The 72089-nt window shown below is 38.5% G+C and overlaps 3 protein-coding genes across 3 annotated transcripts; 1 reads left to right on the plus strand and 2 right to left on the minus strand.

The window, feature by feature from the left end:
* Positions 1 to 609: 609 nt before the first annotated feature.
* Positions 610 to 11116, minus strand: LOC309570822 (granulocyte-macrophage colony-stimulating factor receptor subunit alpha-like; the record flags this gene model as incomplete). Its single annotated transcript, XM_082277834.1, has 8 exons — positions 610 to 684; positions 1495 to 1576; positions 2071 to 2167; positions 3429 to 3558; positions 4539 to 4577; positions 9193 to 9332; positions 10722 to 10897; positions 10989 to 11116. The coding sequence occupies 8 exons, from the start codon at positions 11114 to 11116 to the stop codon at positions 610 to 612; spliced, it is 867 nt and encodes a 288-aa protein (XP_082133960.1).
* Positions 11117 to 18597: 7481 nt separating this feature from the next.
* On the minus strand, positions 18598 to 27541 carry LOC309570823 (granulocyte-macrophage colony-stimulating factor receptor subunit alpha-like; the record flags this gene model as incomplete). The annotated part of the gene is made up of 8 exons (XM_082277835.1): positions 27506 to 27541; positions 22747 to 22876; positions 22479 to 22654; positions 21691 to 21830; positions 21031 to 21069; positions 20110 to 20251; positions 19487 to 19577; positions 18598 to 18793 (listed from the first exon to the last, which is right to left on the minus strand). The coding sequence occupies exons 2-8, from the start codon at positions 22872 to 22874 to the stop codon at positions 18598 to 18600; spliced, it is 912 nt and encodes a 303-aa protein (XP_082133961.1). The 5' UTR covers positions 22875 to 22876; positions 27506 to 27541.
* A 16536-nt stretch (positions 27542 to 44077) lies between these two features.
* On the plus strand, positions 44078 to 57364 carry LOC309570824 (interleukin-5 receptor subunit alpha-like; the record flags this gene model as incomplete). The annotated part of the gene is made up of 10 exons (XM_082277836.1): positions 44078 to 44180; positions 44526 to 44680; positions 44815 to 44962; positions 45496 to 45604; positions 45689 to 45876; positions 47896 to 48032; positions 49529 to 49673; positions 53463 to 53550; positions 54718 to 54805; positions 57236 to 57364. 10 exons carry the CDS (start codon positions 44078 to 44080, stop codon positions 57362 to 57364), a joined length of 1290 nt encoding a protein of 429 aa, XP_082133962.1.
* Between the last annotated feature and the right edge of the window lie 14725 nt (positions 57365 to 72089).

Here is a 72089-nt window from a genome sequence, read left to right on the forward strand (position 1 = left end):
AGTAAATTGGCCTCTGTGCAAGAAAATAGTCCTGGGAATGTCTAGTCTAATAATCAAATGTCTAGTATCATTATAAAACTAGTCTAATAATGAAATATCAGTGTTCAAATGTCAAGTGTGAAAATCTGAGCCAATCTCAATTTTCTAGTTGCCCATGTGTACTTGAAGAGCTCCAAAGAAACTTCTAGTATGAATTGACCCATTTTTGACAGTAGAACAATGGAATTCAGGCATCAGAATTTTTTAAATTGTATTCATCTCAATAAATTAATTATTAATATTTTTAACATGAGACAGAAAACCAATCATTTTTCCTTAAGATCAAAATATAAATAAAACTTCTTGAATGAAATATTTCCATATTATTTACAAAACAGAAGATATCCAATAGGGACAGCTTACCCAAACAGTTAAAATTAGCCAAAGCTATAAGCAAATACAATGGCATTTAGAAAGATTGAATGTGAGATATCATTCTCTCTTGGTTGCATCACTGTTCTATACAAGAAAAAGAAGAAAGTGGAGAAAGCCAATATATTATTCCAGACTTTCCACAGGAATATAGAGTTGTCTAAGAAATGCACTTTCAGGCTCCTCCATTTTTCTTGGTTATCTCACAATGTCAGCAACTAATACTATCTCTTCGTTTTCAGATGTTATTGACTGAATTTTGTTCTCCATCAGCTGAAAGGAAAATAAAAACTTCCATCAGTCTTATACATAATGTTAGGTTAGCATCTATTTATGCACAATTCTGAAAGTATTTCACCTGTTTTTGCTGTGTGTCACCACCACAGTCTGTCCTGTTTCCTTACAAAACCCTATTTTGAACCATTTTCTGCGTCACCTTTTTTTCTATCCTGTGTGTATGACTTGCTAGTGGGTAAGAAGGAGAGGTGTGCACCTGGAGGGATTCAAGGTGGCAGCTTGGAGGGTGGGACCTGGTGGGGGGGACACAGGGCTCAGACGCCAGGATCAGATGTGAGGAACTCTATGGTGGTTGTAAATGAAGAGAGCAAGGAGGTGTACTCGTCTCACTGGCAAATCCAGCCCTGCTCAGCTGGAGAGTGGCAAGAGGGCTGTGATGTCTGGGACTCTAATTATGAGATTGCTGATGGTGTTGCCGTGGTGCTGGTAGAGGCAGCTGTGCTGGTTTTGTGTCCGGCTGCCTCACTGTGCTCTGTTGTGTCATTGTTCATGTCTGTGCCTCATGTTGGGAAAGTGAACAGCCCTTCCTGCTGCCTGAGTCTACCAATGGGACCATCAGCCTGTGCACCTGTGAGACTGGAATGGGAGAAACCCCGTGATTCCGGAAGAGCACTACGTTTGACTTCCCTTAACAAACTTGCCTGCTGATTTTACTTTGTAATTCTTCAGGATATGGCAAAAAGAAGAGTGATCCTTTGTAATAAGTACCTTATCATTTAAAAATTCATCCAGTAGAGCTTTGTATGTATTTCACACATTTAATATAAAAATAGAAAGAGAACATACCTCTAGGTTTGTATCACCCAGTGTCAAAAAAGCAGGTTTTGGTCCTGGGATCTGTGGAAATGCTGCCTTCCAACAGCCAGTCCTGGAAATCAAAGAGTATTGAATACAAAATTAAAATTGAATAATCGTAATGTGACAAAACCATTGCACCCTTGAAGCAGCTCTTATCTTCCTCTTCAGTCTCAGAAGTGAACTGAAAAATATACATAATCTCAACACAGAATGAACACATATCAGGAAAACATTAATAATTTGGATGGTAATAGATTCATTTTTGATTCAAGATTTACTAGTAGTAAAATTCCTTCACTGAAAGAAAAAGGAATTTGTCCTATGTCATTACAAACAGTGAAAAGTGGGGGAAAAATTTTAACAAGTTGAGAGAGCAGTATCTTTTCTGAATTATTGCATATTTCTATGCAAAGTGCATCATATCATAGAACATCCTTTCTGTTTCTGTTTCACATGTGGTTTATTTTACGTATCCTACAGAGACACCTACACCTTATTTGTTTAAGCACTACAGGTGTTACACACACCTACAGAAAATAAAATAAATGCATAAATTAAGTTTACCTTTTGCAGAACAAAACTGTGAGGATTGCAATTAAGGGTGTCACAACTGCTACCACAAGTAAAATCCATACTGAAGAATATATAATTTCTTCATTTCCTGAAGGAGAAACATTTATTATTATTATTATTATTATTATTATTGTTATTATTAATTAATAATAATAATAGTTGTTGTTGTTGCTTTTATACGAGGAATAGATCATAGAATTCCAGTACACAGAATGATTTGGGTTGGAAGTTACCTTTAAAGATCATCTAATTCCAGCCACTCTGCCACAGGCAAGGACACCTTCCACTAGACCAGCTTGAGCCCCAACCTGGCTTTGATCACTTTCAGGGATGCAGCATCCACAGTCTTTCTCGACAACCTGTGCCAGTGCCTTATGACCCTCATGGTGAAGAATTTCTTCCTAAAATCTAATCTAAGTCTACACTCTGTAATTTTAAAGCCATTCCCTCTTGAACGATCACGACATGACCTTGCACAAAGTCTCTCTTCAGGTCTCTTGTAGTCCCTTTAGGTACTGGAGGACTGCAAGAGCGTGTCTCTGGAGCCTTCTCTTTTCCAGGTTGAACAACCCAAACTCTCTCAGACTTCAAGAGGTGTTCCAGCCCTCTGATCCTTCTTGTGACCCTCATGTGGACTCACTCCAACAAATCCATGTTCTTGCCATGCTGAGGACCCCAGAGCTGGATGCAGCACTGCAGGTTGGGTCTCACCAGAGAAGAGTAGAGAGGCAGAATCCCCTCCCTTGCCCTGCTGGCCACCCTGCTTTTGATGCAGCCCAGGACAGGTTTGGCTTTCTGGGCTGCAAGTGCACCTTGCGGGGTCATGTCCAACCTGCCATCTACCAGCACCCCTAAGTCCTTCTCAGCAAAGCTACTGTCAATTCCTTCATCCCCCAGCCCGTACTGATACCAGTGGTTGCCCTGAACCCAGGTGCAGTGCCTTGAACTTGGTCTTGTTGAGCTTCATGTTGTGCCAAACATCTACTGTGCTGACTGACTGTGGTGAATGTCAGTCTGAAAGGTTTTGCTTGGTGTGAAATGAACTCTGTAATTTATCACTTCAGCAGAAATGTCTGATGGGAAGGAATAACATTGATCCTATTTGTACACCCCTTGCAGTAAGCAGGAGCTCACTACAGCTGCAAATGTGTAACTTTTTAATGTTATTTCCAGTGTTAAAATGTTAAGAAATCTATAAAGTCTCTTCCTGCTCTTCTCTGTAGCCTGGTGTGAACCAAAAATTTTGCCAATCCTTTGTACATCTGTGTGTCCGTATGTGCATGGCAATGTGTGAGGTAGACAGGACATCGCTGGGGGAAGAGTAGCCCAGGGCATAGATTTGTTCTTACCAAACTCAACAGGTGCACTCCATTCCCCCCAGGCTGGGTTCACAAGGCAGGCACTGCCAGCTGCTCTCATTTTCAAGAGATACTTCTTTCTTGTGTTAGATCTTGGAAATGTGTGACTATTTACCCCCTCCTAAAGAAAACAGAAAACCAAATTGTTCTCTTTGTTCCATGCCTAGGTGTCGAAAATATACATGTGCCATTTACCAGTGAAACTTTTAAGAGGCTATGAAAGCATTGTTTATTAAAGTAGGTTGCTGTTCCAGAGGAAAAAAAAAAAGATCATTATTATTTATATAATATTTACCCAAATGTGTATCTCAAAAATAACCTGACACTTGCTAAACTTTTTACATTTAGAAGCATTTCATCTTTTACACTGTAAAAGTATAACCTATGATTTCTTATGATACAATTTGTTTCATTGATAATTTCCCACAGCACATAGAGAGGTAGAACAAGGTCTTGAACCATCTCATGTCAGTACTGCTAGCACTGAGTGATTTGAGGAAGGTGTCTGTGCACCTGCCTCAGTCTTTGCATTATGACTTTTCAGACAAAGCATAACTTTCCAGCCAAACTGTAAAATAAGTAGAAGATTGCAATAATTAGTGTTACCAGAATTTACTGCAATACTCTTGCTCTTGGAGACTTTTGCATAGAGGTGGGACGTGCAAGCTGCACTGATTAAAAGGAGGTGTGGCATACCTGGATGACAGCCTCCATCCTAAAAGGACTTTTGTGGTCTATGTTTTTCATAAATAAAATTAAATTCCTAGGAGATGCTTTGTCTTTTCTCTGCTGTCAGTGATGTGTAACTTCAAACTCTGTTCCCAATATTTGAGAGGGAGAGTGGACAATATAATGAAAAGTGGAAGAGTTTTCAAAATACTTACAGCAAAACAATAAAGTTCTGCCCTTGAATGTTTAATAAATTACATATGCCATGATGATTTAGCAGTTTGACACATTCATGAAATCTATAAATAAGGATCCCATAAAGCATAGGACACTGAGGACATACCGATTTAAAGGTATTTGCATGCTATTTACTTTTCACAGTTGACAATGAAATGAACATGTATTGCTGATTAACAGAACAAACAGACTCACTTGTCTAGAAGTATATATGGGTTTTCCTTTAGGATTATCCTGTAAATTGAGAGAAAAAGAAAAGCAACTAACTTAATTTTTATCATTGCTTGTTTTATGTTTCAATAATAATTAATTTTTATATACTGTCCCATTTTTCTGCATTCTCTTTCTTATGTACTTTATGGTTTGTTCAGAAGAACTAATGATTTCTCTAACATTTAGTATCTAATATCTAATTCATCTACAATGCCGATTAATTCTGCTATGGAAAGATATTTGTTTTCCTTATCATTGCAGTTGAGATATAAATTTTATTTCAGACTGGTGATTAAACTGAAATGCAACTGAGCCAGACCTGAATGGAAATGATAAGTTTATTCTTACACACACCAGGGGGGAGAAAAAGATGATAAAAAAAATCTGTGAAATAAACTTTTTAGTTTACATCTAATGTTTTAATTTTACAATAAGTGTCACTGTATGTAATTGCAAATACTATGTAAATACTGTTTTCTTTTAGATGAAAATATTTGGTACTGGCATGGATTCACAAATATTTTAGGCTGCCCTCCACTACATTTTTGACAGACAATACAATTTGCTCATCTTTTCTGAATAACTACCACATAATTTACTGACCACACACAACCAACTCCAGACTATATCATCTCCATTAGACTACTAGTTATATATTTTTGTAATTATTTTGCAATACACCATTTAAAAACAAAATTCAATTAATCCAGACTTATTTTTTCAAATAATTGCATGCATACTCCTGTGGCATCTGAACATGAGGATGTTCAGCCTGGAGAAGAAAATGCTCTAGGGAGAGGTTACAGCAGCTTCCAGTACCTAAAGGGTCTTACAGGAAAGCTGGAGAGGGACTTTTCACAAGGGTAAGTATTAATTTCACATGGAGGATTGGCCTTAAACTGAAGGAGGGTAGGTTTAGATTAGGTATTAGCAAGAAATTCTTTACTGTGCTGGTGGTGAGGAGCTGGATCAGACTGTCCAGAGAAACTGTGGATGACCCATCCATGGAAGTGTTCAAGGCCAGGTTGGATGAGGCTCTGAGTAACTTGGTCCAGTGAAAGGTGTCCCTGACATGGCAGGGGGATTGGAACTAGATAGTCTTTGAGGACACTTCCAACCCAAACCACTCTAAAACTTTATAAAGCAAGCTGCTGTCCAGGACACCTAGTATCTGCAATCAAGATAATTTTGCACAGGGATCAATCTAGGAGAAATATCTGGCCAATGAACCCCTTTTTGTTCTTCTTTATAGGCCCAGGGGTAACCTGGAAGATTTCAAGGGTGATTACAGAGCACTGGGGGGATGGTGAAGGGCAGGAAGTCTAGATGGTGTCTCTTCAGGCCTTCCAGTGAGAGGGAAAGGCTTGAACAGAATTGCAGTCATTCAACAGGTCAACACCTGGCTGAGTAACTGCTGTCACAGGCAGGGCTTTGTCTTCTATGACCTTGGGATCCTTTTTGAGAAATGGGGGCTACTGGGCAGGCATGGGATGCATCGAACCAAGGAGGGTGATTATGTCCTTGCAAACAGGCTTGGTAACCCGGTCCTTCTACGGTGTGTAAAGGAGTTCCTTGTATGCATAGAGCTCTGTCTGGGGATAAATAATGAACCAGTAAGAGAAGGCATCAGAGGACAGACCAGCAGAGGTGTAAATGTAGTAGGTTCTTGTTCCAGATCTCATGATCAAGAAAAAGCAGATGAGACCCTCTACAGGAAACCTCATAGTCACAGGCCTTAGTACTCAAGGGGAAGTGCCCCCAAGGGCCAAGCTACTGGTTGATCTACAAGGACAACCTCCTCAGAGCACAGGAATCATGGAATCATAGAATTGTTTAGCTTGGAAAAGACCTCTAAGATCATTGAGTACAACCAATAATCCAGCACTGCCATGTTCACAACTAAACCATGTCTGCAAGTGCCACATTGCAGGTTTAAATGTGTAAGAATGACAAGGGGATAGGTGATGGAAGCACAGCAATAACCCACATTATGCTTATCATGAAACCCTTTACGCTTTGTTAAGATCACTATTCTACATTGCAATAAATATTGTTACTTATGTTGCCTTTGGCTGGATTTTCCCAAAACTTGTTTCGTATTATGTGCTCTACCCTAATCAGCCATGCGCTTTTTGTGTGACAACTCACAAGGTTATTCATGTAGGCATCACACTTGGTGCTCGTGAGGTATCTCATAAACTCAAGCCCATTGTCCTCTGCCAAGGGCTGCTGCTCTACAGTGCCTGGGATTTCTTCACTTGCCCCTTTACCTCACTCACAAAACTACTTGGGAACCTTTGCTGGGATGCTGAGGTAATGAAAGTCTTCTGACCATTGCTCCGTGCTGGTGTATCGGATGCTGCTTGAGTCCAGGCAGGCACAGCAACTGGTGGAGGCCAGTCTGATCCTGACACCTGAACTGAACACACAGCCACATGTTTTTTGGAGTGCTTCAAGGGATGGTGATGCCATCACTTTCCTGAACAGCTTGCTCAAATGCCTAACCACCCTAATATTTGATCTAAACCGCCACTAGTGCAACTTTGAGGCCATCTCCTGCTGTCCTGTGGTTTGTTTGTTGGGAGAAGAGACTGACTCCCAGCTGCTACAATGTCTCTTCAGGTGGATGTAGACTACCTTGAGCCTCCTTTTCTCCAAGCTAAAGAACCCCAGCTCCCTCAGCTGCTCCTCATAAAACCTATGTTCCAGACTCTTCACCAGCTTCACTGCCCTTCTCTGGACAGACCTGAATGGTCCATTCTGGTGTGCAGAAAATCAAGCAAGTGTGACAGGTTAGCATGACAGGACATGAAGACTGAGTCTGAACTCAGAGACAAGAAGGAATTGTACAAAACGTAGAAGAAGGGATTTGGGAGGAATACAACAACATCATCTGCAAATGCAGGAATGGAGTCAGGAAAGACAAAGCTTAGCTGGAGTCAAGACTAGCAAGGGAGGCGATTACAAGAAAGTTTTTGATGAGTTCATTGACAACAAGAGAGGTTAAGAAGAAAGCAGGCCGATTGCTCACTGAATTGGGAGAACCTAGTGACAAAGAACATAGGGGAGGTAGAGGTATTTGGTGCCTTTTTAGCTCGGTTTTCGTTGCTAAGTCTTTGCCTTTGGTTTTCTCAGATATCCTAATCCATAAAGCTTTAACAAGAAACACTACTGAAGAAGAAACATTTTTTTCAAACATGAAAAAATGTGATTGAAATTATGTTATTAATGTTTTTATCCTTTTTAATTTTTTTTTTGTTGTTGTCTGCTCCCAATGCAAGAAATTTCAATTGTGCAAAGTAAAGTTTAAAGGCTGACTGCAGTACAGCATTTGTTGCTCATAGTGTATTGGTAAAAACCCACAAGTTTAGACCTGGCAGTGATGAAGAAATGAATTTGGCAGAAGAATTTTTTATGGCTAAATCCTCCAAAGATATGATTATAGTTGCATCTTATAAGTCTCAAGGGAGCCTACACTGCTCAGTTGCTGGAATAATTGCTGGACTTTGACATAATTAGGTAGGTGAAAACCACTAATGATTAGGAAAAAAAACTAGAAAATTCAGACAAGGTGTGAATTGAGTATTCTTTATAAAATGGATATTACATATATTAAAGTTACTAAAAAAATATTGTTTTACTGCAATAGACTTTTATTCCAATGTCAGACAGAGTTTTCAGTAAGGTTTCTTTGTTAAAACAGCCAAGTGATTCAGAGAAGTAATGCTGTTTCATGGCAGTTAGTTTGGCTTGCAAAAAAAATCATCCGTGAAATAGCAAGCCCAATCCAGACTAAGAAATTCCAAATTTCAGAAACCTAGGGAATGCCTTCAATCAGGCACTAAGTGGGTGGCCAAATCCGGTTGTAGTTCAGTACGATTTTTCCTTTGTAGTCTCTATCTGCCACCCTGTGGCCTTTTGATGCAATTCTGCCACAGTGGTTTACATCTACTCTTGGAACACGGCAGCCTCATTCCTTCCCTATTGCTGCCGGAAGACTTGTGAAGTCAAGGTCATACCCCCACTAACCTGTCCTTAATTACACGGCCTTTCTGCTTTCTCTCACATCTATTTTCCATTTATTTATCGTTGCAAATCTTCAACTTCTGGACCAACAGGTATGATGCTTATATATCAATAAGCTATTTGTGTTTCATTTATGAAAAAATTTCATTCACTTCCATTAACTCAAACTTGTTAAGTGAATGTACAGTTCTCTTTTCACTATTTAAAACCCAGCTCTGCCCTTCCACAGAGATCCAGTCTCCACTGGAAATAGTCCAACCCAGGACAACTCCAACAGGTTTTAGTGTAAGAAGTGCCTTTTCTGACTGCTGTCACAAAGCTGTGATATGTTTGAATCTTGATTTACCATGCTTCTCCTCTGGGACTGTCTCAGTCATCCAGTGAATCTCCAGCAGCATCTTACTCAAGGGAGCAGGGATTTAAAAAAAAATAAATGGGGCAGTATGGCATAACAGGATTTGGTATGGACCTGAAAAGTGCAGTCACAAAGGAATAAGATGCTATGTATGGGGAAGGCTACATCATAGAAGAGAGACTGATTTTATTTCCACCCATGTGCATTGCTAAATGCAAACATATGAATTAATATTAAGTGTGAGGACATTCTTACCTTGTACTTTATGTTGATTTCATATTTAAAACACTTGCCTTTGTTAGAATGACTTATTTGGGGTCGTTGCCATTGAATAATGCAATCATTTTTCATTTCATCACAGTTGACTGTGATATCTGATGGAGGCATGAGCTTTTCTGAAATTATATAATCAAGAATTGAAATAATTCACTTTTTTTAAAAAAAATCCCTTGATCTCTTTTTGATTTGATGAAAGAGAGTGAAATTGCAAGTAACACTCTATGAAGAAAGATGCTAGTTCATATCTATTTTTCTTAGGACCAATTAGAAATAGTTGAAAGACAAAAGTTTTCTAAACCATGTACACAGGATGAGAAAAAAAAGGGACTAAGACAGGGAACATAATATAGGAGGATACGAAGACACAACTCCCCCTCCATTTACTTTTCTAGATGAATAAGATAGAGTACTGTCTTTCTATGATGATGTTTATTACTGCAGAGTAATATTATTATATTATTATATTATTATAGCTGCTGCTATCCCTAAAGTACGAAATTCAAAGACCTTTTTTTCTCTAAGCCTCCTCACGATGTTTCTGTGACACGAAGGTGTTGCTTTCAGTCTGTCGTGAACTTTGCAGTTTATTCCCTCCTTGCAAAAGTAGACATACAAGTTTAAGAAAGACACTCCATTTTTAACAGCCTAGCCAACTTCTTCATATATCTCCCTTCACTTCACAGATGTAAGCAAAATTATGAGGACCTTTATCTTTTGATCATTGCCAATGACATGATTAATGGAACAGAAAAAGACAGTCACTCATGGCAGAAAGGGTGACAAAAGGCTGATAGAGGAAAGTTTAATATCAGCTACACTACTGCTTTACACTACTGTCTTTAGGGACAGGCCTGGCCTATTTTTGATGGGCTACTTGGTCTAAGAACAATCTTGTTTTACCTGCCATGAGTGATGTTACAGGTCAATTTCTTCTTATAGAATGAAGCCTTTTTTGTGCATTTTTTTAACGCAATACCAAAACCAGTGTGACATTTCCAATGAGAATTTACCACAGTAAAAGTAACTGCACAGGAGGCTTTCAAGTACAGCACCATGTGCATAAGGTATGTTGTATGTATCTTAATTCATTTACTCCAGGGTATGGTGTCCTGTATGTCTTCCCCACTGGTAATGAAAAGCAGAAATCAGTGCTCAGATAAACTTCTAAAAAGTCTCCCCTCTCCTCTGTTGAAAGGTGTTTGGCCATCACTGAAAGGACAGCAGGGAAAAGTACAGTTTGTTAAGTTTTGTGGACCTTGCTTGAGAAAAACCTAAATACCATAAGGGAAGATTGCTAAAGAAATTGAGACAGAATGCAGCTGTGGAGCTTTCCTGTTTGACTCCCCTCTTTGTCTTCTGCTTCAGGAATAGGTTTTCTGGAGAAGGCCACAGTCTCTTACTCTCAACTCTAGGTAAGACAGGGTACATGATTCCTTCTCAGGGATAAATGCTCTACTATTTTAATACAATAATTAAAATAAAGCCAAAATAAACTATTTACTTACCAATTTTATACAGGTCAATGTACTCATCATAGAACTGGATCAGGGAGTCTTTGCTAGACCCATTCACCAGGAAGTAAGCTTTTTCAGTCCCTATGCTCACATTTTGGAAGATACATCCCATATTTCTGCAATTTTCATCTTTAATGTAAAGCTCACATTCCATCTCCTCTTCATCTCTGCATACAGCAAAGTATTTTAGTTAAACATGGGCATTGTGATGTGGTGAATGAGAATTCAGAATTCCCTGGCTCAAGCAGATTTACTTACCTTGAATTCTGCCAGTAGAGAAAATACTGTGTATCTGCTGGAGCATGCCTTCCTGCCTGCCAAGTGCAGTTCATGAGGAAAATGTTATAAATCACACAGGAGAAGTTTTCAATGGCCGACCCATTCATGCCTGCAAACACAGGAATATCCATGATGAGGAAAAATCATGTGACTCCTTCAAGCTGGAGGATCATGGCACACACTTAGGTATGTTAGACTCCAGCTAGTTATTGCTTAGTTTAGGAAAGACTTATTTCATTTTGTTTGCTAACAATGAAAGATATTTGCCCTGAAAGATTCAATGAAGAAATTTTTTATGGATAAATCCTCCAAAAATAGTATTATAGCTGCAACAAAACAATTTGTGTGAAACAAAAGCTGGTGATCTCAGGAGTATTGCATAAACTTTATGGAAATACATTGACATACAGGGTGACAGCATTTTAAGGCCTAAAGATTGTTCTTCTATCTCCTATGTATAAAGTTTAGGATGAATAGATGTCAGGCAGGTGGGTAAACAGCTGCAAGCAGAACATATCAAAATAGGTCACAGTAATATCCATCAACTCAAGTTACCCAATGTTGAATATGGTAAGTTTGCTGAGGGTGTTAGTTCTTGTGCTTTTAAGGATGTAGGTCAGATACAAAGCTTTACTGTGAGGGCAGTGAGGCAATGGAACAGGTTGCCCAGAGAAGTTTGGATGCAACATCCTTGGAAGTGTTTGAGGCCGGGTTGGATGGGACATTGAGCAACCAGGTCTACTGGAACATGTCCCTGAAGGGTTTGATCCTCTCCAACATAAATCATTCTGTGAATATGATTCTATGACTGAGGAACAGTCTCTCACTTTTAAAAATTCAGTATCAAACCCAGTAAAAAATCAAAATTTTGTCTAGGCTCTTTCTTAGCATGCTGCAGGTACTTTATTTGCAAAAAAATCTTCATTCAACTTAGTTCCATATATTCCTCTGACAGCTCTTTAGATTTTTGTCTGGGACATGACCCCTCCAGTCCTGGACTTCCTGGAGATTCAGTAAATACCTCAGCAAACAAAACAGTTGGAAAGAAAAAGATGGACCTACCTTCTATTTCAAAATGTCTTTACCTTGTTTATCTATTATAGTCTTCAGGTTCAGAGAAGATGGAAATGCTATATTTTAAAAGGCTGTATAACTATAAATAGGGCTGTCTCCCTCGCTGCTTGTGTTTTGGGGAACCATCTTAACATCGGAAGTGTTGCAAAATAAATGTTCATCACTTCCCCCCTGATTCATAGCAAATTCTTGTAATTGCCCAACCCAGGACTTCTTATAACACGAACAAGAAGTTAGCTGGTTAAATTTCTCTTTTCATTGCACCAGAGCATGCTGGTGCTTGGGAATCCAGCAGGTGCATAAAAATATTTACTTTTACAGGTATTTCTCTCTAGCTCTAAACAATACTGAGAAGTACAAAGCATCTCTCTATACAAGTCATCTCTGGGGGATGGAGGATCGGGTTTCTCCATGGAAGGCATCGGGGCAAGGCCTGGCAGTCCCAGCCCACCCCAACTCCAGTCCAGATTGGAGCAACTGGGGACCCAGGGCAACCCCAACCCTGACCACCAGGAACCTTCTTGGGGACTGGGAAGGGTCATGGGCCTGAGGGTGGGCCCAGCTTGGCAGGGCCCATGTTCGGGCAGGGCAGGGCTGTGGGAACCCAGAGACTGGCCCTGCTGTGGTATCACTGGGCAGGGGCTGATGGATCCAGGGACTGATGTGGGGTTCTGGGCTCTGGGCAGGGTGAGGGAAGCTCTGGGGGTTGGGCAGGGGAAAGCAGGCCTGGGGGGGTTGTCAGGGAAATGACAATGCAAACTGTAAATGTTCTTAAAGCAGATGGAAAAAGGGGATTTCAAATCTTGGGTATGATATCTTCAGATAAGATATATCACTATCAAAAGGTGGGCTTGTCCTCAGTCCATTTCTCCTAGGGTGAAAATAGCCAAACCACAAACCACCACTGAAACAGAAAAAAATTGTAGGTGGTAAGCATCCAAATACAAATAGCCATTCCAGGCCCATTCTGTTGAGCATTTGTTACCTTCTCGGGTCACAACCATACATTTTCTAAAGAAGAGGGTTATTATAAACAGTATAAAACATCAAAACCTCCCTTATACCCTGAAAGCCTTTGTTTCACAGAAGACAATGTAGTTTGCTTAATATGGAGATTTAAAATCCATATAAAGTAATTTTATTTCTTCACATTGAAATTGAAGCATCACAAGAAAATATGACATTTTTCAAATACCAAGATATTTCAACATTTTCCTCTAAAGAACAGGCAGATCCTTTCTGCTTGGAGTTAAAAACCTGTAGGAAAGAGAACAGTCCATGTACTTCTCTACCACTCCCATTTCTTGGCTACTATATTTGGAAAAATTCACCTGCTGCCCAACAGTTTTCCTGGATGTTCCAGGAATTGCCTTTATCAAAATCCCATGGTCATTCCTATCCTAGAGCTTTTTTTATTGACATATGGAATGATTTAACCATATGAGCAGTAGTTCTTATATATCAGCTATTCGTACATAACTAGGATACAGTTATTTCCAAGGGAGGAAGCTGAAGGTAGTGCAGTGCTGACTTTCCTTGGAGACAAAGAGGGCTTACTTTCTAGAGACTCAGAAATGCCTGGGCTCATGAGTATTTCTGCTTCCTGGATTCTGGCTAGAGATTGGTGACTGATGAGCTCGAAGTGGACAGTTCTTTTCTGGTTTCATTCTCTTACATTGATTGTAAATAGTAGTTATACTGAGTTGTCACTGAGGCCAGCCAACACCACAAAGAGGACATCTGGCCTGCTTTTTTCTCCTCAGCTCATGTAGTATAAAATGCCCAGGTGTAGTGAAGCAAGTCTACTCATCCTACTGGAAACTTTTTGTCTGCAAAAATATTTTCTAGCAAAAAAAAAAAAAAGAAAAAGAAAAAGAACCTACCACACTTCTGCTCACATGCAGTACTAAAAGCATAGAGCAAGGCATGAAAAAAGAACCAATGCATTAAGTGGCACTCAATGGTTGTGTTCATGCATTTGATCACATCTGTTAATAACTCGGTGTTAGCTGGGGAGATGAACAACTCCCTTTGAGCATCCAGAACTTATCAACTCCAGTCATCCATAGAATCAAGAATCATGAGAGAATCAACAGAGCATGGCCTGGTCTTTTGTGGTTTCAGAGGTAAAGATCTAAGGCAATGGTGGCTTTATAAGGACCAATTCATGGACATTGACTCTCTTCATATGCTAGTAGAGAATAACAATATGACAAAGTTTTTCTGAAGCATAGTTATGAAAAAAAGAGTGGGAATGACGACCATATAGGTGTAAGTGGATATTCTACCAAAAAGCAGGTTTAGTCAAATAAGCAGCTCATTTTGGTAAGAATCACTATGACTACCCTATCACTTTATAGATGTCAACAGACAAAGCAACTGAAAGCTTGGACATCAGGTCTGAGCCCATGGTAGTCATTCAGAGGTAAAAGAAGTCCATTTTCAGAAGTATCACTGTACTTCCAGATTAAATAAATTCCATACATAACCATGTAGGCAATTTTTTGAACATTCACTGTGATGTATAGACAGAGGAAAGGACTTCTGATCACAAAGAATGAAAAATGCCACATTTATTGTGTCCTCATCTTTGTAAGATGAGCACTCAATTTCATGGTCATAACATACCACATTTCGTGGAGTAGGGTAGTGACAAGTACCCGAGTAATAAAATCAGAGCTGTAAGAAATGTCATGGAGAGCCAAATGGGACTGTGGAAAATTAAGGAAGTCAGAATTTTTGTTCTCCTGCCTGTCCATGCTTCCACTCTGAAGATCTCTTGAGCCTGCAGAGAAGGCAGAGGGGAAGCAGTGTGGTTTTGTGTGCTCTCTCAGATTATGTATCTGAAACACAATGAGGAAGACTAGAGCTTGTCTTTTTTGGATTTGGGTACTTTGTTTTTAAACTGGAATATACTACAGCAAAACAATCCAAGCAGCCCACAAGGACAGTGGTGTTTTTGCAGAAAAGGGAACTGTTCTACCAAGGGGATTTCTTGTCTTTATTTAGGGCAACTCCTTACCTAAGGCTTTCAAAAATGCAAACAAATCAAAAACATTTTAAAAATTCCCAAACAAAGATGATGCTAGTGAGGGTAGAAAAGTCTGTCATCTTTCAGAGGCCAGAAAACTAGTGTTGAGTGGCCTTGCTATGACCCAGGAGTTGGAAGCAAAATGAGAAGAAAAGAGGAAGAGAAAGAGTAAAGGAGAGATGAGAAACCTGAACAGAGACACTAGAGCTGTTTACAGACTTTTGGCTCCAATGGGAGTAAAGTCATTGCAGAAACAGGATCAAACTCAAACTTTCTCAAAAATCACAAAAAGTTGAAGAATAATTTATTGCTCCAACAAAAACAGGAGTGATCACAAGAACCGTCTGGGTGTTTTGCTGTACTGGTGTGTTATAGTTTATGCGTATATCACAAAAATACAAATGGTAGACAAGAGCCTCAATTTTTTCCTTGGAGCAAGATCTTTCTAGTTTTTAGCACAGAACAGAGGAACAGCCATAAGTGACCAGAATAAAGGACTTCTTCCTGTGTGAGCATCCAAGCCACTTAGTTAAAAGGTTGTAAAGCCTGACCATCCTTTTCCACTGACTTTGGGGTCTTTGCCTAGGGATGGGAAAGTGATATCTTACTCCCACTCCTACTGCCATCTCCGCTGTTTCCTGGATATGGTTTATGGTCTTCTCATTAGTGTGCTGATAGTGAACAAGTTTTCTTAAATGACTTTGCTGTCTCAGCAGCTTCCACAGTGAAAGCAGTGGGTATGTAAGGGGTGCCTCAATGGGCATGATCAATTCTGAGTGAAGCAGGTTGGAGAGGATCCAGTAGACTGTATCTGTTTAATTGTCCTTAGATTAAAGTAAGTATTGGCTTAGTTATCCACATTTAATGCAGGTGCTTTTTTCTTTTGGCAATAATAACTCAAGTAGAAGGATCCTTCTCTGGCACTGTTTTAAAAAGACATTCAAAATAAATTTTTGTGGTAGCTGGTGCGGAGTCTGTAGCTCAGACCCAGGAAACTGTAACCAGTCTGGAGAGATGGTCCCGCGAGGAACCGTCTCCCTGAGGCATTCAAAATAAATTTTTATTGAAAGCTGATTTAGAAACACAGAACCATAGAAAAATTTAGTTTCAAAGATGCTCACTTGATGGTAACCTAGTCTAGTGGAATTTTATTACTGAGAGGACTTTATTTTCCATGATAGGGTTTCAGCTACTTGAGATGACTTTAACCATCCTGAGACTTGATGGAATTATAGAATCATAGAATAACCTGAGTTGGAAATGACACACAAGGATCAATGAGTCCAACTCTTGGCCCCAAGAGTCACACCATGGGCCTGAGAGTGTTGTCCAAATGCTTCCTGAACTCTGTCAGGCTGTTGCTGTGTCCTCTTCCCTGAGAGCCTGTTCCACTGCACATCCACCCTCTGGGGGAAGAACATTTTCCTAATACCCAACATAAACCTCCCCTGTCACAGCTTCAGGCCATTCCCTTGGGTCCTGTCACTGGTCACCAAAGAGAAGAAATCAGTGCCTCTGCCTCTATTTCTCCTCACAAGGAAGTTGTAACTGCAATGATGTGTCCTCTCAGTCTCCTCCGGGCTGAGCAGACCAAGTCACCTCAAGCTGCTTCTCATACACCTTCCCATCTTAACAAACACGGTGAAGGCCCTTCACCGTCTTTGTAGCCCTTCTTTGGGAACTTTCTAATGGCTTTATATCTTTATTGTGTTGTGGCACCAGAAACTGCACACAGGAATTGGGGTGAGGCCACCCCAGTGCAGAGAAGATCAGGACAATCCCCTCCCTTACCTGGCTGGTGATGCTGTGCCACAGGACAAGGTTGGCCCTCCTGGCTGTCAGGGCACCACTGGCTCATATTCAATTTCAAGCAAATGGAAGGTCAAAATATGTGATTAGCCTCTAAATTGACAGGTTTCTCTCATATCTCCTTATTAATTGGAAGATTCAGGCTGTGATACTTCTGCTTCATCCAGGTGCTATAAAAACATAACCGGCCGGAACCACTTGCAGTTAGCAAGTGACAGGCTTCTGCTGCAGAGTTCAAATGTTCAATTTCCAACATTTTCCACTCAATACATATACACATATACATCTGCTACCTGTTAGCAATCATATATTAAGTAATTTTTTCATCTAACACAGATATGAAGAGATGATCTTTAATAATAGTCATTTTGTATGAGCAAGTGATGTCTCTTAACAGGCTTGATCTTGGCTGGTTTTCATACAGTGGGCCTTCAAACAGATGTCAAATTTTATTCCTGATCACAATTGCAGTATGGATGTACCTTTTTTGAGACACTAAACCACTGGAGATCCTGAATAAAACCCTAAAGTTTGGTTGTTCTTACTTATTCTTTTGCATCATGTTGAAAACCAATATAATAACTTCCAAAGCAATACTGAATTTTTTTTTTTCTGAAATACTGTAGTATTTGTCATAATAAAAACCAGAAAAAGTCCAAACTTCAAATGTTTATAGAAAATGCAACCAAATACAAAGAGGCTTTTAAAGATAATTTCTTGGGGAATTTCCTCTACAGTCAATACTCTTCTCCCTGCTTCCAGGAGTGACAGAATATGAAAACCTTGTTAATTTTTGCCAACAAGATATATATGCTTTAAAAAAATCAAGTTGCTCATTTCACTTGCATTCCATCACTTCTTCAAGAATTATTAATTCTTCAGTTTCTTCCTTTTTTAATAGATCCATATCTTCTGTCTATTAAAGGAAGAATATAACATTTTTTTAGGGTTTGATGCATGAGATTAGTCACAAGGTCATTATTTATGAATCTCCTGTCAGAGTTGTTATTTATTGTGTAGAAGCTATAGCAGGACTCTGTCAATTAGAAGACCGAAGTAAACATGTCTAGGTATTCTCTCCATATAGTTCCCAAAGAGGAGCAAAAGACATTTTTACTAAAAAGCTGCAAAATTCATCTTTTAAAACAGAAAAGTTAACATGATGAAGGAAAAGAAAGTAAAAGGTTTTATAAAGGCTCGCCAGAAATTCAGTGTGTCCCTGCAGACAAATTTTGGCTTCCAGACCTGCCTGCTGCCAATCCAAAGACTGAAAATTGCAGCAAACTGCAATATCCTCTCTAGAAGGGACGTTCCTGCAGTGTTTGTCTGTTTGTTCCTTCTCACGAGTCATTCCAGTGTTCCGCGTAAGTTAGCACCTCTCAGCATTCTGCTCCACTTTCTTGCTCACCATACCCTAGAAACTTTTTCTCCTTTAGCATTATTGCCAAATACTATCATGGATCTAAATATCTGCTATGGAAAAACTACTGTAGATTTCTTTGTCCCTTCTCTCCCTGCCTGATTCTGCATTATTATTGTGCTGAGAAACTTACACTCAACATTATTCTAGTGATAGCATATGGCTTATAGGGAGAGCAGGGTGAAACTGTATTTTCTCCAGTGCTTCAGGTAGGCAGATGACAATTATTTCATAAAAAGTAAAACAGACAAGAGTTATTTGTATATCGACCTTCTCTTTCCATACCCTAAGAACAAGAAAAAGAAAGAAAATTGATTCTTGCTTGTCTGCATCTTTTTTAATTTCAGGCAAATGGAAAGAAAACATACCTGGAAGTCCATTGGAGAGAGCTCATGGAATGGGTCTTTTGGCTGTGGTACAGTAACAGATGTTCTTTTCAAATAAGCCCTTCTACAGTCACAAAAAGGTTTGGTGAAGAAAAGACTTAACATGCAAACATACGAACACATACTATATAATAATGCTTTTGAGGTATTATTTTATTTCTCTAAGATAAGCAGTATTCTTCTACGTCAAAAGTAGCTAAGAATTATATAGGCTGATTACAATATTATAATTTTGTTGTTCAGAATTTGGATGACAATAATTTATTTTATGACTTACTAAAGCCTCATAAGAAGCTGGTTTTTTAAGTATATGAAAGGGAAATATTATCAAAACATGGAAACAATTTCATGTACCAACCATCTGCATTGCAGGGTCTGATGGTAGGAAATTACTGATGGTTCAGTAATTACCTGTCTGAAGGCAGACAAGTAATTACTGAACTAGGTCAAGGAAGGGATTTTTACTCTTACTAACCATCTGCATTGCAGGGTCTGATGGTAGGAAAGTGGTACTGATACAAGGCCTTGTCCCAGTATTGGAAAGCATTGAGTTATATTAACCAAGTGGATAAGAAAGTTTGGAATCAAAAGTATAGAGCACACTTGAGGAACATCCAGGAGATGATTCCTAGTATAGCTCCGTGTCGATTTTCTCCCTCTCTTATCTCCTTTAAAAAGAAGCCACAGATTTTCTATTGGGGTAAGAAGTGTTATTTCAACTGTAGAATAAAAATTTTGCACAAGAAATAAGTCTTACGCTGTCATGCAGAGAAAAAGTGTGAGACCTGCTGCCAGCCCTGGTATCAGAAATAGCATGTATGGTGAAGTAGATGTAAGTTGTTGTGCTCCTGAAAATCAAGCAATCATCAAAGTGCTGGTTAGCATCACAGGTCATGAAAGATTGCACAGCTATGTGCAATCTGCTTTGCATCAGAGTGTCAAACACTGAATGAAGGGATGACTTCTTCAGCTTAGCACCTCACTGCTCTGTAGCACATGAAGTAATAGGATGGCTGACAGCACGTGGACTGTCTACAGTAACTTAAGACCTGAGGAACTGAGTCCTATACAGTATTTAAGTATCCAAGGTGGCAGAGAGCAACAGCAGGAAAAAGAAGTTTATAAAGTCAGGAGTAAAGATGGAAAAAGTAAAACAGCTGGCAACAGACCTCAAAAAGGTCTGCTTTGTTCACTATTCCAGTGCAAGAAGCACTGTCTCCCAAGAATGCTTGGAGAACTCCCTAAAATTAAGAGACATGCCAATTCTTTGACTCTCTTTGTCCTAACAAATCAATGTGTTTCCATCCATAAGCATGAAGTAAAAAATAAGGCAGACAGGTAATTACTGAACTAGGTCAAGGAAGGGATTTTTTCTCTTACCAAACTCCACAGGGGTGCTCCACTCTCCCCAGTCTGTGCTTACTAAACAAAAGCCTCCATCTGCTGCTCTGATTTTGACGCTGTACCTTTTTTCTGAGCTGAAGCTTTCATATAGGTAGGAGTTATTTTCAACGATTGCTTCCTAAATGTAAAACAAGTAGAATGAGAATTTTTGTATTATTTTTATATAATCATGATAAAATTTTACATTTTACATTTCACATTTCTATAATCTTTCTGTGTACCGACTAGAGTGAAATCACAAGTAGAAAAATATCCCTTAATAAGTTAGATTGTTTCATCCTAATTCCTCTTGTTCTAACATTTTTATTACCGGGTAATATGAAGATCAAATTTGCTGTATGCTTCTTGACTCCTTAGACTCCACTAAGCAATGGGACTTTAGGGAAAAAATTCTTTAAAGACCTGGCACTCTGTTACAGTGGATATTTTCAAAACTGAAGTAGAGTTTGATAGCCAGATTATACAGAAGTGAGAAGTTAATTTTTTTTCCTGCCATCTTTATACTGGCTTAATTTGTGAGGTAGCATTTTCTCACCTCTTGTGTCTCAATCCTTTCCACAGAGCATTAACAAAGAAAAATTTCTCCACATTTTTTGTGTCTAAGTGTTACAACGAATCATGACCCAACTTTTACATATATATGAATTTGCTAGGAAGTAAAAAAGAACGTAAAATGGAAGATTTTGTGAAGCAATATCAAGCTCCACATGCGCAGGTGTTTTTGTGCAATGTTTTATAAATAACAGTTTAAAACTTCAGATTTAGAAAACTTATCAGTAAAGAGAATGTGCAGCACATTGAAACAGGCAGTGTGAAACCAAACCAATTTGGTTGGAGGATGCTCTGATACAGAAGGAATTTCAATATAGCATAAATGTTACATTATTACAGACTTACTGTTTTAGATGTGGTTTTGGTGTTTTTCTCAGCATCAGCCTAGCAACAAGAGAAAAGTTTAATTTTTAAGATTATTCTTTTTATTACTGTATACTAAAGAGTCTTCTCTCATGAATGCTTGATTTTCAGAAAAAAAAAGTGTATGTAATATTTTAAATGCCTTCCTTTGAAGACTGTGAAATTAAGCTGTTCTTCCTCTAAGTGGTTTTTCCTCCCTGATAACACTCTGAAATATTGTACCATTTAAATTTGATTGCAGAATTGAGTATTAAAGCACTAAACAAAAAAATGTTCAGGTTGACAAAATCTTTACATTTTACTTTTTAAAACAAAGTATCTAAAATTTACAAATAAACTCAGACAATGTTTTTTCCTTTTTTTTTTTTTTTTGCCTGTGTGTCTTTTGCATTCTTAAACATTTAATTTAGCTATGTTATGTCTCCTTTTTCTTTTTTTAATTTCTATTTTTAACTGTTGGAACAACAAGGTTACAAATACCCCCACAAATATTTTGAACTTTATTTTTGAAGGTTTTAATATTACTTTCCATATTCATCAAAGTTATTAAAGAAGGGGATGAGAACAGGGTACTGGTTGTATGGTGTTATGTATGGAAATAGAGACATACAAAATGCTATTAAATGTCATAATTATTCTTACCTTGTTTTCTACGACAATTTCATATTTGAAACAACTTCTTTTTTTCACATGACTTGTGCGAGGTGGTTGCCACCAAATACTACATCTATGAGAAGCTTCTGTACAGTTCACTGTGACATTTAATGGAGGGGTGAGTTTTTCTACAATAATATAATCAGAAATACTATTGATTAGTAACAGCTCTCTTCACTCTGCCATTTTAAAAACTTAGGTAGATGTTCAAGCAACTGTCTAAAAAGATGTAATGCAGAATTACTATAGCAGAATTACTATATTCTCCCTATATTCTGAAGCAGGACTCCCTGATTCAGCATTTCAATTGACGAGCCTGGAGCACCAGCTGCAACAGTAAGGAAAATTAAAAAACACAAGCCGTTTATTAGATTTTATTGAATTCAGCATATGATTTATGCAGGTTTGGTTTTGTTTCTTGGGTTTAAGATTTTTTAATACTGTAATTACAAGATAATAAGACCAACATCTAGACAGTCCCACTCAAGAATCCTTAGCTAGTTAATTCTAATAGATGACACATTTCTTTCAGAGAATAAATATTTGACTGAAGTGATCACAATTCTCTGACCTATGATTCCAGATTGTTTCTGTTTTCATTAGTTTTTGTCCATTCTTATACTTTACACTTTTCAGACATCAGGGCTGAGAAAAAGGAAAAAAAACCCAAACCTATTATGAGGAGCAATATTTTTAAAATGTATGCTTTTTCCTAGGGATGACTTCTTCATTCCTTTAACATATAACTGGAAATTCAATCAATAAAAAATCCTTACCAATTCGGTACAGCAGTATCTTCTTCTCATATGACTGAATGTTTTGTCCACTTCTAGACCCATTTACCAGGAAATAAGCATTCTTATTTTCTATTGTCACATTTTGGAATCGACAACCTGTGTGCCTTCCACAGTCATCTTTGATGTAATTTTGGCATTCTGTGAGATCTTCTTTCCTTTACATGAAATACTGTATCAGTTAAAAATTGACAATGTCACATGTCCAACCACAAATCAAAATTCCCAAGATTCAAGCAGACCTACTTACTTCGAGGGCCTCCAGTACAGGAAGTACTGAGTATCTTCTGTAGCAGTCCTGCCCACATGCCAGGTGCAGTTCATGAAGGAAACATTAAAAATGACGCAGACAAAATTTTCAATGGCTGTCCCATTCATGTCTGCAAACACAGAAAGAATATCTCGTGTCCATTCTGCAGAAAGACTGAATAACTGCTCAGATAAAACAGATCTTTGCAAGGTCATTTAGCATTTTTTATCTATCTGCTCAGCAAATCCAACTGTATATTTCTTGGGTCTTGTAATTTTGTCCTTACTTGAAGACGGGCAATGATTTTATTTGTGTTGATCCATAAGTATTATCTATCATTGCTCCAGAGGCCATAGATGTGACTGGGATTTAACTGAGTCTTTAATCAACTTGAGCATGATGATTTAGTGGAAGTTAATAACAGACACAGTCACTGTGGTGTCCTTTGTTTAGATCCCCTGTTTAGCTGAGGCCCAGTCGACAATGGAATATAAATTCTACAACAATGAGCAAAGTTGCAAAGTTCTCTCTGTTGTGCTTGTCTTAAGTGCTCTGACCCTTAGTTATAAAGCACTAGTAATTTAAATTAAGATGTTCACCACATGCTTCTATGCAACGGCTGGACGGTTATAATCTAACCCTGGGACTGCTTCCTGAAGCTAGTCCTTGCAGAAGTGTTGCAATTTCGAAGAGAGAATGACCTATTTTTCAATTAGGAATTGAAATTGGCTGTTAATCTCTTCCAGTACTTTGGATTCAAGGTTAGGGGGAATCTTATTACCACTGAACTTGATAGAAACAGGCCTGAATATCCATATAATTAGTGTAAAATCAAGACAAAACTGAAGCAGAAGTTAATGGCTTGCTTAAGTTAACTCACAACCTGTACTCACAATCTGAATGAATTTCTTGTGTGTTTCTCCGCTATCAAAAGGTGAGATCTCCAACAGGAAATGATGAACATTCGGTACCTAAACAACTACCATTGTGAATTGATGGACTGGGCCACAGCTTTCCAAGACTAATCCAATCGAGTTTAAGCACCACACATACAAGCTTTGCATGTACCTTTCTAGTTAGCCCTAAAATTCCACACTTGATTTTTACATCTTTGGAAATAAGAGGAATTTTTCCAGGGACGAGAAAGTTGTCAGTGTACTCCTGGATTTCTGGAAAGCTTTCTCTCTTTCAAGAAGAAGATTAAAACTTTTTCAAGAGCTTGGTTCAGCAGCATTTCTTTCAACGGCAGTATTGACCTAAGCATGCCCTGTCCTTTCCCATCCTTCATGGATCCTCCCTGATTCCATCCTGCCTCCCTGGCTGTGGTAGTGCCACTCCTTATGGGGCCCTGTACTGAGTAGCTTTGAACAAGTGATCATCATTACAACTAATGCTCCTCTCAGCAGTTTTTTTCTTTTTGGTTGGTTTTTTTCATCTGGCTTAGTATCCTCTATCAGAAACAGTGGAACAATCTCATCAGTGTGGGCTATCAACTAAGAGAAGAGCTGTCTAAGCTATTTCTGTAGTTGTAAGAAATATTGAACCATATTTAGTCCTAGAGGTAACAACTCTCAGCACAGAGTTGTTTATATCCATTTTATGTATAAGTTTATATATTTAAAAAACTACTTTTGAGAGTTTAGTGATTATGGTACTGTGATGAGGTGATGGAGAGCTTGGATCAGTTCTCTGGTCTGCCAGAGATTCACTTTATGAGCCAGGGCCAACCAAATCTATCTACTTCACTTCCTCATTTACAAAACAAATAGAGAACTTTTCTTCCCATGAAGAAATTGCCAGGTAAATGCAGCAGTCTGAAGTATGATCACAGGTGCTGTGCAAGGGTCTTGGAGAGGTGAGCTTCCTCAAGCCTTTAGCAATGGTGAAGGTCTAAAGAAAAAAAGGGTTATTCTGATTTAAAATCAGTTTGCAACCTGGTTCATGCGTGGCCCAACAAGCAGTTGAACTGTCCAAAAACAAAGGAAATATTCAAGCATATGCTGTGAATACATATGAGTCTCCCTATACACTTTGCCGACTAGACCTTTTCTCCAAGGTTTTGAGGGCATTTATTTTTCATTTTTTATTTCTTCACATTTCTGTGGTTATGCCAAAAAAAATCTAGCAAAGTAGATAAATATGACTACCCTTCCTGTAAGGTTTTTTTTTGAGCCTACTGCATTCACCCAACACTGTCAGCAATGTCTTTTTATTTTTAGCAACACCTGGAATAGAGCTAAGTCTTCATGAGACTTCTATCTTACATTATTTCAAAGAGACACTGATATTTTTCTGCCTCCAGTTTATACTGAGGACTAGCTAAATTGCTCTAGTGTCTTTTTGCTTAACCCCCCCCCATTTGAAAACCTCCATATTTGTCACTTACTTATCTTTATTTCTTTAAAAAATGGTAGGACCATATTCTCATTAGTCTCTTCTGTGAGCTGTGATGCAAAAAACCATCTGGTTTCTCTGTATTGCACTCCTCCTTCTGAACTGCCTCTTGTATTATTTGATCATGATAGTAAAATGTATATGCAAGTATGTTAATATCCTCCAAAGCATCCTTTGTTTCAGACACAATTAGCTTATTTTCACATATTTTACAATCTTTAGATATATTTGAAATGTTGTTTTACATTCTTTTCATGGAAGTGGTGAGATATTTAACTGAAATGTGACAACTTCATAACAACCCATTGTTTCAAGTACACACAGTGCTTTTATTTATTCATTTATTTGCTTGTTTGTTTATTTGTGTCAACTTAGATTATCTCTATCTCTTGAGCAGACATCAGAAACAATGTAGGCAATTTAGCTTCAGAAAAATATCAGAGAGAAAAGAATTTTGCTCTGCAATCCTTTGTGGTAACCAACATTACTAACAGGGAAGGACAGGATCTCACCTTTGGGTCTTGAGCCCAAGAGAATTTTTGCTTTTATAAAGTGATTCTTCAATGAAAAAATTCATAAACTCTTCTTGATTCTTAGACATAATTGACCAGATACTTTGTAAAGGATGTGAATGAACATACTCAATATTAGAGATCAAAAAAAAAACCCAACCCAATTAAATTACTTTAACCTTTTAACCTAACTCTGAAAATGCTGCTAAGTGTAAGGTGGAGTTTGTCTTACCTAAACTTACTGAAAAGTGGTATAGATGCTCATAGGAGAACCAGTAATTCTATACTGCCTTACCACTGCCTGGAGAAAAACCAGCTACTCTGGACACAGTTTATTCAATCTAGTCTAGGACAAGATGAATGAAAGCTTCCCTGTATTTATTTTCTGCCATTCACTGAAAATAGAGCCCAGAGGAAACTCTCTAATTCTGAGCTATCAACCTTTGTCAGCTAAATCCAAGAGGATTTGTTCCCTTCCTTTCTTACATCATCTGGAAGTCACGTGTAGTTACTAAAGAGAAATGCTGCCACTATTATTTTCTCAACTGAAAACTGAAAACTTATTACTGAAAATGTCTTTTTCTCCTCTTTCTTATACCTGTGCTAGTATCATGTGCTGCTTGTCTTTAGAAAAACAGTTGCAGTAGAAGAACAGTAATATTTTCTCCAGAGATGTTTCAAACTTCCTTCCACATATTAAATAGTTCCTGTGCAGATTATTGCAGAAAATATTAAGGAAAATTAAAGTATTTCTATGTGAAGTTGTTTCCTTCCTGTACTGTAGTTTATAAAGTTTCTATGAAAATTGGCTACTGCTAGACTGTGCTACAGCACAAGCCACTCCCAGTTACTTCTCAGAGAAGCCTGAACCCTAACACCCTTCCACATGGGATAATCATGTTAGGAATTCAGAAGTTGAAACATTACTGCAGTGTCTAATCTCATCTAGGTTGATTAGAGAGGTGATTAGATCAGAATAAAAACTGTCCAGTAATCTGCTGGTTATGAGTAACACACAACCATAAATTTTATCATATTTTGATCCCACTATAATTTTTATAGCCAATGAAAAGGAAGGTTTGTAACTGAAAAAAAAAAACCCCAAAACTTATACTTTGTTTTTATACGACTATTTTTTGTTAAGTGAAAGTCTGTGTTGAGTATAGTACATAAAACTAGACCTCCTGAGATTTATTTCCCATCTTTGCCTCTGAAAGATTTTGAAAGCCATTTTTGTCAGTTGGAAAATGCGAAATGGAATTACCACTTAATGTTGAATGTGGTATGAGGGTAAAATTATGCCCATATTCCTGCAACATTTTCAGGGAATTTTGTATATGAAACCTTCTAAAGTATTAAAACCATAGAAGAGAAAAGACACTGACATACTTCCATTCTACTGGTGCCTAAATGCAGTACTCCTAAAACAGATTCACTCCATATTGTGATTTTACTCTGTGGATGTAAAGACCTAAAATCCAAGCATTTCCAATTTGACTGTGTTTTCAAGAGAAAGTGACAGAGGCCCTCTCCAATTCTGTAATGCAGATTTAACGAACAAAATAGTCTATGTGGATGAGGCCAGTAACACTGGAAACTGCAAATTTTAAAATATATTTATACAATTATTTTCAGACTGTAGAAAAAATATGCCATCAAAATATTGGCTTAGACATTAATCAGAGGAAAGCAGGCATTTGTAGGTAGTGTCTATCCACCCCTCACAGTTATTTTAACATTAAAACTAGCAGAAATAGAAAAACTCAGTATTTCTTTGCCTAGCTTCTTTGGAGTAAAAGAAAAGAGAAACAGAAAGGAAAATAGAAAAGAAAAACAGACAAAATTAAACCTACCTCCTCCTTGAAAACCTGTTTCCTTGTGGTGCTTACAGTAATGGAGAACAAAAAGGATAGAAACTACGACCTTGCCTTGGTATATTTTTGCACGCTTTGACAGTGTGATTTCATTGCCTCATTTCCCTTATCCTTACTTCCGTCAAACCATGGGGAGAAGCAGGGTCACTCCCTGCCTTGGGAGACAAAGAGATCAGAATAGAAGGACGCCCTCTTCATTACTTCATTCGCATAATTTTCACTCACTTCTTTCACACGTTTTTCATACAGATGTTTGTACAGGGCACCACCTGAAAGGCAGATGAACATGAGTCTTCCTTCTGGCTCAGGTATAGGTCAGGTACCATTACTTCAAGCCATGCCACTGTTTTCTGCTTATTGCTTAGGGACACTGCCCTGTACAGAATTATCAGCCCAGTGCTCTGGCCTGCAGAAGAGTTGTTCCCAGCTTTGCACAAGCCAGCCCAATTCCCTGTAGATGGGTAAGAAACCATGTCACCAGTCTCGATAATGTTCCTGTTTGACATGTCTACGCTTTTTTCCGGGTTGGGTGAAATCAATGCACAGATCAGGAAAAGTTTCTTCATGTGTGCAAATGTCCTGAGTGTATCAAATCAACAGTATGTCACTTGTCTGTGCTGGTGTCCTGGAACTGAGAAGCATAGAATCTGCTTTTCATGTACCCCATGATACAGTCTGAGTATGGAGCCCCCAGTCTTCCTCATCTTTAAATATTTTTAACAGGAAAATGAAGTTATTAAAGTAGACAACAGCATTTAAATCTGATTATTTATAATGTTCAATGAGTGCACTACTCATTGGTGTTCTATCTCACTGGAGGAGTGGTAAATCATATCAAATCTGCCCCCCTTCTCTCTGTCTGTATCTTGTACATCTTCATTCCCATCACCCTTTGTTCTTGTTGCTTTTCTGAGCAGAGGAGAAATAGGTAGGGGATGGTCCTTGAGATGTTTCCTCTTCTTCAGGTCTCAATTCCTCAATTATTTTCATAAACAGCAGGACACTACCATGTTCCCTGCTACGACATTTCATTTCAGGATCTGCAGAAGTAAGGACTTCTGATTGCTGCTGTGTAGAGGAATTGAAAGAGGTCTGCTGGAGGACTGCAATAATGCCGAGACTTTTGTAACTACTCTGTTTCTGTAATTCTTGAAACTGGACCCTCTTCTGTTCTCAGAACAGAATTATTCTTGGAACCCTGAGTCCCAGGACTAGAGAAGTTGGGTGATGCTGTAACTGCTACAGTGAATTTGGTTACTGGAAACTGAGCTGGAACAAAAGCCTTAATTTATTTTCAAGTCATTTTTCTTAATACAATTTTTCATATAGATTGGAAAAGTTGGAACCTTCAATATTTATACAGAGCAAACAGTATTCAATCAATTTCAGTATAGGCAGTTTAACTAATTGTGTGGAATGTAAGACTTCATGATTATGCCCAAGATCACCTCTGCAGAGGATTTGGGGTACTACATAGGCATCTCTCATAGTCTTGTCAATTAGAGTCTCATAATCAGTGTTTGACCTAGACATGGATGTTTTCACCAAGGCAGTCAACCTGATGATGAAGTTCTCCTTAGCTGCTTTGCAGTCTGAAGGATGATTTGATTTGCTTAACAAAAGGGAGAGGAGTTGCATGCCAGAGTAGTCTGAAGGTATATTTTACAAGATGAGCACATTTTAACAGAACAACAACTTTTTGAGTCAATTTGTATTCTTCTTAAAACCAGAATAATTGTACAACTTTTATATAACTAGCTTTGTAGACTTTAATTTAAAACATAACAATTCCACGATTTGCATTTAGTCTTCTTCATTGCTAATGCCAAGAGTGAACATTGCAGTTATAGTAATGAAGAGGTTAAATATCAAAAGAGAATCTTTCATTCATTTTTGGTTTTGTTTCTCTGGTTTAATCTATTTTAAACCAGTCACCTTTTATGTGAGGTACCAAGAAGCAGGAAGGAAAGTAGTAAAGAATTTTACTAGATATGCATTTGTCTATTAGAGTGCAGAGCTCCAAACATATAGCATATCTCAGTATAGGGCTATGGATATTACAATACCTGAAAGCTGAATTATAGCTCAGGTCCCCACTTTGTGGAGATGACTCATCCAGACATTTATTTCAGTTTACAAGTATTAATTTCCCTCCTTATTTCCTTTACTTTCATGATTTAGCTTCCTTGTACCTGATCCTAGGCTACCATCATGTGGCCACTTTGAGAATCTTCCCAAGGAACGGAAACAAAGGCTGATTACTCACTCAGCCTAGAAAGCAGCAAGGCACTGCCTGCATACAAGGTGAAGGCTACATGTATCTTTTGAGGGTTTAATTTTGTGTCTTGATACTTTGCTTCTCAGTCATCCCTTGTTAAGACGCTCCGTTCTTTGGTTTGTGTCTGTTTTATTCTGCTTTAATTTTCCTCCCTTGCAAATACTGAAAAAACACACCCTAATTTCAGAAGGAAAATTTTTCTCTAAGCAGCAGCATTGGGTCACTCCATGCATTAAACCTAAAACGCATTTCTACTCACTTATCCTACGTAAATCCCTTCTGTAAATCCTTTGATACAGTCCCCCACAACAGTCTTGCCTCTAGATTGCACAGACATCACTTTGACAGATGGATGGTTGGATGGCTGGATGTTCTCATCCAAAGACTTACAGTCAGTGCCTCAATGCCCAAGTGGAAATCAGCAACAAGTGGTGCTCCACAAATGTCCATGATTGGATGAGCACTATCTTACCTCTTCAGCAGTGCCATGGGCAGTGAGATCAAGTGCACCCTTCAATGAGTCTGTGGATGACACCAGGCTGAGTGGTGCAGTTGATGCATTAGAGGGAGGGGATGTCATCCCAAGGGAGCTTGAGAGGCTTGAGGAATGGACTTATGTAAACTTGATGGAAATAACAAGGTCCTGCACCTGGGCTGGGGCAATCCCCAATCTCCGTGAACAGGTTGCTCAGACAAGCTGTGGATGCTCCTTCATTGGGAGTGTTCAAGACCAGGTTGGGGGTAAGGATGTTGGACTAGACAATGTTTAAATGTCCCTTCTAATCCAAACCATTCTGTGATTTTGGTATTCTATAAAATATGATTGCAGTAAACACTCTCCAAAGCTCATGCTTCTGAGCTATTATTTCAGACTGGGACTCAAATATGGAAGTATCTGTTTCTAAGTATTTGTGGCTGTCAGGGTAGGAACAGAGATCTCCAGGTCACACAAGGCTATAATGCGAAGAAAACATTGCACCAAGTAAAGGTACTTATACTGGACTGATTTTTATTCATTGAATGATAGAAATAGTACTTTAAAAGAAACTACATGTTTAATATATTCATTGCAGAACCAACTTGGTTTCTTTTTTGGAGCACTTCAGGAAATAGTCCATGTTGGAGTTGGAGTCTACCACAATTTGAAACCTTAATCCAGTCTCCAACCAAATGGGATATTTATTGTGGTGTTAACATTCCACCTTAGCCTTTTTCTCCATGCACAACAAATTGTTTTAAAAGTGGAAAATTGGAAATAGTTTTGATAAGGACAGTAGGGTAGAACAGCATTTTACTCACTTGATAAGGATAGCAGACCAGAACAACATCTTACTCTTATCAAGGACAGTAGAACTTGAAGAAACAGATAAACTATATAACTTCGGAAAACAGAAATCATGCAAAATGTAAGCAGGATGCCAGCTCAGCTCTGCAAGGCTGACAAAGCAGAAGTTATGCAGAACAATACTTAAATGCGGGTATTGAGGAACAGTCCCCTAAAAAGGACACTGGACATTGAAGACAGACCCCAAAGAACCATATAGGACTTCAGGTAAGGGATGTGACTATGTAAAATAAAACCAAGGAAGTGGGGATAGCAAATGAATACATAAACAGTGTGTATGATAAAAACTCTGTTCACCTGACCTTCAGTGCACTTGATTAGAGGAAATAACCTCAGAGTGACCGGCGCACTGCAATAAAGAATGCCTGCTTTCTAATACTCGGAACTGTGCTAGAAACTTTCTATCTGGCCAATTTCAGTATCCGTTTACATAAACGTTTTTAGCTACAGACATTATTAGCTCCTAGTCCTAGTTCCTATTTTATTTTATTTTATTTTATTTTATTTTATTTTAATATTTAGTAATATTTTTAACAGAATCAAAGGTCCATACAGTAGATGTTAAACAAGACTTCAAAGATGGGATTCATCTCTGAAGTGTAGAGTAAAACTGCATATTGCATTCACCTATAATTTCGTTACGTGATTCTGTGCTCATTTTAGACTCTGTGAATAGAAATGGATTCTTTCTGGGTGCAAATGAACATGGTAGGGGGGATTTTGTTTTGTCAGAGTGTATTTCTTTACATTGAAAATAATGAGAGCTGAACTTGATTTGTGTAGATAAGAATATCTCGACAGAAAAGACTGAAAATTCTTTATTACAGAATTCCTTTGCCTTTTAAGTTACAGTGACATTTACTTGATTATTCCTAGAAAGGTGAGATGCATCAGTCTGAAATTGTAGTTCTACAGCAGTAACATAAGTACTTTAATTTCTTTACCATGTACTCAGCATTGTACTCTCACTGATAAAGAATTGTGTTAAAGTCGCTTCCAGACTAGGCTACTCTGAGTTTTGTGTGAGAAATTATTAAGGAAGTAAATCAATTATGTGCTTCTTCAATCTTTCTGTATTTCATAGAAGACTTGGGCTTATCATGTTCTAATAGTGGAGTTTTTCATTTGAGCTGTTTGATTCTTAGATGTACTTCATTCACTGATTCATTATTTGAGTTTGTGAGATGCACTATCCAAGATAATTTTCCTTTGCTTTTTTTTTTCCCAAGTCTTTTTAACAACTATTTGCCCTGTGTTTTTCAAGTTGGTGTGATTTTTCCTATGAGATGTTTAGAAAAGATACAGCACTTTTAAAACCCTAAATATTGAATAATTCTTAGTATGCTTTCCACCCACATTGAGGGCAGTCACTCTATTAAAGCAACTCTGGTTTTAGCTGTAAAGGAAGCTGAAAAGATCCCGTCTGACTGCAGTCCATCTTCATCATACCGACATGTCCTTTTCAGGTTTAGCAGCCTTCTCTACTGACCTGTTGACCACAAATTTTCCTGATTTGGCTAATGTTTTTGTTCAAAGGACATGTCCAAAACCCAGCCATGTAATCATGGGTCTCATCTAATAGAAGATAGGATATTACTCTTTCACCCAGCAGAACGGCTGGGTTTGGAAGAAAAATACCTCTTTAGCAAGTTCTCCTGCAGGTATTGGTAACTCGATGTGAGATAAGGCAATGGCTTTAAACTGCAAGATGGTAGATTTAGACTGGATATATTTGAAGAAATTCTTTCCTGAGAGGGTGGTGAATCACTGGAACAGGTTGCCCATTGAGGATGTGAACTTACCACTCCTGGAAGTGTTCAAGGCCAGCTTGGATGGAGCTTGGAGCAACCTGGTCTAGGGGAAGGCATCCCTGCCTGTTGCAGGAGGGTTAGAACAAAATGATCTTTGAGGTCTCTTCCAACCCAAACCGTTCCATGATTCTATGGTTCTTCAGAAACAAAACCTTGTTAAACTAAGGAACAATGGCTTCAAAGGAAGAAAACATTTAGCCACATAAAATTTTCAGATAACAATGAAGTGGAAGTGGCTAAATTAGTGTGACTCAGCCTAATGCAGGGAACAGTTTAAAAGAGTGATGACTACCCTGAATCAGCTGGGCAAACATGTGAACTCTCACGTCTGTAGAGCTGGTGGTACTACTTGTGTGATTAAGTGCACTGGTAAGGGTTGGAAAAAAAGTAATGTCTGTGACTGAAAAGGCAGAGTTCTGACTGATTTACTAATTAGCTGATCTGATTGTGCACAAGGAGGTGAGTAAGCTGATCTATGGGAAAAGGGAAGTAACGTTGGACAGAGTGCGGGAAAGGATTTGAAAATGTTAAGGCAAGCTTGATCCACAGTAGAAGCTAGAGTTTTGAGAAATCACCTCAGAATGAGGAGTATGTCTCACTGGGACTCCCCAGAAAACTAAATAGGGAATGATATAAGCTTCACAGTTGAAATAACATCATAGAGGGCTGCATCCTCTCATCTCCATCAGAAAAGCATGAGTCCTTCCTGTGGTGCTGAAGGAGTGACTCATGGATGGACTGCAACTGCTGTGAACCTCTGCCAAAGGTAAGTCCTAACAACATTACTTTTTAAAATGTCAGGAAAATTCATTCACTTCTCTCAAGTTTCCAGAGGCAGGAACCCTCCCTCCCACCTCTGTGCTGGAGCAGTTCTCCTCTGTCTGACAGATTTAAACCCAACTTCTCCTCCACATTCATTGTTTTCTATCAATCCTCAAGCAAAAAATTATATTTTAGTCAGAAAAATCAAGTACCCTCCACTGGGATACTGAAAAATAACCCCCACTCTGCACTCAAATTATTTTCAAGCAAAGGTGCAGATTTCAGATGGCTCTTATTACAAATCTTTCTAAAATTTAGAATAAAACAGATTTATTAACTATCTAACATTTTAGGATTTTGTCAAAAGATTTCCTGATTTTTTTTTTAATGATGACAAACAAGAGTGTCTGTAGAAATGTCAGCCTTTTGGGTGAGAATATAGTTGTTTCAAAGCTCATTGTTGTTAAGACCCACCACAGAAGGTGAGGGTAACCCAGGTTCTTGTTAATAGATCTCTTGGGGCAGATTAGAGTGAAACAACACTGAATGATAGGTGTTTATATATACATGTATGTAGGGTTTATTTTAGAACAACTTGGTTGCAATGGAAAGCAGGTCTTGGTTGTTATCCATAGTAATATAAAAGCATAAAAATATCACTTAAGAAACTGTATGAGGGAAAAGAAAGAAAGGATAAGAGTAGAAAGATATCATCACCCATGGGTCCTGAAACAAGACTTGATCGTTGCAATTTCTATATATTTGATGCCAGCTGGTCAAAGTGATGGTCACAGTCTTGATCCATTGGGAATGGGGGAAACCCACAAAACACAGATGGATTTATATACGCTCAGGTTCAGTGGGAATGCCGAGAGACCTCCCATGGGGCTGGGAGTCTTACACTGCAAGACTGTGGATCAAGGGGCAGTGAGGGGTCTTTGATGGTTTATGACACATTCTAAGATACTACAGCTTCCTCTCACTCTGCCATAGTTGAGCCAATTATGGCCCATCAGAAGGGATGAATAACTTCAGGCCACATCTGAATGTCCCAGCTCTTCCCTGGAAGGGAGTTTTCACTCCTGAGTCATTTGTGTAAGGGAGGACACAAGACATGTTAAAAGCACTATCCCACCTCATATGATCTGCTTCCTATACACCTCTTCCCTTATCTGGCTCAAACCCCAGCTTGTAGCCTCTGGTGGTGGGTGTGCACCCCCTCTGAACCTGCATGATTACTTTGAGCATGGTCAGTAAAGCACCTGCAGCTTTTGCAAATGGCCAATTATTTTGAGTCATTAACCATTTTAAAATTCCAGTCTCTCACAACTGCCTTTCAGTGGGCTTTCTTAGGGTATTGACCCTGAACAGAGGCTGACAGACCATAAGACCTCAATGGAAGAATTTGTATTAATGAGCTCCAGGCTAGTAATAAGAAGATAGAAGTTTGAACAAACACAATTATCAATGTTGAACAATAATTAAGGCTGATGAGCAGAGTGCCTAGAAATATATCTTTCTCTAATACAGAACGAATTTCTGAATATCTCTCTGGGTGAAGTGACCAAGAGGAATTATTTTCTTAGATGGCTCAGTTGTAAAGAAGCTGACATGTTTCGAAACAGCGAGCAAAAGCTGTTCCACAAACAAGTAGTTTATTTACTTTCACTTGGCAGATGGATGGACATTTTCCCTCTGCCTGTCTCTAATGAATTTTATATCACCAGACTGTTTGGCTAAGAGTAAGTTTTCTTTCAACTCAGTGTTAAATGCTGCTCTTCACTACTGTGCTCTTGGGCAGATAGAGTTTGGTAGGGAGGAGTGCCACAGGGGTAAGAAAATTTTTCCTAAAATGATGTCTATAGCAGGCAGATAGACTTTTTTCCTCTCCATATTCAGTTCCACTGACATACTTGCTTCCAAGGAGAATGTCATCTGCACATATATGTTGTCATACTTGGTTAAGCCACGAGCACCCCATAGTAGTACTAGAAGACTCCTTATTTAATATCTGAAATCTAGATAGGAAGCAGATTTTTAATAAAACTATTTGTAAATCAATAGATGCTTTGCAGGTGCCAGTCCTTCCTAGTTCTTCATGGTGGCATTATGAAAATTATGAGCTGAAGTTTAAAAATGCTTTAAGGATTGTTTTTGAGCACTTGAAATGTTTTCTGCATACCAACAGGGAAGGAAAATAGAATAAACTATTCTGAAGGACAATCTTATATGAATTGTATAGAAGCAGCATGGAGGTAATTTAACAATGCTCCATGACAGGAGTTGAGTGGAGAAAATGTTTCTTATTTAGAGTCCCTTGTTTTTTTAAACCTGCTTGGTTTTAAAGGTTTTATCCTAACAGGGGGAGAGCAGAGATTACATTTCTAAATATTTTAGGGGTCTGAAGTTCATTTTTGTGAGTAGAGATTTAATTAAAGCAGTTTACAGTGTGATTTATGAGATCTATTATATGGGTCTACCTGAAGGTGGGGTGAGTGTCCCCTCTCCCCTTCTGTCTTCTCTCTTTAGTTGACTCATTACTTTAGCTGGATCTCCATTAGCTGTAACAGGAACCTGCACAAGTGCCTCCTAGTAGACGCTGGTTTTCAGTCAGAATACCAGCCCTAGATTGCAGGAATCCAAATGGAGGATTAATTCCATTCCCAGACTTGTGACCGAGAAGAAACCTGAGCCACGTGTCTTAAGTCTTTCCCAGCTGCCCAGTCCTCCCAGCAAGGCCTGTCTCTTGTTCATTGTCTGATCGTATGCACTGCGCTCCAGGTAGTGAAAGTCCTGGAAGTACAGGTCTTGTGGGAAGATGCTCTACAGACTGATATGGTGGCTTAGTGGCTCAGTTTAACTGTGGTAACTTGGAAAGCTGAGTTATAAACAAAATTAAAGAGGAGGCGTTGAGGTCTCTGCCTCCTTGAGCTATGCAGCTTTTGTTAGTACTCGTATAGAAACAGGCACATCCCGCACATCTGCCCATGCAGAGTTGCTGTTTGCAGCACAACAGCCATCAAATGATTCAAACTGACTCCAAGAGCTAAGCATAAATAAAGGTGAGCCCAACATGCTTTGCTAGTCTCCTATTTGGTTCCACAAGTCTGTAGCTGATAAAGTATATACATTAACTATACTGCTGTCAGCACTTGAATATCTGATCAGGAATAACTGCAAAAATTAATAATCACGTGACGATATATATGCTCTGAAGTGTTTAGGAATTTTTTCTGTATTAGGCTATGTTTTACCAGTTCCCTTGAAATAATACAAAAGGATCTCTTCCTAGAAATATTCAGGATGCACAGCTGATATTTTAATGATAAAAGATAACTCATTCTTTCAAGCCCTAGTCTCTTAGGCTGCTTGTAATCACCACTACTGTGATGCGTCAGTAGTCTGACCATCACCCCAGAGGGCATATGTGTGCATAATGGGACATCAGCTTCTGACCAGTGTTAGGAGGGGTTTTTATGTAGTTCAGTAAATTTAAAATGGAAATGACAGAACAGAAGCAATTAGCTATTTCAGATATATCTGGTGTGATTTAGAAAATTTGTATAAACTCTCTGTTTCTCACTCAGGAAAGATAAGGGATCTGGTTTTATGTATTCTTGCCCTCCCCCACCTCTCCCATTAAATGCAGTGCATATCCTAAGGGAGGTGTTAAATGTTAAATTAGATTTAGTCTAATGGTTTTGTAATCACAACACTAACAGCACTATATTTATAATTGAAATCTTTCACTGATTCCTCTTGATTAGCTGAGTCCAAGCATGCCTACATACTATTGCACCCCTTTTATAGGACTCTTTCTCACCACTGATGCAGTCACCATGCCCCAGAGTGTACCCAAACCTGCACATTGCTATCTCATAAATCTCTGCCTGTAGGATTTGAGAGGAACTGAAAGAGAGGCATTGTATCTAAAGTCGACTTTCATTGTCAACAGGGGGCTATTTGTTGCAGCTGATAATTTTCAGAAAACAAAGAAGTGACTTTCTCAAGCCTTGTGGTGGTATATGCACATACACATAGTTTGAAAAGTGTTACGAAAGTAATCCATGACAAAAGAAATGTTACATTTCGATATTGCAGATGCAGAGTAGAAGGCTGCATGCACAACTGCCATCTGTATTATATGGAACAGAAACGAGATCAGCTTTAAAACAGAACTAAGAGACCCAGATGGTGGCAATTTAGTCACTGCAAGTAGAAAGCTGTGATTTCAAAATTCCTTTCTGGCAACAAGCACGTATCACTTTCAGGACACTCCCTTTATCTTACTGCTATCCTTCAAGCCTCCTCACTACTCCTTTGCAGTGAAACACTTCATTAACAGCCCAGGTTTCAGAAACATCATTTTCACTTCAGTACAGAGCAAAAGATGAGAGTTTCCCTTCTTCCTCTCTTGGCATAAACAGAGGTGGAACAAAAGAGCACCCCAAATATCCCCAGCACATGATTGCAAACACTAGCTGTGTTGACACAACAAACTAGACTGCAGGGACTGCGAGAAGGGAAAGACCTTGTCCTTTAGCCACAGGCATGGGACTTCACTGGAATTGGCTCCACACAGGGTTCAGAGGACTAAGAAAAAAATGGCTGTCAAGTACTAAACATTGCTCAGAGCACAGGCTTTATGGAGTGGGAGCAGTCATTCCTTTCCACAGGCACCTGAACCCTGGTGAAGTAACTGCAGAGTGCACTGGTTTTATGGATATTTTTAATTACATGACTCGCTGTTCCCATCAGCCCAAAACCACACGAGGTTTCAATCCATCACTTTGATGGACTGAAACTATTATGCAACTCCATGTGAGAGGAATGGATGGAAAAAAAAGTTGAATTCCTACCATTCCTGCTTTTCTGAACAAGTTAACAACATATGAAAATTTAAAAATTAAAATAAAAATCCTTAATTATTTAAAATTTTAAGAGAACTCCAGAAAATATATGTAAATTTCTTTTCTCTGAAGTCAGCAGTAGCAGTGAGTTATGTTGTAAGAAAAGAGGAAGAAACATACTGCAATTGTTGAGGTGCTACCATCGATTCAATGTACAGACTACACTTAATCAGACAAAATTTACTTTTTTCTAATAAAAAAAAGATACAACGGGAAATGAAGTTTTCTACATTTTGAAAATTAAGTACTCGGCTTGTGGTCAGGTTTGCCACTATTACCACTGGATTTGAGATTCCAAGTCACCCTATATCACTTAAATACAACATACTTCTAAATATAGTCAAAATTCTCCAGAAGCATTTACCATCCTTTATCTTAGTTCATCATTAGAAAAGTGTGGGTTTTGGACATCCCCACCAGATCATGTCTGGTTAACATCAGAACAAGGAAGCAATTGGACTCAAGTATTTGAGATAAATGTTGTTGGTTTAGCCTTACCTTGAATAACTGTATTATTTAGCTTTAATAAAAAAAAAACCCAAACAAACAAAAAACCACATGGACCTAAATATACCCTTTTCTAATCTAAGATCAAGATTAGCTTATTAAATCTATGTATCAGGAAAATCTAGATGTAAGTCAGTCAGAGTAATCACTGTCAAAAATATTTTATTGATAGAAAGAGGCACCCAAAAGACAAAGCAGCAGAATAAATCCATTTCCATACGTAACTGTAACAGTCTCTGCCTGGGATGAGAGTGAAGATCTTTAGGTTTCTACCACTTCACTGAATAAGCCATCAAAGCAAGGGGGTTTTATGGGATCCTTCCTTTTTCAGCGTTTCTCTGCTATGTGTCTGGTATCTAAAGATGGGAGAAAGCAAAGCAGAAGAGCCAGTTTCTATGCTCTGGAAAGGATCATATCAGCTAGCAAATGATAAAAACTATATTCCTTGATCTCTTCAGCCCTTTATAGAAGGGATTGTGAAATATTTTGTCCAAATTTGGCAATTTTTGAAAAGGCAATATAGAATGCATTTTTGACACTTTAAGTTCATTTTTGCACCAAAACCTGGGGTCAGATTCTTAGTGAATAAACTTTTTAATGTGAACAATGAGGCATAGCTGTTCCAAGCCACATTACCAGAAAAATAAAAAAAAGAACAATTTTTATCCATTATTGCCCCTCCAAATCCAGTTGAAAATTGGAATGCAAAAGATCAGTGTGTATGAATAAAGTGGTTGGTTTCAAACCCACTTATTATCAAGTCAGTCAACTCCCCTCAGAATGACATTCATAAGTTGTCAGTATGTCTTGCAATTGCATTTGCGATAACTGCAAATTAACATCATTTACAAAGGAAACCAATCAAAAGGACAATTTCAGAGACTAGGCTGGGCAAGCCTTCAGATCTGAAGAGTTAAACAGACAGTCCTACCTGTTCAAAATTCAAGATTTATTTCTTCTTTTTCCTTATTAGTTCTATGACTTTTTTTTTTTTAATTTGGTGCACACTGAAAGATGCATATTAACCACTAAAAATCAGGAGAATGGCAAGTAGGGTAGGATCTTTCTTGGATTTTAATTTCATAGTCACACTTGAATTTCTTCCTTAATCTGACTTCTTCCTAAAAGATAAAAGCTTATTAAAATAAGTCAAAAGTTTTGAAACCTTTTTCTTCCATATACAAAAAGGAAAAATAGTAACAGCTCTGACTTCTGAGTTAGTTATGCAGAGATGTGCCTCCTTAGAGGTATTTCAAAGACCTTGGGTAAGGTTCAGTCAGTGTTTGCTATTCAGAGGTGTGCTTCAGCCCCTCAGTGGGAAGTGGCCCTGGCAATGGGCTTTTCTGAGGGAGTGCTTTGTGAAAAGGGAAGTCTTTTGAATCAATTTCTCATTGTAGTCCGAAATCAAGACATTCTCCAGTGCTGATCTGTCCTGCTCCTCAGCCCAAACGATGCATAGGTACCCAGGGTTTAACAAGCATTAAAATTAAGGTAAGTTTTGAAAAAAAGAATGTAAGTGGTACTCCTCTTTCACTGACTCTTCAGCTACCAAGAGATTTAAAATTTATTTGACCTATATTGTTTATTTCATCATTCAGTGATCAATTTCTACATTGTCTACTATCAAATACGGGATGGGGGTTGAGGAGTGTTGAAAAGTATGACTCAACAACTTTAAGTGAAGTGTAAGTTTTAGGTAGTCTTAATCAGACAAACAGTCCCAGTGATTCCCTTTATCTAAGAGTGTGCATTGGAACAATGAATAAAAGATTTCTTTGTTTAACAGTCGAATTTACTTTCCAAATTAGGCACAATATAATTTTCAAGACCACTTGGAATTTTCTTTTTGACAATTTTACTATTTTTTTTTCAAAGAAAATATATGCCTATAAAAACTATTTATTAAAACATTAACTTTTGCATTTAGGAGGATATAATAATCAGACCCAGAAATTTTTCAAAAATAGCTTTATTCTAACATATGTATGGTGTGGATTTAAAATTAAACAGTTTATTTTCCTGCCACTTGAACTAACAGCTCTTAAGTTTTTCAAAACTTGTTTTAGCTATTTTCATTTTTTCTCTCTCTGACTGCCTACTTCCCAAATTCACCAGGTGGGCTTTCTACAAACAATGTCTGCAGCTGCAGTGGTGGATGGGCTGGCAGCTCCCCTCAGTTCCCTTCCCTTCCCTTTCTCTTACTCCAACAACCCACTACTGTAAACCAGACATTACTGGGCACCAACTAACAGGTATTGGCTGTAGTTGAAGCTCAGAAATGAAAGAAATGTGATTAAAAAAAAAAAAAAAAAGTAGTAAAATATGTTGGGTTTTTTTAATAATTTTTTAAGAAAACCCCATTTTTGACAGGACTCTACTTGGAAAGAACTTAGGGTTTTTTTTAGTTTTTTTTTTTCTTTATGGTTATTTTTCAGATGATTTAGACTGTTGAGATAATTTCTATCCTACTAGATTAACTGGACTGTCTGCAAGTATATTTGGCTAGTGTACATTTTCTCAGAGACAAAAGAACCAGAGAGCCTTATCAGAAAAAATATGTCAGGCAATGAATTTTATTTTGCACATCGTTGACTGAATTTCAGCACCATGCTCAAAGCTCTTTGGAGCACAGAATGAGGAACGCAAAGTCCTGTCTGCACATGTCTGAGAAGAAATATTCTGTCTTTCAGCTCATCTATGCTGGCATAAATGAAAATATGTGTTCTTTGACAAGTTGTGAATCAAGAGCTTTTTATGTATGGACAGCTTTTTGTCCCCTCCAGGTCACTTTGGGTGTAATTATGCTGCAGTGCTTTCACTTCACTGTTTTCTGTGGACTAATTAATTGTATATAAATATAATAAATACCCTTTGGGGTCAGCCCAGCTGTCCTTCTGCTGTTTTTCCTGAAGCAGTGACAACAGGAGACATTACTCAGAAATAATCCACAACTCTGGCCACCTCCTGCAGCCCATTCTCTAAGCAGTCCCCCAGCACCTACAGCTCCTGAATTAGGGATGTGAGCTTGTGCATCCATCTCTAATACTTTTTGGTAGCTTTCCATGTACCTGCTTTGAATGCATTTGCCTGGTCCTACTTGCAGCCTGCTCACAGTGGCCACCATCACAGCATCAGTGGGAGAAGGTGCAAGAGTTCATTGCACACTGAGTGGAGAAGTGCCTCTCAGTACTGTACAAAAGGTACTCCTAGGAGCAGCTCATCTCAGGGAAACAGCACTGGTCTCACCTGACATGTCTTTCTCTGACTCAGGGTGGTTGGCTTTTTCCTAAGTTTGTTCAGACTTACTTCAAAAATCTTCCTTGTCTGCCCCTGTTTGTCCTCTCTCCACCTAAATGCATTTATATTGCTGCACAGATTATGTCCATTTTTGTTTCTAACATCAAAAGTTGTTGCTACTGTAAGATTTATTTTGTTCCTTTTCCTGTTCCACATCCCTTTTTGACTTGTGTTTTCAAAAAAAGGTCATGTTAATATTAGCCACAAATATTTTAACTGGCTTAGTGTTTTCCATCCTCATTTTTCCCTTTCTGCTAATTTAAATAAAGTACTTACATGTTCCTAGGACTGTTTTTGATTGCACCATTCCATGGAGAGGGATGAGCCACTACATGTTTAATAGTAAACCATCAAAATCTCCTTGTTTTTATTTTATATTTTCCCTGACTTTTTCTTTTGCCACACACCATACTATTCCCTCTCCAGAGAATTAGAATTGGCTTCTTACCTGGGCACATCAAGCAGGAGAATTTACTCTTTTTTTCACTGGCCATGTGCATAGTGTGACTTTCATACTACAGCTGCTGCTGGTGCTACAACTGAGATCACTCCAGAATGACCCAGATGGGGAAACCTCTGCCTTACATTTTTTGTTATGATTTTTTCACAGCATTTCCTAAACGATGGCAGCATTCATTAAGTGGTCTCTTTTTCACTGCATTGTGACAAAATAGCATTATAAAATCTGTATATGTATGTATTTTTAAATGTGTTTCTTTTTTTCCAGGAAACCTCACTGCAGATTTTTTTTATGTGCTGAACATTCCCACATTTTCCTCTGCATGACCAGTGCCCCTTATCAGCCAAGGTATTGTGAACATTTTGATATGATTCCAGGTGTTGATCCCTGGAATCAATATGTCTGGGAATTCAAAAGTGAAGAAAATCAGAGCCAAGATAAATCAGTTAGTGAGTGAAAGTCTCTGAACACGGGGGCATATGAACACAGGAGGTCTCAAATGTTGTTTTACATTAAAGCAACCTTTGGATGAATACTCACCCTTCAGAGAAACAGCAATGTTGTCTTGCTAAAACCAGGTTTGATCAGTCTGAATCTGTTTGCTCACTGTATTCCAAATTTAGCAAACACCTGAAATACTCTTGCTGATACTCACTTTTTCAAATGGCAGGATTCATCTCTTCTTACAGCTCATATGCTCCTAAACCAGATAAATCACAGTCTAGAAATGACAGCTCTGTACAGTCACAAGAGGCTGGATAACACACACAAGTAGAGCTACTGGGCTTGTATCTAGCGATGGTTATGTCAGGTGGGCCCTACCTAAACTGCTTGCAGTGTCAGTAGTGTTGTATCTGTGGTCTTGGCTTGCAATCAAAGCTGTGCTGTCACTCAAAACCAGTGCACTACAGCCCACGTCCTCTCTGGCCCCAGCACCCAGTTAAAGAGTGGCCTTGAATGCAAACATCCTGGGAATAGCAGGCACCAATCAACAAGACCTGTCAAACATATGTCATTTCATATTTACTTTTTGTATTTTAGACATTTTTAAGCATCTATGTGACCCTTTCCTAATATTTTACAGATGAAAAATGAAAATGTCATGTTCTAACTGTTTTTTCAACCAAACTTGGAACTGAAGAGTCTCAGTTTCTTCAGACCTGTGGCCCAAAGCATTTGCTATGGCACGTGTTACAGTCATTCCTGTTCTGCTGATATTAAGCTTTTTCCAGCATAAGGCACTGTTTTCCACTATTCTGGCAAGTGGACAACAAGACATAAAGGGTAAGTAAAGTATTACGTAACAGTTCATCCTGTGTTAACCATCCCAGATGCCTAATCTGAACTTGTCAAGGCATTTTCTACAGCCCATAGAAAGAAACAGAGACCTGCAGTAGGAGAGGTGTCCAAGACAGGCAGAAATGAATCAGTTAATTTTGAGAGCTGCAAAGAGCAGAAAGATTCTCACTGCTGAAAATCATATTCCGCAAAGCTCAGAAATTCCTGTTCCACGCAAGAACAGTGGTCCTGGTAGAGCTACTGGGCATGCAAGCCTCACTGATAGACAATTCCTTTGTGTACACAGTGGAGGATCCTCTCTTTCTTTGTGCAATACCATTGTAATTGCAGATGCACTTGGACTACGTAATGTTCTGTGGATGACCAAGAATGATTCAAGAGTTATTTTGTCCTGGAACAATAACCTGACAAAAGAAGAAACCAAGAAATACACTGTGAAGTATATTTTGATTTACAAGTTCTTCAATACCACTAAGGAAAGGAAAGTAAGTTCTTCAGAGGTTGCATATAGTTCAAAGTGAAATAATATATTGCATCATTCAGTAGATGAATTTGCATAATTTCCCTTTCAATACTTAGAACTGCCTACCTTCATGGAATTTCTTCCTCCTCCTTTTAGGAAAGACTGCAGGAGAAGGAAAAGATAATACATCTTAAGTTACATTCTGGTTTTAATGCTAAAGTTAAGACACAACTTTTTGCAAAAGAAACAGAAGACATAATTAAGGAGAGTGACTGGACAGAATTTACTTACGAGGCACCTCCAGGTCAGCTATTTCCTACTTGTTGTTAAGACGTCCAAGCATTTATGATAATGGCCTGCCTTACTTGGAGATTTTCTGAAATTTGATTATTATCTTCTGCTACTTTTTTTTTGTACAGATATGTTAAGAATACGGTTCATAATACCTTGAGATATTGCAGAATTATTTCCTTTTTTAGATGTATCCAGATTCAGAAAACTCCAGCTCTGCTGAGCAAGATGTCAGTATGACCCAAACACTCTTTCCATTTTCCCTAGCAACTCATTTCTCATGAAGATTGCCTTCTGTATCACATGATTTCAGCAAATCTTAAAAGAGCAGAGCTTTTAATTTAAGTGGGTTAGTAAGGCTCTTGTGGTAGTAGCAGCTTCCCAGTTTTCACTGTCTAAAAAGCAAAAAGACCTATTTTTTCTCACATAGGACTTCTTCATGCTTCTAGAAATAAGCCTATATAATGGGTTTGTAAAGGCAACCATCATGCTGTTATTAGGAAATCAATGTAAAATAAACATGACTCTTACATTTCTTTGTTCCAGTCTACATTCAGAATCTTTCGTGCATCATATACAACATTTCTTTTTTCAATTGCACCTGGCGCATCAAAGCAGAAGCTCCTGAAGATATCCAGATCTTTACCTCATACAGGTAAGGATGTCTAGCAAAATAAGTATGAAACCATGATTTTGGACCTAAGACTTTTTTTAAAAAAATTATATTTCCTTCTCACAGACATGTAGGAAAAGTTTTTGGATGCCACCAGTATATAAAAAATGCATGGAAGAAAAATATCGGATGCTACATGAAAAAAATGCATTTCCAACCATCAAGGAAAATAAATTTAAATATAACTGTAAGAAATTTGAGAAATAGTTCAAGAGGACTGTCTTATTACAAAGCTTTCACACCTCAGACAATAGGTAATAATTGTCTATTATTGTCTATTATGAAAAGTTTATTAATTGGTTACTTCATGGAAAGCAAAAAAGGAAATAGGCGTGACAAAGTCATAATATTAACTCTAACTATTTAGGCATCCATCTCAGTGTGAATGTTACCCAAAGATTAAATAAAATGGATTATGGCTGAAGGCTTTTAATTTTTTTCTCTGATTTAATAACGTTGCTTATCTATAATTTTAATTAAAAGAAAAGATAGGCTAATGTGAGAAAACAATATTTTAAATCATTATACCCTTGTTTCTCTTTGTGTTTTCTTTTCTATCCTGTTTTTTTATAGTGCTGAGCAAGTATGATAAAAAAAATCGCATAAATAATCACAAGTCTCATTTATAACCTGAATTTAAGAATATGAATGTTCTCTAACATTAGTAGCATTTTTATTTATTTTTTAAGTTAAAAATATCTTGGCAGTTATTTTTAATTATCAACAGTTTTGAATAATCATATAAAATTACTTTTCCTAACTTCTCTGGGAAGTTTGAATTAATCTCATGGGTAAGAAATTCACCTGAATTTTAGCAAAGATTGCAGATTCAGGTGCCTTTTAAGTCATTAACATGTTGATCATATTCCAGACCTGAAACCTGGGAATCGGTTATAGCTCAAGGGATAGCAAAAATATAATTCAAAACTCTAAAAATTTATTCTGAGTTAGATCTCATTTAATATTTTCTAAGACATTAGAAGTTTTTGCTTTACCTAAAGCTTTACACTGCAATCAGAGCTGGCTATAAGCTGACATATGACAAAAGGATGAGAAGCTGCCTATTCTTGATATCCTTACAGAAGGGACACATGGTCTAGGAACAGTGCTGCAGACACTAAACAAAAAATCCCTGGTTCTTACTCTTCTCATGGCCCATGACTCTTCATGGCTCATGGTGTGCCCCCACCCTCAAAGGCTGCTAGAGCAAGCACAGCAGCTGCACGGACCAGTCGTGCTGCCACTCCCCCTCTGCCTCTCCCTGGCTTTTCTCACTGGTGCCACACTGCAGCTGTGTCATCCCCAGACCGCGCTGACCCTGTCTGCAGAAATTTGCTGTGAACTTCTGCCTCTGCTGGGAGGGCTTTTTCAGAAAACTCCAGCTGGAGTTCTTCCTTTCACAGCAATGCAGCAGCAGCTGGGAAGGACTGAGGATGCCTGAGTACCAAGCACACACTGAGGATCAGTGCCCTAACATGCTAAAAAACTGTAGACTTGCTGATATAAATCCAAGGCTAAAATCCTAGGGACCCAAACACCCCTTGCTTCCAATCCTGTACTTCCTCCATAGCAAGTGCTTGCCTGCTCCTTTACAGGAGAGAGAAAGAGAGATATTTCTTTAGCATCTGCAGAAATCTTCATGTATTGAATCAGACAGGTTCTCTGGGCAACAGGTTGTTCAGAGGGGTTGTGGATGCCCCATCCCTGGAAGTGTTCAAGGACAGGTTGTAAGGGGGTTTGAGCAACCTGGTCCAGTGGGAGGTGGCCCTGCCCATGGCAGGGGATTTGGAACTAGATGGTTCTTAAGGTCCCTTCCAACCCAAACCCTTCTGAGATTCTGTGAGGGCTTTCCAAATGGCTCTTCCGTAACCCCTCCGTGAGAGATGAAATTCCATTTTTTTCAAAGTAATAACACTGGGCCTGTGGGTAGACAAAACACGTGTCTTACGTGAAATGGAGCCAGTAGCAGACTCGAGGTGTCCTCCACACTGATTCCAGACAGAGCCTGCTTGTCCTGTCCATTCTTGCTGCCTTCCTAGAAAGATATGTGAAAACCCCCCACTCTGTCCCTTTATTTTGAGACACTTAGTGAACAGCAACTTCAAAGAAAATGTGTCACTCACTGAATGTCTCCTTTCATTTGGGTGTGGCCAGCTACAAAATACTCAGCTGTGTATTTTAAGTATTTATGTACTTTCATTTGTTTTACATCAGTTTAAATATGAGAAAGAGCATGAGGTACAGAAGGTCTCTCTGGGTTCTTTATTTTTCAGAGAAGCTGAACCCACCAATCAACGTCTCAGTTTCCCTTGAAAACAGAAATATTAAAATTCACTGGAAACCTCCACCTACTATTGGTTCGGCAAGGAAAAAGTGTTTTTTGTATCAAGTGAAAATATCCGATCATAAGGTAATCAGTCTTTTCTAGTACACTTGGTCTGTATAATATGACTTCCATAAAAACAAGGCATCCCTCAAACTTAACAGAATTGAATCTCAAACAAACTTTAAAGAAATCCCATTGTCTTTAATGAATAATCCTACTTGTTTTTCTGGTAAAAAAGTGAAAAATCAATACATTTTATGAAACCTTTCAGAGTCAGGCTTGCATTGAAGCAAATTGAATGTTTTTTTCTTCTAAATTAAATTTGAATTGTACATTAGTATCACATAGACTGTATTGACTTTTTTATTATAGAAAAAGAAGTGTTGTCTGAAAGCTAGGAAAGGTTGTCAAGTACCATGGGAAACAAGATTAGGATTTGAAATGTTAGTTAATTCTGAAATCAACAAAGTGAAATTCAGTAACAAGGAAAATCCTATGATTAGGAAATACAGGTCAAATATGTCAACACAAAATGAGGAATTAAAATATAGGCGTCAACACAGAAGAAAAAAGGTCTGTGGATTACACTGAACCACAAACTGAGTCAATCATTCTGTATTTTTAGGCAAGGGTCAACTGTTATTCAAGTTTATATGACTAGCACATCACATGTAAGATGTAGGTTGTGACTAATTTGCCTGTCTAGATGCTGAGTTTCACCTGAAGTTTCATACTGTGCTTTGGGCACCCCAAAATAACAATAGACACCAGAACTGGGAAAGTCTTAAAGGGAAGGGAAAGAAGTGCTGTGGTACACAGGGCCAAATCCACACCACACCAGTCAGTATGAGGAGAAGAGTCACCGAAAAAGACACTAAGGAAGCAAAGATTCCATGCCTCTCTGTCTATGAGATTCATACTTTCTACTTCTTTGCAACCTTCCAACATCACTTTTCATTTGTACAAGCAAGAGGGTTTTTTTTTTTTTTCATTCCTTCTTAAATTCTTAACATTGTTTATTTAAAGAAGTTTGCTTCAGTTTTCAAAAGTGGTGGATGATTTAGAGATCCCTCTGCTTTAAACTCCACCACTCCATGTTTGGGCTTGATCTTTTGAAGTGATGTTTTTTTCATAGGCACAATTAAAGATGTTTCAGGACAGTCACAAAAATAGTGGACATCCTTCAGCTGAAAAATGCAAGATTTTATTCTACCAAAGAAGCAAGTATACTACACCACCCACATCAAAATCTTGAAACTTACAGTTCCACAGTTACTGTGTTTGTCCTATATTTGATGTGATAAAAAATGAAAGGGGAATCAGTGTTTTCAAATTCTTAATTTCCTGCCATAAATTAGACTGTTTCCACCTTATCAGTTCCAGTCTCTCTTCATGTTCAGTTCTGAGTTTTAACACACATCAGATAAAAATCAAATTGTGTCTGGACATAAGAACTTGTTCTGAAAAATCTCTTCCTACTAGTTAAAGATGTAAATAGTAGTATTTGGCATCTCTAGTTTATATCTGTTTGCAGTGCAATGAAAATCATTTAAAATAATCCCCTAAACCTCTCTTGATAGATTGTAAATGTCACTGCAGAGAACTATAAGTATCCATTTCATAAGCCAACAAAAAAATGTGCAGTACAAGTGAGGGTAAAGAAAGAGATTTGCATAGCAAACAAGATCTGGAGTGAATGGAGCGAACCAGTATTTATTCATGATGGTAAGTCATCATGTACTTACTTTTCATAGTTGTTATTATGAGTTATGTTATTACCATTCAATACATTTACTTCATTATTGCTTCTGTTCTTCTCCAGGCTGTTATTGGGTCATAACAGCCCCTAAGGGTCCATGGCACACACCAGGCTTACACAGCTCTGCTGTAGGGAAGGAGAGTCCTTAGTCTGAGTTCTACTTCCCTGGTCTTTACAGAGCTGTTCACCTGAGTTAAATTACACCTGACTCTTGACAGCCTTTAGGAAACAATAATGGTCACCAGCTGACAAAATCCCAACACCACCATCCCCCCACCCTGCTGCATTGCCCTGCAAAGGACAGCCCAAGCATCTCTAAAAATGCTTTCAACTACAGTTAGTAAGCCAAGAAATCCACAAAAGTCATAACATTCATCAAACCACATAGTCTTTAAGGACTAAGTCTAAGATTTCTTTCATTACACTGGTGGAAAAATTTCTTATCTGACAGAGGTAGGAAACGGTTTAGCTCTCATTTAAACATATGTGCTCTGGCCCCAACAGCTCACTACAGCACAAAGTAACCAAGAGCCTTGCAATAGTTTGCCTTCACCCCCTATGAGGACATTTTAACATTGGTGTGCTTGCAAAGGAAACTTTTTCCTTCCTTGATGAGAAAAATGCCTCCACATGCAGAAGCTTCCTGACATCAGATTAGGCAGAGGGCAAGAAGTACAATGTGTGATTATGTATTTATAGAAAGAAGCTTGTGTCTGTGTGTTGACATGCAAAAAAAATTACAGTATTATTGGTAGTAAAACAAAATAAGTATTGTTATTTAATGCAACAGACTGTGTATTTTGGAATATGTCTTTTTGATCTTTGAGCTTCAAATACATATTTATCTGAGGACAGGAAACGCCAGGCCAGCCATTATTACTTTTGAAATGGATTGAATGTAAATTCAGTTATAGACTTCCTGGATATTGGCTGCCTACTCCATCAGATGCCTCACTTTATCCCACTAGTCTTCTGAAACCTTTTTTGTCCCAAATTCATTCATTTTAATTCAAAAGCATTCCACTTGTGAAATTGCTGTAGAGAGAGATACCTAATTGCCCTTCATGCTCACTGTGGTGAAGGAAATAATTTTTCAGGCCACAAGAGTCTTGAGTTCCTCTTTAGAGATTCCCCTTTCTTCTCAGTAAAGACAGAGAGAGTTTAGGACCACTGCATGGCCTAGGAGGGGTCTGCCTGGTCTGTCTGTCTGGCATCAGGCCAGACACATCTGATGTGTAGATAGGGGAAATCAGAAGAGTTTTTCTGGGTGGAGGCATATAGATTTACTTGCTCCCTGCCAGCCTTTCACCAGAAGAAGGAAATGGAATTGAAAAGGCACCCATTCCAGTTCCAGCCTACCAAACCTTGCTCCCAGCATCTGTCACTCTCTTTTAGCTGTTTTCAACACTGCTGCTTTCCCAGCTTCCTCTACAGATGTTGCTGAGGTTCAGTGATCACAGCGTGTTTCCTCCACTTCAGAAAAGTTTATGATGGACAAGACCACCATGGCACATAAGCTGTAAAATCTGCATGTGTTCAGTGCAGCATGATGACTTACCCTGGAGTGTACTGCACGTGGTGCAGCCATTTCCCTCCTTCCTACTCAGGAAGAATCAGTGGCTCTTATAAAATGAATCTATGGAGATGTTCCACTGTATGGTCAGGTGCTCAGGCAAATCTCTTTAAATACATTCTTTGATGCCCAGACAAATTTTTCTGTCCATTTTATTCTGTATTCTGTGGAAATTATTCTGTCTGCTTCTAATTGGAACATGTTTAAATAGACATTATTCAAGTAACCCAAAAAGAAGACTGTCCATTCAGTAATTTTGTTTTGAGATGTATCAATTGTGCAGGATCTCTTTCTACTGAAAGTCTTGAAGAAGCATGGCATGACCATGCCATTTTGTTTGCTTCTCCATGACATTCCACTGCTTCATCTAGGAAATGTGCAATATTTCTTTAAGAATTCATTTTAAAAAGGCATTTTAGCCTTCATTTAAAAAAAGCTGAAACATCAAAATGAAATAACATAATTCAAAACATAACTAAAATATTTGTTCTGAAATGTTCCTTTGACATGAAAAGAATTTGCTAATTTTCTCATGGGAAAAACATTAATTCTCCATTGGAATTAGCATATGCCCTTGAAAAAAAACCTTACAATTTAACCTGAACTGAGCTGTTTACTAGAGAAACTTTCTGCTAAAAAAAGAAATGTTTAATCAGCTTTATTCATATGTAGAAACTTGAAATAATTGGTCTAATTTTTAGAGCTGATGAGCATTCATAGATCACTTTGAAGTTAGTAGTAATTCAGAAGTGTTCTGCATTTTTGCAAACCAAGCCACTTGTTTTGGTTTGAAAGTTCTGTTATTTCTGTCAAACTTAAAGCATTTGCATCTGAAAAAAACCCACCATGAAATGGTCTACCCAGAAGAATATATGTGCTTCATTTTCTTACTGCTTTCCAAAACGCAAGAAGCAAGGAAGCAGGAGAAGCAAACATCTTTGTGGTTCAGCTGATAATAAGAACAGAGCTTCCTCTTCTCCTGGGTGTGTGCATGATACAGGGTTAGCACAATGATGCAGAGCAATTACCACAAACAAAAAAAATATCTACTACACAGTCCAGAGGTTGTTCAGAATAAGTTTTCTGAGCCCTCATCTCAGAAAGCAAGCAGAAAATAACTTCCTTTTCCTCTTAGAGTGAATAAAGAGTAGTTTTGTACTTTACAGAATATAAAGCATATTCTGGTAAGTTCTGCCCACAAGATTTTCTTTGTTTCATACCAAACTTGTGGAAATAGATGCATTCAAACTCAGAATGTTTGTTCCATTCTTTTGTTCTTTGATTTTTACCTAGATTAATCCTAAAACAACGCTTTAACTGGCCTCAGACTATTACCATTTTAAGAGCTGTCCTTGCCTGTTTTTCTTCAAAGTACTTTGTTAAAACCAATCCAAACTAGTTGTGGTTCTAAAGCTAAATAGTTTTGCCAGAAAATTTGCCAGAAGAACATTTCTGAGTCAAACAAATACATTGTTATTTTGGTATTTTGGGTATTTTGGAGGAAGAAATGCAAGGTAAAGAGCAGTAGTATTTGTTAACAGTGTAAATATGTATTGATACCATTTCTTTAGGACTACGCTAAGCAGGGTTAAAAAGGCAAGTGTAACAGAAACCAAATGCTGCTTCTTGAATCAAAGAGAATATTTGGTTTGACAAAATGCTTTTATTTTCATTTTGTCCTAAATCAGTTACAGCTGTGAAGTGGTGAGGAGGCAGGAGCAGGAACTCACGGTGTGTGGAGATGGGAGGTAGCAACAGTAGGAACTCAGGAGCTGCTGGAGCAGAAGTACCAATAGTAGATGGACAGAGGGTTTGATTCAGAGGAATTAAGGACTTATGGAGGTATCCAGTGGCAGGACAGGCCATGCCTGCATATGAGAGAAGAATTCTAGGAAAGGAGGGAATGGAGTCTATTGCAGAGGAATGAAGCAAGAGGAAGTGCTAGACAAAGGCAGCAGCAAGGCCAAGGGCTAAAATGAGGAAGGAACAGTGCTGAAGTCAGAAGCCCTTTCCCCCTAAAAAGAATTTCCAGGAAATGTTTCTTTAAATCTGTGACAGTTCAGGAATAATGCAATATTTATGTATCCATATGTAATTCAACCATTTATGAACTACCCTAGCCTCTTCCATATATTTAACATTACTTTTCCCTCTCCTTTTTTTTTTCTTTTTTATTTTTAAGAAAAGACAGTAGATATCTTGCTGCTAAGCCTCGCATTGTTTTGTCCTCTGATTTTTCTTGGAGGTCTGCTGATATATGCATGTAGAAGGTACTGTACATTTCTGGGTGGTTGTATAAATTTCTGGTGGAAGAGGGGTCAGGATGAAGGTAAACCATACAGTGGACAAAAGTGAAACACAGATCTTCTCAGATAAATTATGTTTACATGAAGCAGTTAATTGTGCATTTCCAACTACTAACAAATTGGCATTATGACCTAGTGTAAGACACTGAGACTTATAACTCTTCTCTCACACCTCCTACCACAATCCCCTGCAGATTCAGTCTCCCACTCTCAGATGCCTTTCTGCCACTATAAATGACATCTTTTAATCTTACTCTGACAGCTGCCCCTCTATCCTCAGTGTGGCTTTACCCCATGCTTTCACAGGTTCTGCATTAAAGGCCACCAATATTAATCAGGCCAAAGATGAACTGCATGTCATGCTGTCCAATTTCATTTCATAATCCATGGGTGTTATGAAAAAAGTCTTTTACTCTAAGCTGGACAGTTTACAAGAAATAAATAAAAAAGGGAAGTCAGGCTGATAGAAGGAATTTCCTTTGCTGTGCTATTAATACTATTAGTAGAGCAAAGTAATAGTAGTGGCCCTAGACCCACGAACAGTTAATTCTGCCAACTGTCTCTATGCCACTACTGTTCTGCCTGGCTATATAGCTTTCCTATTGGCATGGCAGCAAAGGCTTTCTTGAACTGAGAAATAAACTTGTGCAGGATAGGATGATAACTCAAGATACCTTTATATTTGGAAGGTACAATATGTAAATGAAACCTCTATTAAAAGTAAACTTATTCTTTAATTAATGACTAATTATTACTCCTGATTTGTATAGAAGAAGTTATCAATTTTTAACTATGGAAAGAACACATCGGACAAATTTGTTAAGCTATAGACACAGTAGCAGGCCACAAGTTCTCACTTTGCTCGGAAATAAATATTTGTGTAGAAATCACAGGTTTTCATATACCCATCCAGACCTTTTAAAACTCTTGCAGGTTAGAAACCAGTCAGGCTGAAGAAGAGCCAGGGAAAATGTTGAGAAAAGTGTCTACAGTGAAAAAAAAAAAAAATTTTTAATGGCTTTAGAAATAGTAGATGCCTGTCTTGGAATTGGAATATATATTACAAAGCATTAATGTCTGATCTGTTCCAGCAGACAAGAATAGTCATGTGCCTGTATCACTGTCTTGCAGGTATAGATGCCTGGAAGTTATAACCACGCCTGTTCCACATCCTTCAGATAATATCAAAACATGGTTAGCAGATGAGACTCACCACGAGGTAGTGTGGCTTTTTTCTCTCACTACATTGACATGCATGGTATTACTTGCAATCAGAATGGTACAACATTGCATTTGGAGCAGCAAGTAATTAAAAAAAAAAAAAAGGGGGGGGGGGAGGGGGGGGGAAGGTATGTACAACACTTGTAGTGAAGCCAGAAGAGAGCAGAGAACTTGTGGAGGTTATGGGACAATGATCTCAGTAGACAGGATTGAGAAAATCCTCAGGGGACTAAAATGTCTAGTGTGCCTCAAGGTGTTTCAGCATATCCACACTCAGTGGGCCAACATTTTAAGGAGAGATCACCCTGAGTCCCTGAAGAATAGTCAGTTATGGGATACTGTACATGTAAGCATGTAGGCCAGTTATCAAGAGGAATTTTTTGTGGAGATCTGCGAGTCATTGCATATGCTGTAGTAAATGTGCACATTTTTACAGCAAGAAGGAGGAGGCTCCACAATGTGTGCAATATAACCCAGCTGTGTCCCTGCTGCAGGACAAAGCCATATGCAGAGGTGCTTACTTTGGAAGAGCTGATGCCCTCTAAGTTCGGATGCTGTCTTATCCCATGTCAGATTACAAATCTTTAGTCAACTTGGCAAAAAAAAGACTAAATATTTACAATATTTTTGTGACTGTCATTAATGGAGCTCCTTAGCTTGCCCATTGAATGTTTCTTATTGCACTCTGTCATTGTGTGAGTTGCAGGAAAAAAAGTGCCAGTCAGGCAGTAGTTTAGATCTGTGTGACTCCAGAGAAACCACACAGTGAATTGTGTGTTAGAAGGCACAGTAAGATTGCTTCTTACCTGGTTCTGCAACATATGAGGAGAAAGCACAGGTGTGCCCAAACTGTGGTTTTTTTGGTGGAAAATACTATTAAAATAGAAAATTGGAATGAGGATTTTCTCTGCTCTATGTGCTCAAAATATTTGTTCAGAGCCTCTGCAGGATTTCTGTTAATTTTACTCTATCCTGCCATACTATTGTACTTACACTGCAATATCAAAATATCTTGTAATACCACATTCAGCAATTTAACTAGCAATTCCCAGTGGGTTCCCTTCTGCTGTTTTCTTTCCCAAGGGAAAGATGTATGTACGCCTTCCAATATTGTGGTTTGGGGTTTTTTTTTAATAATATATCTATGTGATTGCAAACTGACAGAAACCACAGATCATCTCAATCCAGGAATCATAATTTGAGCCGTGAGGCAAGAGGAATGGGTTGTTTTGTTTAATTTTATCTCCTCAAAACAAATTTATGGGGGAAATGATGTGCATATTCTATATAATCAAATGACTAATTACAAGATTGAAGTGTTTTGAACTTGCACCTAGAGTTCACTCCACAAGCCTTGGGACGGCTCCCCAGAGCAGACTGTGCTCCTCTTCTTCACTGCAGTCATCTCAGAAAAGCTCAAGAGCTGCAGAACTGGCCTGAAGCAAAGTCTCTTATTCTCAAGATTCAGAATAAATTCTATGACACTTCTGATCAATATAATTTGACCAAATTTGATGCTAAAGGTGCGATATTGATCCTGATCCCAGCTGGTTAAAGAGTATATTTACCACCTCTTCTGTGCAATAGTCCTTCTCACCCATTTTTACCAGTAATTGTGAGCAAATGAACTGATAATACCCATTGTGGCTATGGGCTGGCAGAATATAAAGAAAGTCACCATCCAGTTTATATTCTGCGTCTCCCCTCACATTAGAACTGGGTAAACTGCTATGTAGAGGGGTCTTTGTACTCCATATATAAACAAAATCCCACCACAATCAATAATCACCACAAAAACTATATTTGATGTTACTGACAGAGAAAGAAGCGTTTCTGTCCCCAAACTCTTACAAACACTAATAAACCTTTGACAGGAAGACTTCAGCAAATCTGGGTAATTACTGTCTGCATGATAGCAACAAATGACTCAGATGGCACTGTGATCTTGTGATTCAAGTGACTGTTGATGGCACTTCTAGGAAAGATAAATTAAATAATTCATATGGAACATATCAATATCTCATATATTGCTGACACACAAAGTAGCAAATACATTGGCTTTGGACACTCTGAAATATTCAAGACAACTGTGGAGAATGGTGCTGAGATAATCCATTTTATCCAACAAATAAATATAACCCCTGAAAGCAAGACTGTGCCTTAGACATAAACCCTAGGTACAGAGTCATGTCCTGGAGAGTGCCAAGCAATAAAATTGAGGCTCATAAAAACTAAGCAAATTTGCCTAAGAACAACTTATAGATTGAGAGAGAAATTAATATAATCCTTGTATTCCAGTTGCAGCAGAGTAAGTAACCTGTACTAATCCCAGATATATGCCAAATAAGTAGAGTGCTTGTAACAATATACAGAATTTTTAATATCACTGAATGCAGACGTTGTGCATAATGTAATTTTTATCCAACAGCAACATATGTCAATGCAAATGGAGATGCATTCAGAGTTTACTCTGGGAAGGCCAGAAGAGAACAGAGATGAGAACATTCAACTGCAGAAATGTTTGAAGGAATTCGTGTTAGAGGATCTACAGAGATGATACAACTTTTTTATCTGCATGCAAGTGTACCTGTCCATGAGGTGGACAATATTCTAACAGATCAGAGAACAGCTGATATGTGAGTTTGTCTGAGCCCAATAACTTGAACAGCTGATATGGGAGTTTGTCTGAGCCCAATAACTTGAAGTATTTTGTGCTCTGACAACATGAAACTCTTAAAATTAGCTTTGGATCACAAACACAATGCAGTATCTTGCAGTTTGTCTCCAAAAAACCTGATCTTCAGCCCACCAAAATTACAGCATCTCAGAAAATATGAATTAACATTGAGGTCCACTTGGGTTAAAATGAAATTAGCGTTTCATAATGCTACAATAGCTTCCAAGTACTGTCTGATAGATCAAGACAAGCCAAGAAAATTGGCTGTTCATACAAATCTCATACTAGCTATTCAACATCTGATTGGACAGGTCATGAGAAATGGTGGAAGCAGTGAACGTTTCTGGAAACAGCAAGAGAATCTCACAAGTGTTCTCTAAAACTCAAAAAAGATCCCTGAGTCACTGCATTGTGTAAGCACATATCAAGCAGAAAGAAGAGATATGTGTGAACACATAACATCTTTTAATGTTGAGGACTTTGCAGTTGGTAGAATAAGTAAAATGAGAAAACTTTAAATGAGGTAAAGAAAGCAAAGTTTTCTGCTGTATTGTGATTGTTTAAATAAGTTTAACTCAGAGCAGTTAAAGTTCAGAACTGACCAATTTTTGTTATTTATTTTTCCCTGTCCTTTTAAAGAATCTTTCCTACTGATTCCATGAGGTGATGAGCTATGCTAGTCCATTTTCAGGGGCAAATCAGGGCAGATTATTCTAACTCTTAGTTGGGACAGCGTTTATTTGACTAGAAGAGAAGGAATTGATTTTGCAAGGAAGACATTTCTTTTATGTAGGTGGAAATTACAAATCAATGATGGACATAATTTTCTGGAAGGTTTGGAAGATACCTAAAAATAACTTGATTTCATTGCTGGTAATATTTTTCTATGTCAGAATAATACTGATTGGAAGAAATAATGATATAAAAATTTTGTTTGTGCTTTTGAAAAATAAAGTTTCTCAGATATACTTCAGTGCAGAGTCTTGATTCACCTGAATGTGCTTTTTGTTTCAGTAAAAGGTCCATCATGGAGAAGGTTGCAGTATTTCTCCTTTATTATGACTGGTAACTAATGGAAAGCTCAAGCTAGAAATGTCGAGCAACAAAAGGACTATAGATTACTTTGCCATAAGGTCAGGTTAATGACATCAAAAGAACAGTCAGCTTTAGTAGGTAATGTTACATTTCCTCTTGCATTGTACTTTTTACAGAAGGTAAGGGTGGCCTTACCTTTGAACATCAGTGCTCTTCCCTCCATACCTGTCAGTCTGATGCCCACACAAATCATCAGGCAGAAGGTAAATTGCAGACATCAGGTACTGAGTCAAGTTTCAGTGAGACAACTCCTGTAGTATCTCCTCTGTCTTGAGTGCTGAGGGGAAAACCCTCAGTCAACATCATAATTCTTCTTTTGGATGACCAGACACCATCTCTGTAGGTAGACTACAATTTATCCCATTGTCCAATGTTCAGACACGTTTTCTCAAGAAGAGGGGAAAGAATTACTACTTTCTGATAAAAATCATTAGAGGAGGCATTTAGAAAGCATCATGAACTTATAAATTCTTTTCTTGGTGAGAATATAGAGTTGATAAAATGAAAAAATCACAATATAAGTAAGGTAAGAGGGGTAGAGGAGAACTACACTGGCCACTCAACATCTGGAACACAGACATCGTAGAGTGAAATCAGGACACAGAGAATATTATATTGTTCCTTAAAATATATATTTTTATACATATATTTTATATAGTTTTGCCTTGGAGTGCTTGAAGCCCTAAAGCAGTGCCAGGATTTAAAATAAAACAGAGAACATACAGATTAAAGGAATTTTATTATTTTATCTGAAAATAGAAGAATTAAATAGAATTCTTTCAGATTAAAATTGCTTTTCTTACAAGAGGCCTTGCTCAATACACAGAAATTGCCTGCATGAACATGACAGCCTCCAGAGACACATCACATGAAACATTATGATAATATCAGTTGTATTGGAAATTAACCCTAAAGTGCAAATTTGATAATACAAAATCTATTATCTGGAACCTTCCAAGAAATATTTGACCACTGTATTCACAAAATGGTATAACTTTTCCTTAAAATAAACCTATCCAAGACCTCTCCTCCAATAGTGGATCAATGTGCAATACATACATAAAGAAAGGTAAGGATCCGAGAGCGAAATTATACCACTGTCAGCATGACATTAAACACCTCAATATATACAAAATACTCAACAAGCTGAGTGATGACATTAAGAGAAGGGGTAGGGTTGACACATCTGAGGGACAGGATGTCATCCAGAAGGAATTAGACAAGCTGTAGCACCTGGCCCATGGGAACATCATGAAACTTAAGAAAGCCAACTACAATGAGCTACACCTGGGTTAGGGCAACCCCTGTATCAACACAGGCTGGGGAATCAACAGACAGAGAGCAGCCCTGCTGAGAAGGGCTTGAGGGTGCTGGTGGATGAGAGGCTGGACATCACCCAGCAATGTGCACTTGCAGCCCAAAATGCCAATGTGTCCTGGTCTGCATAAAAACTAGCGTGGCCAGCAGGGCAAGGGATGTGATTTTCCCCCTCTACTCCACTCCTGTGAGATCCTACCTGAATTCCTGTATTCATGTCTGCAGCCCTCAGCACAGGAAAGACATGGACCTGTTGGAACAGACCCAGAGGAGAGCCACAAAAATGATCAGGGAGCTGAAGCACCTCTCCTAAGAAGACAGGCTGAGAGAGTTTGAGTTGTTCAGCCTGGAGAAGACATGGTTTCAGGGAGACCTTATAGCACCTTCCAATACTTAAAGGGGGCTGACCAGAGAGCTGAGGAGGGACTTTTTACAAGAGCATATAATGGTAGGACAAGGGGGAATGGGGTAGATTTAGATTAGCTATTAGGAAGAAATTCTTTACTGTGAGTGTGGTGGGGAAGTGGAACAGGTTGCCCAGAGAGGTTGTGGATGCCCCATCCCTATTGGTGTTCAGGTTGGATGAGGCTTTGAGCAACCTGGTCTAGTGGAATGTGTCCTCATCCATGGCAGGGAGGTTGGAAGTAGATGACCTTTAAGGGTCCCTTCCAATCCAAATGATTCTACAATTCTCTGAAAATCCTACTCAGCTTGGCTTACTTGCTCCTGTCAATGAAGTTCTTGCCTTTACCTTACTGGTGAATGACTCTCCTGTGTCTAAGATTTCACCTTCTGGCACTGAAGTGGGACCTGATGAGACAGTGGGCAGTGCACTGCATGTAGATTGCTCTTCCTCTCCTCTTATGCACTCACAGAGTCAAAATCCCTTTGTAGGGGTCATAAAACCCGGTGATATGTCATGGTTGTCTGCTTTTATGCTTCCAACTCCAAGCCCCCACTTCAGTCAAGTACATATAGCACACAGGAACTCAGGGCTAGGAGCATTATTTAGTTTTTGTGTTTCTTCCTAACATCAGTGACTATATAGATATCAGACATTCTTTACTAAAGCTTCTGAAGGAAAAATAGTCCCTTCCCTTTGCTTTTAAAGGAGAATAACTGCAAGAGGGTGATAAGAGTCAGCACAGCCACCTTCAGTCGGGACTCAGCATGAAGGCTGGTCTGGTTGCCCAACACTGCCACCTACCATACAAACAATCTTCTTCCCGTCAGAAATGTTCCTCGAGGTTTCAAACTGCTTTAATTCGGAGTCTGTTGCTTTAAGTGCACTGAGAGAAATAAAGAAGTCCACCTCCTGGTCTAACTTGAAGACCTGGCCTTTATTAGGCACAAGATACACTATAAGATTCTAATTTTTGCTTCCTCAAGTTTGGGTATCTAATGAAACAGAGCTGGCCATGGCCCTGGGATATTTAGAGAAGATCTCCAGCAATCTCAGTCTAGAACAGGTGTCCAAGACAGGATGACCATGTCTTTCTTATTGAACACTAGATAATCAGACTCAGAGCAGATGCCCACAATTTCTTGACCTAGTTATTCTGGCTTTCTCTAACCTGATGAAAGGAGATATTTTGGCCAAAGAACAGCTTGGCAGTTACAGCCTTTGCATTTGGGAGTCTTCCCAGCACAGTTAAAGATGTCATAGTTCATATCTCATAATGTTTCAGACCAACATTATTAAGCCAGCAGTAGTAGTTTTGGTCAGAAACATCCTTGTTCAAGAGCAAGGGCAGAGAAACTTGGGCCACAGTGTTTAGGCTGAAGCCTCAGTTCACAATTTTATTCTTATCACTCTCAAGTAGAGAAGCTGGAGGATGCAACACAAATGTATCAAACACATGAAGAGCACAGGAATGTGGTGGTGTATGCACATGGATACACATGTGTGGCCAATGAAATGCTGTTTGTATGGAAAATGGCCCCAGTATTCCTTAGGGCGAAGTGTATGGTGCATATTGTGTTCTTAGCATACTGCCCTGTATTTCTCCATTGCAGATGCTCAAGTTATCTGCTGGCATTTGATCAGCCAATGCCAGTTGACTGCTACAACCTGGTCTACTTATATTGAAAGGAACGAGATGGCTCCTACAAAGTAACTTTAAAGATAAAGGTGACACTGGGAGATAACAATGCTTTGGTGACTGATGCAGCACATGGTTGTGCTTAGAGTTACATTACTGCAGCTCATCAGAATATATACATCAGCTCATTTTTGGTAATCTCAGAAAAATTCCAGGTCACAGCTTTGAATGCCAATTTCCTGTAAAGCCTGTCACCATGCTCTGGTTCTCCTGAAACCTGGCAGGTGATCAAACCCCTACCCTTTGGATAAATAGTTAGAGAATATGATTTTGGTATTTAGTTCAGAAAGACACTTGGAGCAACAGAGAACCACCAAAGCAATTGACATCTTTGAGCCAAAACTACCATAGCTTTACTCAGCTTTCCTCTTAATATTCTCTAATTTTGTAAAAGTTTCTAAAGAAACCACAATCATATGTATCTAGCTCCAGCGAAATCAAAACACGCAAGCATTAAAAAACACAAAGTGTAACAGATAGGCAAAGCAAGATATTAACAAAGAAGGAAAGAATAGATGAAAGTGGAGGGTAAGAATTAAAAGAATTAGTATTCCAGACTATACAGCACTACTATGTTTTCATTAACTCACAAAATTAGTTTGGATTCAGCAAGGTGTCACTTTACATTCATATAGATGAAAAATAATTGCATTTTAAAGCTTGCTTTGGCTTCTGGCTGTCATTTGGTTTTTTTAACCAATGACAAAAATGAGAAATAGGGTGATTATGTAAATATTCTAGACCACAATAGCTAACAGGTACTCATTTCATCCTTGATTTTGTGCAAAAGGCTGCTATGCGGGGAAATCATTCTCCAGTTTTTAAACTCCAGAACTGCTTGCTACAGGATGTTGAAAATGTACATGAGCTCAAAAGGAAACTCAACAAAACCATGAATACCTATCAAAGACTTGTTAGATACAATGTCAGCTCTTCTGACTTATGTGGTTATTTGTTCAAAAATTGCAAGACACAGGGAGAATACTGCTGTCCCCTTGTTGCTTTTTCCCTGGGCTCCTGCTACAGGCACTACTTGAGAGAAAGTGGACCACTGGTCAAGGTCAGACATATCTTTGGTGCAACTGGAGGGATGCCTGAGGCATTGGATGTGTTTCAGACTGAGGGATTAATGAGCTCACTCCGAATGTTGAAACCAAGTTTCCAGCCTCTGTCTTTAGGAGAATAGCAAAAATTGCTGCTCAGCTAACACCTATACCCAAAAACCAGCAGAACTCTGTGGCTTCATAAAATCTCCCAGTTCATCTTCACTGATGAACTTCATCTTCCAGGCAAACTTTATTTGCCCAGACTTTCAGTGATAGTCTGGCAAGGGTCTTTTTCCACTTACATAATTTCAGTAGCATCTTGATTTACAAGGTGTTTTTTATAGGAAAAAAATGTTTTATTTAAAACACACAGGACAGGAATGCTTTATCCCTGATCCCTTTCGGACATTTAATAAAAAGAAATAGTGATGTATATATTATGGCCTGTTTCAACATCTGGCAACAATAGAAAAAGATGGACACAAGCAAAATTGTGCCCACTTTCTGCAGGCTGGGGAGAATTTACAGTAACATATATTCATTATATTGTTAATACAGTCAGCTTTGATTCATTGTAAACCTGCTCTACTTGACTGAAGAGTATGGAAAGAGTGAGGTCTTCAGGGTTATATAAACTGTAAATTATTGGCATCCTTACATCTTTCAATTTATTTCTTTGTGAAAACCAATAAAAAATAAAATAACAGAATATTTATGTCGTATGCAGCATATATTTTGGGTTCTTGAGATTGAAGATAGTGTCTGTTATAGGGAAGGGCTGTGCTTGGTGAGAAGGCTAGTGCTCGTAATTTGAAACTGAGAGGCTTCAAGATGAGCTGTTTGGTGATTTTTTCTTGTTAAACTCCTGCCCTATTTCTATCCCAGGGACTTGTAATAAAAGTGTTGACAAAACCACTTTCCCACAGTGGACAGCAGGGCACTGCTGGGCTTTGTGGGAGCACAGAGTGGTCAGGGCCACTCCAGTGGTGAATGACAGGTTGCTTCCCTCCCAGCTCTAGAGCAACGGGTTAGATGTACTAGCACAGGGAGATTTGGGGTAGAGACAGCACACTTCAGATGATTAAGTTAGTGGAAACATGATGATTATCAGACCATGGTAATTATTGACTTAGTAAGACAGTATGTCCTGTGATCTCTTTAAATGCCACTTTTCTGGGACATCTCAGCCCTTGATTTGGAGTACTGCTGATGAGGTGGTACTTTGAAACAAGTGGGAGCTCTTCTTGCTAGAAGTAACACTTTTCAGTTGCTTTCTGTGTACCTTTCTTTTCTTTTTTTAATGTGACTGGATTTTAAACACTAGGTGTCAGTCAGTCACCTCTCAAAAGCATGATCTCAAGCACTAGCACATTTGTCTTTGGCAGCAAAAACTTTTAAAGAGATGATGTACAATAACGTACACATTTAATAATAATTACAATCGTGAGGCAATTATTCCATAGGTCTGTTTAGCAGACAGACAGATCCCAGAGCCTGGAAATGTCAAGAAAACCCTTTTGTAGCAAGACCCTTGTACACTCTGTGGTGAGTATACACGCTGTCATGATAAAATATTTGTTAATCTGTTGTCTAATGGTACAGGTGAGTGATAAATTCCTCTTTCTTTCACCCATTATACTTCAGCTTCTGTACAATTTCTGAAAAACTTATGTTTCAAAAGAAAGGACACCCATCCTGACCTGTGGAGGTTGCTCCCCACAGGGCATCATTGGCATATAGAAACTTATGCCTGCAACCAAGCTGTTGTGACAGCCAAAGGCAGTTTAAGAAAAATGCTTACATTGACAGTAGTTTGAGTATTGCTCTTTTTGCCAGTTCTCCAAACAGTACATTTTTACAGAGTCAAGCTGCAGCAAGAGCCACTGGACTTAATAGGTCAGGCTGCTCAGGCAGATCCACACTGAGGATCTCCAGTTTTGTGGATCTGGATTTTAGTGATCTGATACCTCAAGAGATACAGATAACAGAGCTGTCTCCATAGAATATTGATATACAAGAGGAGCTCTTTGCTTAAGCACTGCTCTGTGACTACAGACATACCGCCTCAGGACACAAACTCGTATGTCCTCACTCAGCCCCCAGCATGGGATAGCTAGGATATCTCTGCTGTGTGACTTGGGCACAAGGCTTTCCCTTCAGATTGTATCATGGACCTTTCCCAAATGCTCACAGCTCCACTAGATGTAAGGGCTCATATATCCTCTTGGTCATTTAAAGAGTTTCTGCAGTTTGGCTTTGTAGTTATTGAGGTTTTTTCATTAATCTCGTCAGCTACAATGTGATTCAGTAATCTCAATAGTCCTCCAAAAATACATTACCCATTCTTGAAACACATTCAGACTGTCTTTCTTCCCTGGAATCATATGTGTGTGTAATTTCAAATACTGAACTATTAAGACAATGGCACTGTGTAGCTTGAATGGAAACTTGCTCTAGAGTGCATGAAGAAATGTATTTTGCAATCATGATCTTTATTCTTTTACGCACATATTTAAAATTACTGCATGTCTGCTGTGAGGTGCTGAAGAGAAATTACTTTTATGACATGCTGACTCCATTATATACAATTTTTTTCACCCAACCTGTGATATCCCAGGTTGCTAGGCTTATAATGCTCTTGACTGTCTGGAGTACTAAAGGTTGGATTAGTGTAGCTCTCTCCATATCAGTCCACAGATTCAAGGACCACTGAGGACATGTCATTAGAGAAGGCAGGTAACAACTTTCAGGCCAAAAGAACAGAGCTGGATTTTTCAGTGCTCTGTACCTTGTGAGAGAATACAGCCATGTGCAGGGCTCCCCCATGAGAGAGTTGCCTTTTAAACCTCTCTTCACTCGTCCTGACTGAGCATAGGTCAGTGCAGAAGGTGAGAGGACTGGAGAATCAGCCTCTTTGATGTCTAGATCATCACTGTCTTTGGGTCTTTTAATTTTATTTCGTTTGTTTCATCTCTTTAGTAATTTTTTTCCTGGTGATGGAAAGAAACAGCAATGAATGAGTTCCTCATCTATGCACCTGTCCTCCTACTGTGATTACTTTCTTCTTCCCTTTACTTCAGGGTACTTTTGCAGCTGCACATCATCATGATGGCCATGATAACTCCTCAAATCAATGAAAACTAGACATATTTGTATGACAACTTTCTACCAAGATAACAGCTGCTGGGGAGTAACATGCAGACACATACCCAGATTCATTCTGCTTAAGTAAGGTGCATCTGTTAGAAAACCAGAGCCCCCCGTATCCCATGGAGAAAGACAGATACCACCAAAGGATGATTCATGCAACATGAGGATGGCTGTTTTCTTCTACTTTTCTCCCTGGATTTGCAAGACCTCCCTCTTGCTCCCACTCTTACTGCAAGAGCTCTGGTTCAGTACATAAACTTATTTGAAACTAAATAAAGGAAAAACATTAGTTATTATATCAAACAGCACAAATAGAAAACATAGTTAAAATGTAGAAGATACAAAGATGGACAAAACATCATAGTAATGAATAAGAAAATGGCTCTCAGGTGCCCTCTGTCTTCAGATCTGTCTTACCATATATACCCCCTAGTTTTCAAGTTCTGTTATTTTTATAACTCTTTTGGGCACTTGTGAGACTTATAACCACCACCAAAAGTGTCCTCCTGAGTGCTTGAAATAGCCATTTATGACTCTGATGTCAATACAGAAAAGTGGATGAATTTTGAACTTATTTTCTGCTTGAAGCCTTAGACTGACCTGGTGTCACAAGTGTTGTCTTTCCTTCACTCGGAACCAGAGCATGTGCTGCTAAGCTGATTTGATCTATGAGATACAGTCATAAACAAAAATTATGTCCTTCCAAATTGTCATGTGGATCTTTTGTTCCAAAATGGCTATACAAAGTTGAATTTGGTGTTTTACTGCTGAAGTAGAACAAAAGAACTCCACTGTAATCAAAGAACTCTACTTTCTTTGTCTATGGGGATCTTTTCATGGCTATGGAGGTTGAATGAATTGGCCTGTCACAGAGTCTGCCCTATCCCTTGATGACTACTTCTCTAATGTTTATGAACACTGAATATTTATCAGTCTTTTGCTTTCAGTCAAACTCTAGCTGAATCAGGTGAGTAGGATTAAGAAGAAAAAAGAGGTGGTTAAGAGACATAGGTCTGTATCCACACACAGCAGGATCAATCCAACATCATTTACCTAATAAATCAGGCTCAAATTTCTTGAAGACACACTACCATTCTGAAAAATGAAATTATCAAAATACTAAATACATGTGTACAATCTGACTTGTAAATAGGTTAGTTATATTTATTTAACTCAATTAAATCAGTCTCATGTATACTAAGCAATCTTCAGCTAACGAGCTGATTGGTATGTTTCATACTTAATAGGTTTGAAGGCTAAATTTTATTTTTGTAGTCAGTAAAAAATAAAAGAATTCACTGTGCGTTTTTTCCTCTGTAAAAGGTCTTTTCTTAAGTGACACTGAGTGAAAGGGCTCTCTGAAAAACAAAATCAATTGTTTTACAATGCATCTAAAATCAGGAAATTGTCAAGGAAACCAAAAGAGATAAACACTGAGCTGATTGGAAATAACATGGGTTTATTAAATATCTGTTTTAAAAAGCATGTAACTCATTACTGTGGTTGCACACATCCTAAGGATGTGTTCAGCTCTCTCATTAAAATATAATTTTTGGACTTTTGCTGAATGCAAATCAAAAAATTATGAAATCTTTATGAGGGCACACTAACCTTCCCCTCAAAGAAATCGCTAGCAAAGTTCTCACTCGGTACATGGAATTTCTTTATTCCATTGAAACACTGGGAAGTACATATAGTTCTTGGAGAAAGCCTGTCTGTTCAGCACAGCAAGGTAGAAACTGATATCAGAGTCCAGTCTCATCCACAGAAGGAGGGAGAGGTAGGTGCCACCTGAGCATCACATCAAAATGAAGATAAATTTTCCTTGGCTTAAAAAGCCAGTATAATTGTGCAAAGAAGAACTATTTCAAAACAAATCTGAAGCTCTTGAAACAAATTATATTTAAATATTGCAGAATCACATAGTAGAAAAGATTAAAGTATATTAATTTTGGTTCTCTTGCTGGGGTTGGTTATCTGGGGTTTTGTTTTGTTTCTGTTTTGTTTCTTTTCTTTTTTCTTTTTTTCCAAAGCCAGATGATATGTGATATAAAGCAGCAATTTGATTTGTTGAATCATAACACAAATCCTGTCAAGACAAACTGATGGTCTATCTGTTTTTTTCCAATGTAGTGTATGGATATGTTTTATTTTCTAGTTTCAAGAATTTTTGGAATTACTGAAGTAAAAAAGAGCAAGCCAGAATATGACATTATTATAATGACATTGTAAAACTTCAGGGTGTATCAGTGGCTCAAAAACTGCCTGCAGGTTTGTTTGTCCAACCTAGAAGCATAAAATACATCTAGAAAGTGAAAGGCAACATAGGAAAAAGGTGTGAAGCAGCTTGCACCTGGTTACACTGGTTGTAAACTAAAAAACTGTCTATAAACTAAGCAAATCAGATACTTCTCTTCCAACAAGTTGCACCTTTAATCATCAAAAACCTTTTCCAAGGAGTGCTGTGAATGTTGATGAACATGGGTTCAAAAGGTGATTCAACAATCTCATATGGTAAGCCTTAATTCATCAAGAACTATCAAACGAACTCCTGTAACTCAACGAGCCACTGAGCTACTGTCCTGTTTTTGGTGGGGATAGATTTATTTTTCTTCTTAGCCAACCAGAGAGAGGAGGTTGCATGCTACATTTCTTACATCTTTCCTTTGGCCTTTCCAGGTATGCCAGCTGGACGATTGGTTGGTTTGGCAGTGCCAGGTGTCCTCCTCACTGGTACTGGGACCTTATCCTTGGCACGGAGTTTTCCAGACTGGATATGGTGGGGCTAAGGGTCTGCCCTGTCTGCCTGGGAAGGAGTGGGCTTTTGGGAGACCAAGCCTTGCTCTCCCTGGGAGGGAATAGAGAAGAGATTTGGAACAGAGCTCCTACCTCTTTTTGCTTATGTACTTCTTGGCAAGGGGAAGAAACTATGCACTCTTTGAAGTGTAGTAGATAAGCTTATCACCTCTGATAGCAGTATGAGTAGGTGTGGCCTATATCTTCCTCCTGGAATCTGTTCACTGAAAGGCTGTAGAAAGTTCCTAAAAATGGTGATCATTAAAATACAACCTGGCACAGTAACAATGTCATACAGAACAGCCATCCATGATTTTGAACAGAGACACATGACCTTCTGTGGCCCTTTTAAATGGTCACACAGGCAGGGTTATTACTGATGGGTTGTGGGTGCCGGCACATCACTGGATGCAGGAGCTTCCATATCTGCATGTGAATTCAGAGGTGTGTCAGCCAGAACTGGTGGGCACATTTCATCTTTTGAACTCCCTCCTCTACCTTCTTCCTTCACCCTTGCAAAGAAAAGTGCTGCCTGATCGTGAATGTGGAACAGAGAGAATCCGTTGTGTTCAAAACAAAATTGTAAACTTGCTCAATGTGTTCTGCTTTCTCTGTTTTGCTGCTTGATAAAGGAGATAATAAAATTGAAGATAAGAGAAAAAAGAAAAAAGTTCTATCTTGATCTGTTTGGTTTTTTTCCCTGTAAGTAGTTTGTATTATATGTCACTAAACTTTGCTTCTCTTTCTTAATGTGACATTGATTCCAGCAGAATTTATTAATTGCTTTTCTTATTGTCCAGTTTATCATCCCTACTAATCTGAATGTATTCATCCCTGATTTATGTTCGTATTTCAACACGGAACTGAGATAGATCATGAACTTGATTGACACTATGTTTGCTATCCATGGTGAGAGAGGTGGCAGAGGTGGGCTGCAGCCACCTACAACTTTTCTTGCAGCATAAGGTGGGCTTCTTTAATTAGGAAAACAGTGATGAAAATATTGTCTTTTGTAGTTTCATGGCTGATAAGTGAAGGATGGGGAGAAAAACAGAAAAATTCCATTTCGCAAGCTCACACAGTTTACACCAGGGGAAAGTAAGATAAAACTGAAGCAGTTCCATTATGGCATTGTTTTCCACTCAGGCAGAAGAGCATGGAATCAACGCCTGTGTTGAAACACACTGACCATTCTGCCTGACCCTTTCTTAGCTGTGAGTTTGGTCCTCTTGTCACGTAATGAACCAAGAAAGCCTCTGCTCTGAAAGTCTCTCAGTTAAAGGAACATTAATGGGTTTATATGGGAGAGGAGAAGAGGAGCAGCAGAGGTGGGAAGCCTGTATTTATTGCTTCTAAATCTCTTAAAGATAGAATTTGCTAGCTTTAGAAGTGCTATGCAAACTGATAGACATGTGACAGTCCCACCTTGTGTGAGTGTGCAATCAGAGGAAGCCCTTTTTCCTTGGAATCTCCACAACTAGTTTTTATGGATACTCTGTTGCGGTGGCTAAGTCCACAGTACACCCCTAGAGTTGCCTTAAAAGCGGTCTCCCCTTACAACACTGTGCTAGGAAGTTCTCTCTTTGTCTAGATTCTGCTGGTCACTGGCCCTCTCCCCATCCTATCCCTTTTCCCATTGGCCCCTCTTATGCCATTCAACCTTGCCTCTGCCCCCTAGCCCTCAGATTATTGGTTTTGGATGCTCTGCCCACCTTTGGGAGTTTTCAGGATAAAACAAGTGCGGGCTTTCGGTTGTGTTTTCTTTCTTGCCTCTGTTCCCTTCGTGGTGTTGCCATTAAACACCTCAGAACTGCACGAAGAGAACCCCTCTCGCCTCTCTGTCTCCGGTTCGTGCACAGACTGTGGGTGTGAGTGGCTGTTCACAACCACTACGAAGGTGAGATCGTGTGCACGCGTAGGTGCTGGGAGAGCGCCGCCTGAGCATGTCCATGAGGACCCAGTAGGGACAAACAATCCACCGAAGCCTTCTTCCATAATACTCCACATCGCTGAAGCACCTTCTACAGTAAGCACGTAACTGGGATTGCGCAAAAGGTTGGGCCAAACAGTATTTCCTTGCAGCTATCCATGGATTCATGAAAATCTCTGTAGCTGAATGGGTTTCAGAAAAGAAAAGCATGGAATATAACTATCTAGTTATGACATATCAATGTAGCATAGAAACTACTTTGCTTCCTTTCACATGCACAGGAACTCTATCATACCCAAAGTTAAAAGAGTCATACCAAGTCAAAAGAGAAAATTTTCAGGAAAAGCAGATACAAATTTTCAGCTTGATTTTCCATACCAGTACCACATTTTAAACAGAAGTAAATAGAAAATCTAATCTTGAAAATATGTTCTTTAACAAAAGCAGAATCCTTCTTTCCAGCTCCAAAAAAATATGATCTTTCCATAAGCCCTCCCAGTCTCTACTTGCCCTTTCCAGATTTCCTTCTGAAAAATACTAAGGAGAAAAAAAAAAAAGTATCCTAAATGTTGAGCTTTTGACGGGATACCCTTCCTTCTCGGACCGGGGTAAGAGAGCAGAGGAGACTGCTGTTCTGCTAAGTTCTTTATTTCATTGTCTCATAGCTTTCTTGAAGGCAGAGTTCAAAGGGGGTTACATGATAAAGCCAAGCAGGAACAGCAAACAGCAGGCAGAAAACAGCTGCTTCTTCTAATTCTAGATGCTCTGTATTTTTTCTTACAGAAGTGTGGACTATATTTGTTAATTGACCAATAAGATTAACACACGATTCTAGTTTTCCTTTTCTTAACCTATCCTGGTCTAAGTCTAACAGTCGTAAGTCTTACACAAGTGTTACATAGGTAGTACACAGATTTGCATATACAGTTTCTATCAGCTCTTATTGTTTATGTGAACACTCCATCTAAAAAATGTGAACAGTATAGTTCTAGCTATATTTTGTCTAAAGTAAAGAATTCTGTGAAAAGGTAACACTGCTGCAGTAAGAACTTTAAGATCTCTGCTGCAACTTTTTAATGTTTAAGGCACTTAGCATATATTTCTACTAAAAGTTAAAAATCTATATTTCTATTTCACTTTGGTGTGACTTCATGGATCTCAGCTTATCC

The sequence above is a fragment of the Coloeus monedula genome (assembly GCF_965178545.1).
Source record: "Coloeus monedula genome assembly, chromosome: 3".
Classification (NCBI taxonomy): domain Eukaryota; kingdom Metazoa; phylum Chordata; class Aves; order Passeriformes; family Corvidae; genus Coloeus; species Coloeus monedula.